This window comes from Lithobates pipiens, unplaced genomic scaffold, assembly GCF_037356315.1.
Source record: "Lithobates pipiens isolate NorthernLeopardFrog02 unplaced genomic scaffold, aLitPip1_a1.2 Scaffold_19, whole genome shotgun sequence".
NCBI classification, from domain to species: domain Eukaryota; kingdom Metazoa; phylum Chordata; class Amphibia; order Anura; family Ranidae; genus Lithobates; species Lithobates pipiens.
The window spans coordinates 358,779,861-358,851,949 of record NW_027507764.1 but is presented as its reverse complement, the minus strand read 5'-3'; the positions used below and the strand labels follow the sequence as shown (position 1 = coordinate 358,851,949).

At 43.6% G+C, this 72,089-nt stretch overlaps 1 protein-coding gene across 2 annotated transcripts in view; it reads right to left on the bottom strand.

Moving 5' to 3' along the window:
- The window catches only part of JARID2 (jumonji and AT-rich interaction domain containing 2), a 265,758-nt gene extending 264,652 nt beyond the window's left edge, over window positions 1-1,106 (bottom strand). The window contains exon 1 of one of the 2 annotated variants that reach the window (XM_077492225.1): window positions 490-1,106. In XM_077492225.1, coding sequence (XP_077348351.1) covers window positions 490-534 — 45 coding nt within the window. In that variant the 5' untranslated portion in view covers window positions 535-1,106. The remainder of the gene's footprint in view (window positions 1-489) is intronic. The other variant, XM_077492224.1, reaches the window with a different exon arrangement.
- Between the last annotated feature and the right edge of the window lie 70,983 nt (window positions 1,107-72,089).

Sequence of the window (72,089 nt, the reverse complement as noted above, 5' to 3'; positions counted from 1 at the left end):
ATGCGGAGGACGGCTCCCTACAAATAATAAGCACACACATATACACTCCGTATTGTCATGTATTGTCCGGGCAACGTGAGAGCACAGCGGCCGGCCTGACAAAGGGACAACTTTCTGATGGCCTGTGTGTGTGATCATGGCTTTCTTCCTGCACACATCAAAGGCCTTCCTCCTCCTCCTCCTCGGAGACATTTAAACCTGCTACAGGCTGCGCCGTGTGCGGAAACGGCCCTTTCTAAACATAGCCCGGCTATACCGGATGGTGACAGAAATCCGACACAAAGGAAACCCCCCTCACTGCCAACACAACTTATCCCTCGATCCGGGTACACATCGCCCATCAGCAGCCATTGTACATTGTGTCATCCGAGGTCAGCACATATCTAGCTCCCCCATCCCTGGATCCCGGGGGGGTCAGGCTCGGCATTTAAAGGTCCGCCTGGAGGGGAGCCCCGCACAACAATAACAATCCCCATCAGATGTACTTACATATTTCTTCTGGATGATATTCCTCTTGGGCCTTTCCTTGCTCATTCTGATCTCCTGATCGGGTCAGCAGAAGACAACCAACTGACTCATGAATTAAAGCCCCGACACCAATAGGAGAAGACCAAGTAATCCCGATGCTGGTTCTGTCTGCTAATCCTCCTCCGACTTCTTGTAGCTTCTTCTCCCGTTCACCTTGAAAGCAATCCTTTGTGGGAAGCCGGTCGATGCATACAAAAAAAAAACTAATACTTTAATAAAATAATCATAGTGGAGAGATTCGCCTTGAGAAGAGAAGCTAGGAAGGAAAACGCCGCCCTGTGCTTTTTGTTGTTTGTATTCACAGTCTCCAGTACAAATGGAACATGGTTTTGGCTTGTGATCAGCAGCTACATCTTGCACAGTAATGTCACCTGGGGAACTAGGGGTGGTCGTGTCTAAAAAAGGGGTGCGAGGTTGTGCATAAATAATAATAAAATAAAAAAGCAGATGTTGGAAGTCACGTTTGAGCTGCAGAACTCTAGCAGCAGTGAGCTCTGCACTGTGTGTCTCTCTCCAGAAAGCTTTTTTTTTTTTTTTCCTTCTCTCAGCTTCCCCCAGCCAATGGCAGCAAAAGCAGGGTGGTGTCTAGTTCCCATGCAGAGAAAGAGCCAGTGACGTCACCGGAACGTCAGCGCATCACATGGCCCAGGGATGGGAGGTTCTGCTTTTGGAAGGCTTGATGCACAGAAGCTGATTAGGGGGAAAATAATGAGAGCAGGCTCAGTTTTGCCTGCCAAACAAACCATGGACCATCACAGCAATAAGCATACCGCTTCCTCACCTCTTATGCAGCTTATTCATTAGAAAAATTAAAGCTTTTGCTCACAGCAACTAGTTTCTGTAGACTCAATTCATTAAGTTATAATGCATGAGCTATTTAATGCTCTCACTGCTGAAAGGATTGACATTTAGACCTCATTCAAACGTTGTGCATATGAGCGCTGTCACTCTACATGTATAGGGCAACCCACAACAAACAGCAAAAAAATGGCTTCAAGTTTTGTTGCATTTTTATGCTCAAAAATATATATCTGCTTACTGCTCCTTACCAATGAATGGCAACCAAAGCACAACACTTGTTTTTTTTTTTTGTTTGTTTTGTTTTTTGCGTGCTTCATAAATGCAGACAAAACCACACCATTATTTCACTTTTATGTGCTATTATAGTGTGAATACAACCTAACAGAATAGTGAGTGGAACCTTGTGTCACTTGTTTATCCAATGAAAGGTAACGTCTGATTGGTATCAGCTGCACTCTATATTTATTTTTAGTATATGTATTTATATAGCACTGACAATTTACACAGCACGTTACATACTGAATTTTCACATCAGTCCCTGTAGGGAGCGTACAATTTAAGGTCCCTATCTTCCATGCATACATACACACATTAGAGCCAATGAGCCTACCAACATGCCTTCAGAATGTGGGAGGAAACCAGAATACCCAGGGCAAGCCCCCACAAGAACAGGGAGAATATGGAAATTCCATGCATGAGTGGGATATGAACCAGGGATCTCAGTGCTGCAAGACAGAAGTGCTAATTAAAGTGGTTGTAAACCCTTACAGACCACTCTTACCTACAGGTAAGCCTAGATTAATGCTTACCTGTAGGTAAAAGAAATATCTCCTAAACCTACACATTTTAGGAGATATTTGCAAAAGACGGGCACCGCTGTCTACAGCGGCACGCAGACGCACTGAGCATGCGCGAGAGTGACATAATCGCAGCTCCGGCCAGTCACAGCGCCGGAACTGCGATACCCAGAAGTCACTCCGGGATAGATGGCGGCGTCAGAGGAGGACGAGGGTCGCTTCAGGGGCTTCCATCTCGGGTAAGTTATTCATAATGAGCTAGTATGCTATGCATACTAGCTCATTATGCCTTTGCCTTGCAGGGTCTATTTTTTTTTTTTATTCGTTTTGGCTTTACTTCCTCTTTAACTACTAAGACATGGTACATACTAGTGCAATTCAGATGAGTTTTGAGTTGCACAGAATTGCATGACAATGGAAATCACTTTGTTTTCAATGGTGCCTGTTAACATCAATGAAGAACAGTGCAGCCTGATATTGGAAAGGGGTCCTCTGCTACCTTGGTGCTTTTCCAGAACTATCCTGCCCCCATAGAATATGAAAACCACATCCAAGTACTACCCAAGTAGCATCAGATAAGTTCACTGAAAGTAGGATGAAAATCTGATCACAGCAGTGCGAACCTAGCCTAAGCCCTTGTACACACGGTCGGAGAATCCGTCGGAATGTGTCCTATCGGACCGTGTCGTCGGATAATCCGACTGTGTGTGGTATGCATCGGACTGATTCCGTCCGAATATTCGTCGGACCCAATTTTACAACATGTTGGAAATATTTCCCGACCAACTGGTTTGATCGGACATACTCCGATCATGTGTAGCGAAGTTTGATCGGACCAAGTGCCACGCATGCTCAGATCAAATTCCTACATCAAAGCTATTGGCTACTAGCCTGAATGTAGTCCCATCGTAACGAAATTACGTCATCACGTTCTGAAAGATCGGATTTTTCGACAACTTAGTCCGACCGTGTGTATGCAAGAGTTTCGGACACAATCAGTCGGACAAAATCCGACGGATTTGGTTGGCAGAATCTCCGACCGTGTGTACAGGGGCTAAGGCATTTTGCTTTAGTTCTCATTAATCAGCACATGGTATATTCTAGAATTCATTGTGGAGTTACTTAAAGCATTGGCTATTTCTAAAAAGTTAAAGTGGTTGTAAAAAGTTCCATATACCCAGCGAAGTTATTGGGTGTAGGTGATACACAGAAATAAAACAAAAATCCTCCTACATAAGTTGTACCCATCTATCTGCAGCCCTTTCTTCTCTGCATCTTTTCAAAGTGCTGAATTTTCGAGATTTCATAATTTTCCGCGTCACGAATGTTAATTCTCCATTACGAATTCTAGTTTACAAGACCGACTGCTTCCAGGTCGTCCTTGCTTCCGAGCATGCATGTTTGTACTTTGGACTTTTGTCCAATGGACTTGTGTACATATGCTTGGAAAATCCCACAACAGACATTTGTCCGCGGAGAATTTGAAAACCTGCCATCCAACATTTGTCCACTGAAAATCCGACAATTGTCTGATGGAGCGTAAAAACGATTGGATTTTCCACCAACAGCCTGTCGTTGTGCGACATTGTACCCAAACAAAATTGATGTCTTTTTTTCCCCACAAATAGAGCTTTCTTTTGGTGGTATTTGATCACCTCTGCTGTTTTTATTTTTTGAGCTATAAACAAAAAAAACAATTTTGAAAAAAATACAATATTTTTTACTTTTTGCTATAATAAATATCCCCCAAAATACATTTTTAAAAAAGCGTATATTGATTGGTTTGCACAGAAGTTATAGCATCTACAAAATAGGGGATAGTCTTATGGCATTTTTATTATTAATTTTTCTTTATTAGTAATGGCGGTGACCTGCGATTTTTATCATGACTGCGACATTATGGCGGACACATCAGACATTTTTGACACTATTTTGGGACCACTGTTATTTATACAGTGATCAGTCCTATAGAAATGCACTGATTACTGTGTAAATGACACTGGCAGGGAAGGGGTTAAACACTAGGGGGCGATCAAGGGGTTAAGTGTGTCCTTAAGAGTGATTCTAACTGTGGGGGGATGGGCTACCACTGACATGACAGCGATCACTGCTCCCGATGACAGGGAACAGTGATCTCTGTCAAACAATATAATTGTTGTAATTGCAATTAAATTGTGATCTCTGTCATGTCACAAGCAAGAACGGGGAAATGCTTTGTTTACATGGGCACTTTTTCGTTCTACGGCTCCGTGACACAATTGCCGGGCGACCGGTAGACATCGAGTTCGCTGGTCCTGCGGGCACGGCCACCCAGTATGCGGGGGGGGGGGCGGGCACCCGCAAGCCCTGCGAATTAAAGGGGACGTAATTAAAGGGGATCTCTGTCATGTCACAAGGCAGAACGGGGAAATGCCTTGTTCACATAGGCATCTCCCGTTCTACATCTACACACCGCAATCGCGGCCCGTCGGTGAACATTGAGATCCCGGGACCCGTGGGGACACTCTCGCGGCATGCGCGTGCGCCACCCGACAAGCGGCAAATTTAAAGGGACATACAGGTATGCCCATTTGCCTGCCTGTGCCATTCTGCTGGCGTACATCTGTGTGCATCGGTCGACAAGAGGTTAAAGCATAACTTCACTTTTACTGAGAAAAAAACACTCCTCTCTATGTACATTTCACGGATTTTAACAAGATTTGTTGCAGATTCCTCCCTTTTGTTATTCTGAAGAAATCCCTGTGTGTTTGTCTGTATCCATGTGAGTCTAATGGGCGTGGTTTCATAATTATCAGTCAGCTGTGCACCTGCAGTGCTTTAATGAGGAAAGCTGCTGGGTTTGCATCCCTTTAGCCGTGATTTCCTATTGGGAGTATTTCACCAAAAATTACATTTTTGTTCCAGGGGATGCCTGAAATCTGACTTGTATCTTATTGCAGATTTCTGAGAAAATCAATGTGCCAATCACACAAGCAGAAAATTACATATCTGGGGGGCATTCTGTGTACAGAACACCTCCAGGTAGCCATATTGCATTGCATTTTCAGAAAATTACAGCGGCCGCAGATTGAAAAGGAAAGGTAATTTTTAATAACATTCAATTACATGACTTGTGTGTCGTAATTGTGTATGCTATATTATTTTTTCGTTATTTGCGATTTTATTTCACCATCAGAGTGGAGCTACCCGTTAAGTTTATTAACTGGGGCCTGTTTTTATTTCATAAAGAAAAAAAAGATGGTTTTCTCTGGCCTTGCATTGATTGCAGAGGTCTTATTGCCATCGCAGTCAAAAATCAATATCCCCTACCTCTCACTTCTTCGATAAATTCTGGGGTTGCTCAAATTTTTTTCAATTTGGATCGCAGAGGGACATATAATCTAATTAGGATCTGAGAAGACATTGAATGGAACACAGCCTTCAATGCCAAGGATGAGTATTATGAAGTGCCTTTTGATGCCTTTCAGATTATACAATTCCCTGGCAGTCTTCCACATTTTTCAACAAGGTCGCCTGCGACCCCTTTTTACTTATGTAATTGTACAAATAAAAGATATTCTTTTCTACTCCCCAGACCTGTGCATTCACTGTCTTTATGTGAAAATGGTTCTGCAGCAGCTTCAAGACAATAATCTCTATATCAAGTTGGAAAATGTTTATTTCAGTCCAACTCGGTTACCAATCCTTAGCTATGTTGTCACAGTCTTTACATGGATCTAGCCAAACTACAGGCTTTATCCAACTGGACCCAGCGTTTAGGACTAAAGGCAATGCAACACTTTTTAGAAATGCTCAGTGCTTATTGGGTTGGTTCATCAATTTCTATGGCCAGTTTATTTGTGACTACTCTACCTTAGAGGCCCTATTATGTTTGTTAGGCGAATGGGTGCTATTACAAAGCAATGCCCCCTGAAGCTGTCAATGCCTTTCACAAACCCAAAGCTGTTTTTTTCCACTTCCATTCAACGTTCCAATGTCACCAAAGCCTTTTTTTTTAAAGTTGAAGCTTTGTCTGTTTGAGTGGGAGCCATTCTACTTCAATCATACATAGTTACGTAGTCTGTAAGGCCGAAAAAAGACAATAGGACAATAGTCCATCCAGTTCAACCTGTGTAGGTGCATGTGTATCAGTGTCTATAATTATTTCCCATATCCCTGTATGTTGTGTCCTGTAAGATGTACATCTAAGAATCTTTTAAAAATATTCATACTTCCCGCAGGCACCACCAGTTGTGGGAGAGAGTTCCACATCCTTATTGCCCTAACAGCGAAGAACCCCCTATGCAGTTTAACCACTTCAGATCCGCGCTATTGCCAAATGACGGCATTAGCGCGGACCTACATTTCCAGGACTACGTCTATTGACGTCGTCCTGGTTACGAGCGGCCTGCGCGCCCCCTGAGGGGCGCGCGCGGCGCGCTCTGTGATCGGCGAGTCCGTGAGACTCGCCTGATCACCGATCCGTGTAAGGGGTCGATCCCGACCCCTTATCACGTGATCAGCTGTCAGCCAATGACAGCTGATCATGTGATAGAACGGAGCCGGTAATCGGCTATTATTCCTCCTCGCGCTGACAGCGCGAGGAGAGAAAAAAAAAGCCGATCACCGGCGGCCGTGATCGGGACATCAGTCCCGATCACGGCCATCAATACAAGGGACCACCTGCCACCTGCCTGTGCCCACCTGCCTCCCGCAGTGCCATCCTGAAGTAAAATAAAAGAAAAAGTAAGTGCCCCCCGTCAGTGCCCCCTGTCAGTGCCCATAGTGCCCACAGTGCCACCCACAGTGCCACCCCACAGTGCCACCCACAGTGCCACCCACAGTGCCACCCAATCTGCCTCAAAGGTGCTGCACCCCAGTGCCGCCCATCAGTGCCCAGCAGTGCCGCCCATCAGTGCCCAGCAGTGCCGCCCATCAGTGCCCAGCAGTGCCACCTATCAGAGCCACCTATCAGTGCCCATCAGTCCCATCTATCTGTGGTACCTATCAGTGCCCATCCGTGCCACCCATCCGTGCCACTTATCCGTGCCACCCATCCGTGCCATCTTATCTGTGCCCATCTTTGCCCATCAGTGCCGCCTTATCTGTGCCCATCGGTGCCGCCTTATCTGTGCCTATTAGTGCCGCCTTAACTATGCCTATCAGTGCCCACCAGTGCAGCCCATCAGTGCCCACCAATGCAGCCCATCAGTGCCCACCAATGCAGCCCATCAGTGCCCACCAATGCAGCCTATCAGTGCCGCCTAATCAGCGCACTTCAATGAAGGAGAAAAATGACCCGTTTGCAAAATTTTATAACAAACTATTAAAACATGATTTTTTTTTTTTTTTTTTTTGCATCTTTTTTTGTTTGTTTAGCAAAAAATAAAACTCCGAGCTGTAACTAAATACCACCAAAAGAAAGCTCTATTTGTGGGAAAAAAATGATAAAAATTTCATTTGGGTACAGTGTTGTATGCCCGCGCAATTGTCACTCAAAGTGCATCAGCGCTGAAAGCTGAAAATTGGTCTGGGACTGAGGGGGGTTTAAGTGCCCAGTAAGCAAGTGGTTAAGGTTAAACTACTTCTCCAGTTTCATTGTGTGCCCCGTGTCCTTTTACACTCCCTAGGGCTGAATAGTATATTTCCTATGCTGGGATCCCCATTGAGATATTTGTAGATCACTATCAAGCGTCTCATCTCCAGAGAGAATAAATTTAGTGTTTGCAGCCGTTCCTCGTAATTGAGGTCCTCCAGTCCCTTTATTAATTTTGTTGCCCTTTTTTGATCTCTCTCCGGCTTCAGCACATCCCTTCGGAGGACTGGTGACCAGAACTGGACAGAAAACTCCAGATGAGGCCTAACCAGAGTTTTATAAAGTGGCAGAATTATAGTTTTCTCTGGAGTAAATCCCTATTTTATGTACCGTATATACTCGAGTATAGGCCGACCCGAATATAAGCCGAGGCCCCCAATTTACCCCCAAAAAAACTGGCAAACTTATTGACTCGTGTATAAGCCGAGGGTGAGACATGCCTGTCCATCCCTGTGTGTGTGTCCGTCCATCCCTGTGTGTCCGTCCATCCCTGTGTGTCCGTCCATCCCTGTGTGTCCGTCCATCCATCCCTGTGTGTGTGTGTGTCCATCCATCCATCCCTGTGTGTGTGTGTCTCCATCCATCCGTGTGTGTGTGTGTGTGTGTGTGTGTGTGTGTGTGTGTGTGTGTGTGTGTGTGTGTGTGTGTGTGTGTGTGTGTGTGTCCAGCCTACCTGTGTCCCGAGCCTTTGTCCCGAGCCTCCGTCCCGTGCCTTGCCTCCTTGCCTCCGTCCCGTGCCGTGCCTTGCCGCCGTGCCGCCGTGCCTTGCCTCCGTCCCGTGTCGTGCCTTGCCTCCGTCCCGTCCCGTGCCGTGCCTTGCCTTGCCTCCGTCCCGTGCCCTCTTCGTCGGCGCCTCGGCGGCCATTGTAAAATTCAAAAGCCTCCGCCTTCGCCTGTGATAGGCGGAACACTGAATTTCCCAGCAGCCTGTGTTCCGCCTATCACGGACATCGTATCATCCTCGTCCGTAGTACGAGGATGATACGATGTCCGTGATAGGCGGAACACAGGCTGCTGGGAAATTCAGTGTTCCGCCTATCACAGGCGAAGGCGGAGCCGGAGGCGCGGCTTTTGAATGATAGAATGGCCGCTGTCTGTCTGCTCGACACGCTGATCGAGCGGGCAGACAGCGATGACTCGAGTATAAGCCGAGGGGGGCACTTTCAGCCTCAAAAAAGAGGCTGAAAATCTCGGCTTATACTCGAGTATATACGGTATGCTATTTTGCTTGCTTTGGTAGCTGCAGCTTGGCACTGTATGCTGTTGCTCAATCTGTCATCTATTAGCACCTCTAGATCCTTCTCAATCCTTGATTCTCCATTCTCCACCTAGTGAATATTTTTCCCTGTGGGCTATGGCTTTCTCTGATCCCCCCCCCCCAACACTTAGTTTAAAAGCCTGTCCAGCTTTGTGGCCATCTTACTTCCCAAAAGAGCTGTACCATCCCCATTAAGGTGCAGCTCTACCTGTTCCAGATTAACCTTGGCACTGTATTTCCATGGATTTTGGTCTTCCTCCTTCAGTAGGCACCAGCACCATGTATGTAGTGTTGGACAGATTTTCCAAAATGCCTCAACCTGACTGAGGCCTAGGACTGCTAGCTGCTCTCACCCCATCACCAATCTTCATCAAGGAAGCCTTCCATCTTTCCGTAGGATGCCCTCTAACATCATTTTTGACAGGGAGTCTCAATTTACAGCATGGTTTTGAACAGCCCTTGCCCAGTCCTTTGGAATCACATTGGACTATTTTTTTGCTTTTCATTCTCAGTCCAACAGTCAATCAAAACGTATCCATTGGGATGTTTTAATATTTGATTGATTGGAAAGACTATGGTCTGCAGGAAAGATGTCAGATACCGGTTTATTCTTTAAAATAACTTTCCACCTACTGAACTTGGCTGCCTGGTGGGATTCACTTGTCTGCCGCCTGCCCCGACCTTTGGTATGTATTCTGGTTTCCCACTGTCTCTACAATGTTCCAGCTCAGTCCACGTTCATCCAGTACTCCCCTATGCTGGGATCCTTATGTGTATTACTGTACACTTCTGTTCAATGTCTGCCTGCAGTCTTAACTCCTCCTCAGCTGGGTTCCCATTTACATTGTGGCCATTGCAAATTAGTCTCCATATATTACAGCAGGGTAAACCCAAGGATCACAACCTGCACTCAGCATGGAGCAAAGCACAAACCACAGTGAGGAATCCCTGGTGGAACACTATCAAGCCCTTGGATTCTGTGCCCCCGGAAATCCCTCATCACCTGCTCACACATAGGTTTTCTTTCATTCACCTTTGTGAAAGCTGTAGATTGTCAAACAGCACCTAGCCACACAAAGTTCTGACCATTGCTTTCTGGACTGGCAGCACTGCCTCTTTGTGGAAACCCTCCCACAGTGAATTGCAGTATCTGAGAGGCGCAACACCTGGGACAGAAATGAAGGAGCATTTTGCTCTGTCATGGAAATTAAAGGATGTTTTTTGTTTACTCTATGAGGCTTGTGCATAATGCCGGCCATACACGGTTCGAATTTCGAAAGAATTTTCTTTCGAAAATCGTATCTAAGAATTTTCGTATGAATTTCGCACCATTAGTGGGCTGCAGCAACAGCCGATTTTCGTGCGGAAATAAAATTTGAGGAATCGGACATGTTGGAAATTTTTAGAAAAACGAACGATTTTCTGATCAATGATGGGAGAATCGTGCGAGAAACGTAAGAAAATGTACGGAGATAAAAGAAAATGTACGGAGATAAAAGAAAATGTACGGAGAGAAAAGAAGATTCCCAGCCAAGAAAATTCTTTTCTGTAGCAACATGAGGTGAAATTGAAGGCTTGGTCGGCCGAATTTCGAAAATCAATGGTGGCATCATCGGATCACAAAAAAAACGAATTTTCTGATTTTGAAAAGAAAATTCGTTCGAAATTCGACCGTGTATGGCCTGCATAACATACAAACTAGTTGTGGTACTTGTTTAGACTATTATACAGAAATCATTAGTTGTACATTAAGCTATGAGGCTGTAGGTACAGGAGTGCCAAGGCGCACTTGCTTACCAGGAACATACACTTCTTTTTTTATGTCATAAATTCCAAAGGCAATTAAAACACATTCAGCCAAGAAATGTTTTTCATGCAAGCATCACACTTTCCCAAGGCACTTAGATTTTTACACCAGGGTTAAAAAATGTAACATTTCTCCAATGTCATTTTTTTTCCAAAGTTCTGCAACACAGGAATAAGCACCATAGAAAAGATGGGGTTTTCATTTATACATGACATTTACCTAAAACATGCTGAGACAGTTGGGATATCTGGCTGTATGAAAGGATCCCATCCAACTTTTTCAAATAAGAAAGAGGAACACCTTTAACACATTGGGGTTGATTTACTAAAGGCAAATCCACTTTGCACTGGAAGTGCAGTCGTTGTAGACCTGAGGGGAAGATCTAAATGAGGGGAAGCTCTGTTGATTTATATCATCCAATCCTGTACAAGCAAAAATGCTGTTTTTTATTTTTATGCATGTCCCCTTCAGATCTACAGCGATTGCATTTGTAGCGCAAAGCTGATTTGCCTTTAGTAAATAAATCACATAATATTTAATGGACAAATGACACACGTTCACTAGGCTACCCATAAATAATTGGTTAGATATGTGGTCCTTTACCCTGACCTAAACTAACACACTCTCCCATTCCTCAGATATATATTTGCCTAGATCTGATGGCCGTGGCCTCGGTTGATTGTTAGCCCCAATGGTTGCGGCTGCGCCTGCGCATAACACAGCTCTATATGAAACTGTAATATTTAGACATGGCCAGGTAAATTACACTTGTGGAGCTGAATGTAAACAATCACTGGAGGCCACAGCCACTGGATCTCGGTAAATAATTGTCTGGGGGGAGGTGGGTTAGTTTAGGTCAGGGCAAAGGGGCATAAAGGATAAGTTCACTTTGTCTTAAAGTACACTTATCCTTTGAAGAAGAACTCTCTCACCAAAATTTCTAAACTTTTTTTTAATCTTGCAAGGGACCAAGAGCATTTATCATTGGGTCCTGTTTGGATCCATCCTGCCATTGCTAAGCAACATCACCAAACAGTTTGCTCACTGCTTTCTGACCACACTGCTGGGAGGAAACCAATGGAATTGTGAGTTACAGCATTGACTTCTGGCAGAAGAAGGTGCTCTGGGGGCCAGCACTTCCATTCCCTACAAATTATTCATCGCTCCTGGGCTGTGTGTCTCTCTCCATCTGCCTGTAAACATAGACAGCCCTAGCAGATAGATCACATAGTCCTGAATGATCTTTTACTATTGTTAATGAACAGGTAGTGCTGTGGGGCTGTGTCATACAGGTCACTAGCCCCCAACAGCATTGAACTTTCATTCACAATAGAAAAAGATCATTCAGGACTATGTTCAACCCCAGCATTTTAGGCTTCATTCCCACTCCTATGTTTAGCTTTCTGACAAATGACAATTGTCCATTAAAGTGGCTGTAAACCTCACAAATGAAATAAGAACAAAGCATATCCCTCTATAATGTGTACTTGTATCAATTAGGAGCACTTAGTGTAATTTCTGTCTGCTTGCTCGTTCCTCTGCTATCAGCATGAATCAATCAGCTCTCAAAGTTCTCCTCCTTGAGCTCTGCAGAGTGTAACTTAAGTTCTCTGCTCTCTTTTGTTTTTAAACTCTAATGCTTAGTACACACGGTCGGACATTCCAACCACAAAATCCATCAGATTTTTTTCCGACGGATTTTGTCCGAAACTTGTGTTGCATACACACAGTCGGACAAAGTTGTCAGACCGTGGTGACGTTCTTTGCGTACAACGGGACTACGTAGAGGCTAGTAGCCAATAGATTTGATCTCGTAATTTGATCTGAGCATGTGTGGCACTTTGTCCGATCGTAATTCTCTACAAATGATTGGAAAAAGTCTGATCTGATTTTTTTTTGGGATTTTATTTTGTAGCAGCGGGGAGAGGAGCAGAGCGGAGCTGGTGAGAGCTGACAGGCGGGGACGGACGGACACACAGGGAGAGCTGCAGATAGCAGCGATTGATGGAGGCATGTAAACTGACCACGGTGTCAGGGCTCAGCAGCTATGATGAACCATAGTCAGTTTACAGAGGGGAGGGTATAGCCAGGCAGGATCAGACAGGTATTTCAGGTGTTACAGGGGGCCAAATTACACAGCACAAGAACTGTACTGTATAACCTGCTTTAAGGGAACAGGATAAAATATATATATATTTTTAGGTTAACAAACACTTTAAGGGCTGGTTCACACCAGATACTTTCCAGGGCATTTTTAAAACTCATCCAGAACGCAAGTACTTTTTTTTTGGTTCAAGTGTTCCAATGGCCCTAGTTCACATCAGTGCGGTCAGTTCCAGTGCTTTCAACAAAAGTACCACCTGCTGCAATTTTTACATCCGGAAAAACAGGAGTAAATGCATGTAACCGCATCGGAACGCACACTGTTCTCAATGAAAATAAAGTTTTTTCAGGTGTCAAAATAAAAAGGTATTGAAAAAGCATGAAAACACATGCAAACGCATATGCAAAAATTGCAATGTGAACAAGCCCTTAGTCTTAGTGTGTCTATTCAGATCCTGGATGCAGAGAAATACATTTTCTCTAAATGCAACTAATCTGACTATAGGTAAACATTCAGTGTGAATGTCACCACTGAAAAACCATCGTATGCATTTATATGCGCTGTCCTCTAAATGCATGTAAACAAAGGCTTGACTGTGCCAGTGTAAATGAGGCCTAAGGCCCCATTCACACTTTGTGTAATGAGAACATGCATTCCCGCTTGCGTTTTTTTTTTGCAGGCCTATGCTCCTTTTCCATGGGCTGCCCTATACGTGACAACCACCTTCATGCTAATTTTTTGTTCATGCTTTGTCGCAATTTCTATGCTGTTTTGTTGCCTAACAACTGCAGCAAAATTGCATTGCATTTGGAGTGCTTTAAGAATAAATGTCACCCAAACCTGCACGTTTGCTGCTATTTTAGTGCAATCTGGAATCGCAGGCACAATCGTGCAATTCTGCTCATGATTCCAGATGCGCAAAGTGTGAATGAGGACTTAGTGGGCCCGGAAAGAACAGATGCAACATCCAGTCCCACTGCTTGCACCCTGTTAACCACTTCAGCTAAAGATGATTTTACCCCCTTCATGACTATTTTTTGCTATTCAGCACTAGTTTAGCTGGTAATTGCTGGTAATTGTAAATGCTGTACCCAAACTAAATTAGTATAATTTTTTTTCACACAAATAGAGTTTTATTTTGGTGGTATTTGATCACTACTGTTATATATACGAAAAAAGATTGAAAATTTTCAGAAAAAAAACAATATTTGTTTACATTCTGCCATAAAACATATTCAAGGAAAAAAAAATTTCTTCATAACTTTAGGTCAAAATGTATTCTGCTACATGTCTGGAAAACAAAATCCCAATAAGTGCATATTGATTGGTTTGTGTGAAAGTTATAGCGTCTACAAACTACGGTATATATGCTGGAATTTTAATTAATATTATTTTTTTAATACTAGTAATGGCGGTGATCAGCGACTTATTGTGAAACTGATAGTTGGCAATCGGACACCAAGGGGTTGATTTATTAAAACTGGAGAGCGCAACATCTGGCGCAGCTCTGCATAGTAACCAATCACCTTCCAGGTTTTTTTGTTCTTTTTTGTTGATGCTTAAACAAGCTGAAGTTAGTAGCTGATTGGCTACCATGCAGAACTGCACCAGATTTTGCACTCTCCGGTTTTAGTAAATCAACCTCTAACTGACACTTTCTGGGAACAGACTAATTGCCACTGACATCACCAGTGACACTAAGGCTCCATTTACACTTGTATGACTTTAAAGTTGCACCAAATTTGGAGTGCATTTTTGGATGGGTGAAACTTAGATATGACTTTAGCTCTCACCAATAATGGACAACTTTTGCATTGTATACTATTCAGATACGACTTTCATGCAACTTTTGAGAGTTAACATTGAAGTCTAGGGCCCTCAAGTAGCTGTCAATCTCCCTTGGTCTGGGGCTCCATGCAAGATCTCACCTTGTGGAGTTTCAATGATCATGAGAACGGTGAGGAATCAGCACAGAACTACACAGCAGAATCTTGTCAATGATCAGCTGGGGCATAGCCCCCAAGAAAATGATTGGTAACACACTACGCCATGAAGGTGATTCGCAACTGCACCCGTGGTGCCGATCAAATGCGATGTCTGTGAGATGTGAGTTCAGCCATACATTTGAATGGATGAACTCGCATTAGATTTGCACAGAAAAAAGTGCAGAGACTTGTTTTTCCCTGCACTAGAATCAGATTGCATGGGTGTTCTCACCTATGCAATCCGATTCCTATGCAAGTTCACAGTTTGCACTGCGATCTGTGAACCAATTTGGGGTTGTCATTAACAATGTAATGACACCCGCAGCGGTTCGCAGAAGTGCCTGCGGGAGAAGAGTGATGCGGGAACCAGTGCTGTAAACGCAATGGCTCCCGCATCACATCAGTGTGAACCTAGTCTCAGAGATGAATTGGGTGAAAGTGATGTGGGCAGATGAGACCAAAATCGAGCTCTTTGGCATCAACTCAAGTCGCCATCTTTGGAGGAGGAGGAATTCTGCCTATGACCCCAAGAACACCATCTCCACTGTGGAAACCTTATGCTTTGGGGGGTATTTTTCTTCTAAGGGGACAGGACAACTTCACCACATCAAAGGGACGATGGATGGGGCCATGTACCATCAAATCTTGGGTGTAAACCTCCTTCCCTCAGCCAGGACATTGAAAATGGGATCTGAGGCACTCCTGATTAACATGTCAGACGCAGAAACACAACATATACGACAAAACTTCCCATACCATTGGAAAACCACAGCCCTGAAATACTTAGGGGTCCAACTTACGCCAACCTACACATCCTTGTACCAAGCAAATTACCCCACCTCTCTTCCGACACATCCAAGACCTCCTCCAGAAGTGGAGACCCCATCACATTTCTCTCTTGGGCAAGGTGGCATCGATAAAGATGGCCATCCTCCCTAAACTTCTGTATTTATTCCAGACACTGCCTATCCCAGACCCTTATGGTCAACTGAGAAAGCTTCAAGCAGATTTGATACGCTTTGTCTGGAATTACAAAAAACACAGGACACCCCCATCAATTCTGACAGCCCCCGTCGGGACAGTGGCCTGGCATTCCCTGACCTGGTGAAGTACTTTCAGGCAACCCAACTGCGAGCTATCACTTCCTGGTTCCCCCAAAGAGCATATAACAAATAGATGGAAATAGAAAAGATCTGGCTGGCACCTGCACACCCAAACAGCCTACTCTGGAGTGCGAGGGCAGAGGTGGACCCGGAGAGACTCCTGGGGTCAATGTCCCTACTTAGGTCATTATGGCGGAAAGTCTCCTGCGCTCATGAACCTGAATTGCCGGACTGCCTTACTCGCCAGATGTCTCTTCCTTGGACAACAAGGAACCTCATCCTCTTCGGTCACTTGGTAGACCCTAGGACTCGCAAACTGCATTCTTTCGCCCAGCTTCAAACAAAACATGACTTGCCTCACCAGGTATTCTATGGCTATCTGCAAATAAGGCATTATGCCCAATCTGTCGCCCTGGACCTCCAGTTCTCAGAGCCCTCCCCCTTTGAGAGCATTATCTTAGAAGGAACAGCACGTCAAAGCCTGATATCGGAAATCTATCGACTGCTCTACTCCTACTCATTTGCCAAACAGGGCAAACATGCGTATATGCTCCGTTGGGGGAGGGTGCTGGGAGAGGAGATTCCAGAAGCTACCTGGCAGACGATCTGGTCCCAAGTGGCTAAAAGCTCTTACTGCACTCTATATAAGGAGAATGCATATAAGATTTTATATTTTTGGTACCACACTCCAGCTATACTCCATGTCATCTATCCCTCCTGCTCAGATAGATGTTGGAGATGCCAGGGAGACAGAGGCACCCTTTTCCATATCTACTGGAGCTGCCCCAGGATCGTTTTGGACGGAGACACAGCTCCTACTGTCCCGCCTTTTGGGAGTGCAGGTCCCCATGTCCCCAAAATTATTCCTGCTAGGAGTCTCACAACTACGAATGTTCAAAACATCTAAAAAAAATTCTAACACATGTCCTTACAGCGGCCTGTTGCCTAATAGCCCTCCACTGGAAGCGGCAGATTCCCCCCCTCACAGGAGGACCTTTATGCTAGAATAAAAGACATAGAAATCATGGAGAAGATGACAGCTAGACTACATGATGGGTTGGAAATGCACAACACGGTATGGGAGGAATGGCACCGCCATGAAGACCCGCCCTGAGACTAGAGTTGGACCCCCACCCTTACCCTCCACCCCCCCCCCCCCTTTACATTTTACCCCTTTATTTTTCCTTTCTTTCTCCTCTGTGGATTTTGCGTTTTGTTTTTATTATTTCTCATGATCTCTCTCAATCTAATGGCAATTGGTAATAGATCACACTTAAAAATCTAAAAATATATGCATAGCACAGACCATGAGTCCTTATTGTATTGGAAGCTACTTGTTGACTTTAAAAGTAACCTGGTTAATTTTCTGCCCTGATATTGTTGCTGTGTCACAATGCTCAGGCCCTGTTCAAATGTTGTATGACAATCTCAATAAAATGTTATTTGAAAGAAAATGGGTCATGGATGGGTATTCCAGCATGACAATGACCCAAAACACAAGGACAAGCCAACAAAGTAGTGGCTCAAGAAGAAGCATATTAAGGTCCTGTTTTTCGAAGGGTTTAGATACTTATATCAATAAAATGCAAATCAATCTATACATTTTTTTAAATGCGTTTTTCTGGATTTTTGTTGTTGTTAACCTACCATTAAATGACAAACTGATCATTTCTTTGTCAGTGGGCAAACATACAAAATCAGCAGGGGATCACTGCTCACTGTATATGCATAACTCCCAATTGCCCCTGCTTTGGAACAATGTCCCTCTTTCCTCCTCATTTGTCCCTCATTTTGGTCTGATCTATATAAATGTATATAAAATGCACTTTTTAACTATCAAAAAAGTGTTTTCCAGCACTAAACCTTTCATCTGATTTCTAAATGGCTGCATTTGTAAATCCCAAAAGCCAATATAAAGGAATAGTAGTGGTTAAAAAAAGCAAATGTGGGTTTAACCAATCTTGTTTTTTTTTTGTAAAATTCTCCTTTAAGGGGGCATGGCAGGGGGTGTGTCCTATACTTTTGCTGATAGGTGTCTCTCATTCCCATCTCAAAAAGTTGTAAGGTATGTATATGAATGGTTATCATTGGGGAAACATGGAGAACGACTTGTCGTGTGACTTTGATTTGCAAAGTTGCACAAGTAGAGTTGCTACCTCATCCCTTTAAAGTGGGGTACCCCCTAAAAAAAAAAAAAATTAAAAGTCAGCAGCTACAAATACTGCAGCTGCTGGCTTTTAATAATCGGACACTTACCTGTCCGGGGTTCCAGCGATGCGGGGGAACGAAGCCCCCCCCTCGCTCTCCGCTCGCGGCGCCGTCATGCATACTGTGGGCACCCGGCTGTGGCTTCACAGCCGGGCACCCACTGCGCATGCGCGAGCGGCGCAGGGCGCCGTGATACGCCGTACAGTCACCTGGGACACGTGACAGGTCCCAGGTGAATGTGCGGCGCGAGGGGAAGTGATGTCACCAGCCCGGGCAATGAAGAAGGCAGACTACGAGGGACCCCCTAGCAACCGGTATTTAGAGGTGAGTAAAAATTTTTTTTTTTGCCAATTATTTTTTTTTGATTTTTTTTAAGAATTTTAAGTAGTTTTATTTTTTGGGGGGCAACTCCACTTTAAAACCAAACACATATTAATTGCACAGTTTTTGTGGCTGATTAAAGTGATAATTAAACTTACTTGGTGCCTTATCTGCATGAAATTAGCCTCAGAACCTGTGTAATTCATATGTGTTTGGGTTTAAAGGGATGAGGTGGCAACTCTATGCACAAGTGTGAATGGAGCTAATACTATACACTGTACTAATGACACTGGCTGGAAGGGATTAACATTTGGAGGTGCTGATGGGGCTAACTGTATGCCTAACAATGTTTACTGTGGGTACTGTGTGCCGTTTTTACGGCACGTCGATACTGTCTGTGGAGAGCCCTGTGTTGTTTACCTACACAGGGCTCTCTTCTGTCTTTGCTCAGCTGATCAGGCTCTGGCCAAAAATCATTGGCCAGGACCGGCTTGAGCTGTAGTGAAAGCACGTGTGCCCGCACCTTACCCTGTAATACCAAATCACGTGTATGTACGCGATTTGCCGCAGTATAAGTGGGTGTTCATGAAGCGGGTGAAGTCTATGGCAGGCTGCCATATGCACACGGCTGAATGCTGTACTGAGCGCTACTCACATTTAGGGCCCTGTGCGCAAAGTCCATGCATTACGGGCATACAGGCCTGTCGCTAGACACGGGTAATAGTTGGCACAGTGTCCAGCCGCAGCTTATTTTGCTGCAGGCAGTGGGGCTGGACACAACCTGTGCCTTCTAAGTGCACTAAGTGAATGTATTAGTGATGTCCAGTTCATGAACGAATCGTTCTTTTGAACCGGTTCTTTTTAGTGAACTGGATGAATCGATTCTTTTCAGTGAACTGATTCGTTTGAAACAGTTCACTCTGCACTCAGTACATAGCAGAGCAGCAGAGCTGGCAGTGGTAATATGATCCTAGAGTGAGAGAGCTCGGCCCCTCCCTGCAACCAATTAGCTGACTCTAAGCACAGTGACACTCAGGAACTGGATACAAACTTAAAACAAGAGCCAGGAGTACACAGTACACCGAGTTAAAGAATCGAACAGTACACCGAGTTAAAGAATCGTACTTGTTACCGAGTTAAAGAATCGTACAAGTTACCGAGTTAAAGAATCGTACAAGTTACCGAGTTAACGAGTGAAAGAATCATATCAGTTTTTAGAACACAGTACACTAAAAGAACCATGAGTCACCACCAGTAGAGAACACTACACTAAATCAATGATCAGCTAGCAGTAGTACACTTACAGACTGCTTTATAGACAGAGAGGACAGAGTCAGGATAAGAAGATATCCTCATTCAGATTAATTATTTAACCCTTTAATATTTAGTTGGTTTATGCTAAAGAAGATATTCATGTTAAGAAGGACAGGAATGCCTTCTGGGACATGTGTCTAATTTAGTAGCTATATAACTGAATGAGAGAGCTGTCTAATTTTTATAACACAAAAATACATTTTATCCTGCTTTATGGTAATATTTTTCTGCGTTCTGGTCCTGAGATTTCTATGCCCCCTGGATCCTTAGATTATTATTTATTTTTTTTAATTCCTCCAACCATGACCATTTTTTAAATAGTGGTATAAAAAAATAACACAGACAAAATAGGAAAAAAATCAACAGTTTTTAATAGAACAATATAAAACTATTTAAAAGTACTGGAATAATTACGATAAAAAAAAACATTTATTCACATGCAGATATCGGGGTTGGTGGGGATGGTTTTAGTTTTTATTTTATAATTTTTTCACTTAACAAGCCCCTATGTGATCGTTTGTTGAAGTGACAGGTTCTCTTTATTGCATATGGGGTCTGGTATATGATTATATGAGTATAGGATTGTGCTCAGTGACCTGGGTAGCAGGTGTTCTGTCAGATCAAGCGATCTATAGGAGCAGCCAATATTGCGACTTTCGGTGATGCACAAACAGTCGTGTAAATGAAAAGCGTGTTTTTGTGTGTATTTTCTGCATTCTGATGGGCCAACTTCACAGGTAAGATTGCTAGCTATCAGATTTGTCCGTAGTCTTTACAGTGCATAATGAGGCTCCTTTTACACTTGTGTGACTTATCATGCAACTTGGGACTACAAAGTCGCATGACAAGTCGTACCCCAAGATTTCCAATGAGTACCGTTCATATCTGTGGGTCTTCCAGTCACAGCGACTTCAAAGTAGTTACTGCACTACTTTGGTACGATTTTGATGCGACTTGAGGCAGAGACCTCAAGATTACATAAGTATTCCTTCAAGTCACATCAAAATCGCATCAAAGTCACGGTAAAAATCGTGGCAAAAATTGCATGACTTTCAAGTCGCACAAGTGTGAAAGGAGCCTAACGATTGGATTTTACTACCGTGGACACTTCGCCTGCACGCGGAAGTAAAATACAATCATTTTTCCTGTGAATGCGCTGTAAAGAGAACGGAAAAATATGTCTAGCAATGTTAACTGTGTAGTTAGCCCATCATATGCACAAAAATCCGCTTTTCATTTTCACAGCTTTATGTGTCACCAAAATTGATGACGCTGGCTGATCTGACAGAATAATAGGATTGTGCTACTAGCAAGGAACTAAATGCAAATAAACCTCCCAGGACCTGCCAGCCTTCTGAGAAGAATCATTCTTTTGATTCTAATCATTTAAGAAGGCTGAGTCAGAGCTTCGGTTCACTTGCTTGTCAGTAGACTCAGCAAGTGAACCGAAGAACCGAAGAATCGGTTCATTGAATCGGTTCATTTCACTGAGTAGTTCGAAATGAACCGATTCAGTTAAAAGATCCGGACTTCCCATCACTAGAATGTATAGGGCAGGGCCGTCTTTAACGTGGGGTAAAAGGGGCCACTGCCCCGGGCCCAGTCATTGTTGTGGGACCCAAAGCAGCTGCCCTTTGAGCCCACACATAGTTGATAAGTCGATTCGGGAGGGACCAAGAAAATGTTTTCCCAGCATCCAATCAATATTAAAGACAGCCTTGGTATTGGGGACACACACCTCATGTGTAACAGGCTTTCCATGTTTTATTGAAACTTTTTTTATTTTTTACAAGGTTTTACCTCAAACCAAAAATAGAGCCACCTGAGGAGAGTAAAGGGACAACTGGGAGCTCCTCACATAATTGTTGCCGCTCACCTCACAAATACGCTTCTCCCTCATTAATAATACTTATAAAAGCAGCAACTACGCACCTGTACTTTACTAGTCACCAACTACACATTGCCACTATGTCCTCGCACAGCCACTCACACTCACACCGCTCACTCCACATGTACAAGTGCCGTGCTGCCGCCACAAAGATGGCCCCGTCAGCCAATCACAACAGCCTTTCCGCAACGCTAGCCTATAGCGATAGGTGGATGCCATCAAGACAGCTGATTAGCTCTGCCTTAGTGGGCGCGGTTTTGCGATGACGAGCGAGCAGTTTGTCCCGCCCATCCTACCTGGTAAATGTAGGGAGGGGGCGGAGAATCGGGTTAATGGGGCGTTCCAGTGAGGGAGACTGGCGGGGTTGTGTTGCGTCACGTGTCTGGCATGTACGTGTCTGGTGCTCGGAGTGGAGTGCCATCTCAGGACAGGCTGGCGGAGGTAGGATGAGGTCATGCGGGCTGCATGTAACCCGAGAGAACACATCGCTCACTCACAGCCTATTATCGGCCCTCGGCTACATCTCCTGACCCGGGATCATATGAGGAGGACACGGGAGAGCCTGCAGGCAGGAGGTACTGGGCTCAGCCAGCCGTGCACGTTATGAAAGAAGACTTTGTACTCTAACATATGGACGTGATCGGCTTACATCCCCCGCAGCGCGCTCTCTTCTGCAGCCTGGATTATCTTGCATGGGTCTCCAAACTACGGCCCTCTAGTTGTTAGGCACTACAATTCCCATCATGCCTAGTCACGTCTGTGAATGTCAGTGTTTTACAATGCCTCATGGGACTTGTAGTTCTGCAACAGCTGCAGGGCCGTAATTTGGAGATCCCATAATGTGCATCAGCAATTTTTGCCTGCTTTTATTTACAATAAAATAAAGTTTTCACGTCTTGTCCATCTCTGTTGCCATATCAGAAGTTCTGATCCCCCTACAACCTCTTTGCAGTCACTTCCTGTGGGAGTGTACCCCAGTTAAGGATGAGCTCAGGCGTGTTCGCATGGACCACGTGCAGAGCCCGCCAGGAAGTCGGCGCAGCGCTGTGCTAATTGCAGGCAGTGAGACATTGCCTTGATGTGCGGCTGCAGAGATTTGGGCAATGTCTCACTGCCTGTGATTAGCACAGCGCAGTGCCGACTTCCTGGCGGGCTCTGCACGTGGTCCATGCGAACACGCCTGAGCTCATCCATAACCCCAGTGACTATTGCATATCCTTTGCCAGGATGGGTATGCTGATGGTGACAACAGTAGAACATCACAGCAGAGGAAGACATGGTGTAGCTATTTTTCGTTAACATTTTGCCAACTGCATAATGTATATATGCTGTGGCAGGGTGGGCAGGCCCTAACATTGAATCCATTTTGCACTCCTTCCACACTGAATGGGCTGTCGGACCGTGCCTGGTCGCTATTCAGATCCTCAGCTCACTCCTTTATTTTACTATCAGATATATCAGTCTGGATATCACACCACTTCCTCAAACTCAATCTATCCAAACCCGAACTTATCGTTTTTCCTGCCCCCATATGCCCCTTCCCCTGATCTCTGTCAAAATCGATGGTGCAGCTATAAGCCCATCCCCACATGCCAAGGTTCTAGGTGTAGTCCTGGACTCTAAACTCTCCTTTAAGCACCTCGTCCAATCGCTGTCCAAATCCTGCCGCCTCAACCACCGCAACATCTCCACAATATGCCCCTTTCTAACCAATGACACAGCAAAGCTAATTAACTCCCGGGTCATCTCTCGCCTCAACTACTGCAACTCCCTTCTCATTGGCTTACCTCTACATAGGCTATCTCCCCTTCAATCCATCATGAATGCTGCTGCCAGACTCATCCACCGTACCAATCGCTCTGTCTCTCCTACTCCTCTCTGTCAACCCCTCCACTGGCTTCCGCTCAGCCAAAAAATTAAATTCAAAATACTAACAACTACGTTCAAAGCCATCCACAATTTAGCCCCCAGCTACATTAATAGCTTAGTCTCTAAATACCAACCTACTTGTTCTCTTCGTTCCTCTCAAGACCTTCTGCTCTCTAGTGCCCTCATCACCTCCTCCCATACTCGCCTCCAGGACTTTTCCAAAACCTCTCCAATGTTATGGAATGCCTGAAAGCAGAGGTCCACCCTAAAGTGGAGCTTCCGCTCATTGGAACCCTCCCCCCCTCTGGCGCCACAATTGGCACCTTTCAGGGGGGAGGGGGGGCAGGTACCTGTACAGTACAGATATCTGCACCCACTTCCGGCGTAGATTCTGCAGAAGGTACGCCCCTTTCTGCAGAATCTAGGCCCCTTTCCGAAGGTCCCCCACTGCCTGCTGGGAAACACACGGATCCCAGAGACAGCGGGGACCATCCTTATTGCGCAGCACGACTTGCGCATGCGCAGTAGGGAACCGGGAAATGAAGCCGAAAGGCTCCACTTCCTGATTCCCATACCGAAGATGGCGGCGGTATCTGCACCCACTTCCGGCGTAGATTCTGCAGAAGCTAAGCCCCTTTCCGAAGGTCCCCTGCTGCCTGCTGGGAAACACACGGATCCCAGAGACAGTGGGAACCATCCTTATTGCGCGACTCGCGCATGCGCAGTAGGGAACCCGGAAATGAAGCCGCAAGGCTCCACTTCCTGATTCCCATACCCAAGATGGTGGCAGCAGCACCCGAGAGACGATTGAGAGATCGGCTTCGGGTGCCGACATCGCGGGCGTGCTGGGCGGGTAAGTGTCATTATTTTAAAAGTCAGCAGCTGCAGTATTTGTAGCTGCTGGCTTTAAAAAAAAAAAAAAAATGGCGGACTCCCGCTTTAACCCCAATCTGTCCACTGATCTACTCTATTCGTTTTTAGACGATCCATGAAAACCCTTCTCTTCAGAGAAGCCTACCCTACCAACGCCTAACAACTGTATTTTCATTTTCTCCATCAGCTCCCCACCCACAGTTATTACCTTCTGTTTCAACTTGGCCCTCCCTTCTAGATTGTAAGCTCTATTGAGCAGGGCCTTCTGATACCTCCTGTGTTAATTTGTATTGAAAGTGTACTTGTGTATCACCACTGCGCTTGCACAAAAAAAAAGAAAATAATAATATATAAACCTTGCTGCCACGCTAAATAAATAATAATGTGCAAAAATCCTACCAAGCAGTGCAGAATGAGCGGCGCTAAATACTCAGTGAATATGCTAATGATGCACACTCTCAACTAAAATGTATCCAATAAAGTATGCACATAACATAAATACCATTGATTGTTACCACTTTAAACTATAATAGCAACACCTTGTGAAGTGAATAGTTGCAACAAATTATATGAATAAATAAATAAAGTGTCCAGTTTTTAAACACAAAAAGTCCAACGTTCATTAGATAGTGACCAGTGAATCAATTATAATTCATAAAAACTTCCAGGAACACTCCTTCACCACACCCCCATGACTGTGACTTCAGTCCCCTTATATGTGTATCATCAGCATATTCACTGAGTATTTAGCGCCACTCATTCTACACTGCTTGGTAGGATTTTTGGACATTGTAAGTGTACTGTCTGCCCTCATGTTGTAAAGTGCTGTGCAAACTGTTGACGCTATATAAATCCTGTATAATAATAATATTCTCAATCAGGAGGACAGCCAATCACATGATCGGGAAGCCACCTCCTCCTCTTGGTGTTGAAGCGTTACTAAACCTACAACAGTAAAATCAGTGTGTATATGCAGTAAATCATGCTTATTATTCTCACTGTGAAACCTAAAGGGTTAATCCTCCATATTGTGTACACTGTTTGATCCTGTATGCACAGACCCTACCCTTCTTGCATTGCTGCACATGCCCAGTTTGGTATGTATTGCTAGAGAGTTTTTTTTTCTCTTGGGAGGGTGCATGTGATCAGCACAGGGCCAATCAGCACTGTCTTGCATCCTAAAAGGACAGCCAGTGCAGTTTGAAAACGTATCCTACAAGCTTTAAACAGGCACTGATAGAAGTAACAAGACTTTTATATACTGCTGATGAGAAAAGGTATTTATTAGTTTATATTTACTAAAATAAATGCATCTCCATGTTCTGTGTACTGTGGGAGACCAGATATACCGTGTTTTCCTAAAAATAAGCCTGGGTCTTTTATTAATTTTGGCAACAAAAGACCCAGTAGGGCTTATTTTCAGGGTAGGGCTTGACGTGTGCTGTCTTCTCTCACCATCTCCCTTCCTGCCTGTCAGGCCAGTGGAACTGAGTAAAAGGGGATGTAAAAAATCCCCAAATGCACCATATTACACAATGCAAACCGTACATTTTTCTCTGCAATCTATCTGTGATAAACACCCTGTTACAGCGTTGTGACCCACTGATCCTCTCTTCCCGCACTGACCTTAATTTTCTGGTGCAGTCCAGGGCACACTCCGGGCATTGCAGAGGGAGGGGGCCCAAGATCTCCCGCTGGTAGAAGAGGAGAGCAGTGGGGATCAGCCAGCTGACCGCCACTCTGCGCTTACATGGCCCCCTGGAGCTTCCCCCCCCCGCTCTGAGCTCTGCATAGGTGGGGCCAAGATCCCCCGCTGACAGCTGGGAGAAGAGGAGGAGAGCAGCGGGGGATAAGTTGAGCGGCGTCGCACAGAAGGCATTAATCACACATAGATCACAGCAACATATGCTTACCCCGATGCCCCCACGGCTCGGTGTGAAAGGGATCTAAACTGGAGCTAAACCCTCCTATCCTTTTCAGCCAAGGAAGCTGCCAGCTTTGCCTCTGTTTGAACTGCAACTGTCATAGTGCTACACATGTGATCAGTTACTGTATGACACCAGCAATTTGATGCTTTTTACAGTTTGCTTTCCGTATTAGATTTCAGGCAATCAGCTGTACAGTGTGCAGACACTGTGTATTCACTCTCCCAGGACCTGCATCTGCTGCTTACAGCCACCCATTTAGATGAATTAAAAGATGTAGAAGTGTGCGTCAAAGCACCTGCACAGAGGTTTGCTCCAAATGCACTGTGTTCTGCTTTACGCTATCAAAACGCACTGCAGAGGGTGGCAGTGCAATGCTAGCGACAACCCAAACGCAGGTCATAAACACAGCAAATTTTCCTGCACCAGATCGCATGGTACAGAAGTCCGGTACAATCTGGTTGTTCTGCACGCACTACTTTTGCTGCGATTTCAGCCCATTTAAAAGAATGCAATTGGATTGCATGAGAATCGCACATTCATGGTGTGAACTGGCCCTAATGTAGGATTGCTACACTATGCCAGTGCGCTCTTCTTTGCTATTTGTGATATTTTACAGTTTCCAGAGTCTGACCATACAAGAGCTGCAAGGCAGAAACTTCTGGCAGTTCTTCACTCGTATAGTATTTCCAGCTTTTGTCACCTTTCCTTGAACTAGCTCCTTCTTGCCGATGAGCGTTTCCACAACATATGACTTTAAACTTTGATACAATGTTTTGTATTAATCTAATCTTGTTACATTCCATGTCCTACACAGATCAGCACCAGTTGTGTTACTTTGTTTTTACAACAGAACATGCCTGTGCAGTGTTGATTGGCATGGCAGCTTGTAGTCTTTTTGATTGGAAGATCAGGTGATGTGGTGACAATGCAGGAGAACGATGTGGAGACAGGGGCAGAGCATTCTTACACCATTTTAAATACAACAAAAGAGAGTTAAAGTGGAGTTCCACCCCCTTCTCTCGGTGCAGGAAGGGAGATCACCTCTCCCCCTCCCTCTAGGCGATCATCTGGAACACATGTCAGGTCCCAGATGATTGCGCAACCAGTCACGGTGCGTGGCTCGCGCATGCGCAGTGGGTGCCCGGCTGTGAAATTATGCATTTCCCATGAGCCCAGGCGAGTCAGGAAGAGAACTAGGAGTGCAGCGGAATAGGAAGTAGGCAGATTAGGACGACTGCCTAGCAACAGGGTCTTTGAAGTAAGTACATAAAAAAAAAAAAAAAAGATTTTTATTAAATTTAAAGGAGACTGCTAATGTAAAAATTTTTTTTTTTTTGGCTGGACCTCTGCTTTAAAGTCATAATCCTGGAATTATTTTTTATACAGGATTTATATAGCGCCAACAGTTTACGCAGCACTTTACAATATAAAAGGAGACAATACAGTTACAATACAATAAAATACAAGAGGATTAAGAGGGCCTTGCTTAGAAGAGCTTACAATCTAATATGATCCTTTTTTTCAAATGTACATTTGTGTAGCTTGGTTAGATGTAAGTATCTATAGCTGGTATCCAAAGGGTTGCAAGGGATGCTAAAAATCACTGTAGTAGTCCATACGGCTAACATTGAGAGCTGCTCCAGTGGCCTCCCATTTGCACACTGAACACAGGGGGTCACCTGCTTGTCTCTGCTGCCATTCAGAAAACACAAAACAGGAACAGAGAGAATCTGGAGTAGCTGTGAGTGGCAACCAATCAGCTTCTATCTTTAGCTTGATCAGTTAATTTTGAAAATGAAAGATAGAAGATGATTGGTTGTCATCAAGAAGAATGAAAACTTGATACTTCAGCGCTCAGAAATCATGAGGACTCATAGGAATTACATATGAAACACCAATGTGCAACCTGGGCCACAAGGAACAAGCGGTGCAGCTCTCCTCAGACCAGGGAATCCAGTGCTGCATAAAAACAAGAAACAAAAGAGTGTGCAAACGCCTAGCACATTATCCCCAACACTTTATTAGAGGGTGATGGACAATACATATACTCACAAGCAGTGCCAGGACAAGGTCACCTAGAGCCCAGGGTGAACATGCCAATCTACACCCCCCCCAAAGATGTATGAGCATTATCTGTCAGCAGAAATACCCCTACCCCCCAAAAAAAGGGGAACTAATCTCCACGATTACCCCCTAAGTATAAATTCCCCATACTCTTAGTACAAATCCACCCCCTGCTGAAATCCCCCCTCCCAGAACAAATCTCTGGCTCCCCCAGGATAAATGCCCCCCCCCCCCCCAAAAAAGACAAAAATAACCCCTCCTAGCACAAATCTTCCTCTCCTCAAATTTCCTCTCCGGATGCATATTTTCACCCACCCCCCATTCCGAATCTCCCTCCTAGCACAAATACCCCCCCACTACAAACACCCCCTATCTACAAACACCCCCTATCATCCCTTCTAGCACAAATCCCCTCCCACCCTCTACCATATCACCTCTTCTAGCACAAACCCCCTAAATTGCCCCTCCTAGCACAAATCCTTGTCTCCCCCCCACAGCACAAAACCCCTGAATCACAGCTCCTAGCCCCCCCCCCCCCCAAATTTCCCTTCCTAGAACAATTTTTACCAGCTGCTGTCCCCCAAATTGCTCCCCCACGTGCTTCAACCACCCCCCCCCCCAATGGAATTCATGTGCTGGCACCCTGCATATAGATTAGGAGGCCGGACTCATGGATGGGCGCCGTGTGCACCTAATGGGTGTGCCGTCACTATATACTACTCTTAAAAAATAAATTTGTGATTTCATATACTTGTTATTTTTGAGTGCCTAAAAAATCCCATCCTCCTATAAATGTAGCACTTTCTACAATAAATGATGTGGCACCCCTAGTCACGGTCACTAACCTGGATCTATAATATATAACATAATATAGTTTATATAATATAGTTTATACATATAACTGTGTAAGGTTGTGCAGATCTTGTGAGTAAGTCAGCAATTCAATATTATCAGTGAGCTGTTACTTAGAAATAATCAAAATTTTTAATCCAAACAATATCTTCTTACTGTAATGTGTAATTAATATATATATATATATATATATATATATATATATATATATATATATATATATATATATATATATATATATATATATCTGAGAACATTCTCCTACACTTGATATTTCAGTTAGCTCAAGAATTTTTTTTTTTAGGTGCAGTCTGACCTGATAAGTGTAAAATGAGCTTTGAAGACAGATCCTTTCTTTCCTAGCATGCCAGCCATTCTTGCTACTTTTAAAAAGTAAAAAATAAAAATAAAATAGGGATCTCTTTAGGATTAACAAACATGTCTTTGTTCTAGGTCAGTTTCCTTCATTCGTTTAGGCCTTGTGATAATTTACACATGGCAGGTCATCTAGGACTTCACAAATTCTGGGGCTACTTGCCCTGCACGCTTATTTTTTTCGCAATATGTTACATTGATCAAAATATGAATTGAAAATAGTTTATTTAAAATGCCTTTTAGAATGTATATATTTTGTTCTGTTAACATTTAAAAACAATTGGCAAACAGGTAAAAACAATATACTGTATGTGGCAGTTTCACAAACTTTTAGGTACTGGGTCAGTGCTGCTGATCAAATGGACTACCGATGAGTATTGCACAATCTGCAGGGGAAAGTAATTCAAACTTGTAGGGTAAGAGAAAGCATTTTGTTAATTTAATAAAGGAATTGAGAATTCACTTCAATTAGGCTGGGTTCACACTGGAACACGCAGCTGCTCACAGCCGGAGTCCAATGCATCTCCATTCACCGTTTCAGGTCAGATTTCAGCAAATTTTGGGCTGAATTCGGACCTGAAACTGACCAAAAGAGGCTCCAGAGCCGCTGCGGAGTTGTTTGAATCGGCTCCACAGAGAGCTGGTCACAATCTCCTGCTTAGCGAATTGGATGCAGAGAAAAAACACATTCCAATTCGCATAAGTTTGAACTCAGCCTCAACCAATGAAATGACTAAACATGATTAGATAAGTGAAGCAAATCTTCACACAATAAATTGTGTGAATGTTCTTATTTCTTTTAGTAAATCAGTCTAATTGCATTCCATTACAGTGCAGTTAGAAGTGATAAAACCCTTACAGTGTTCTGAATTACAGTGGGTATAGAAAAGAATCACCCCTGTTTTAAAATAATGACATTTTGTTGCTTTGAAGCCTGAAATGAAGACAGGCACAGTTTTTGTTTCACCCAGCTGTATTTACTCAGTGCAACTTATAGCATCCAAGTGAAAGATAGACTACCAACATGTCAGAAAAAAATAAATAAAATCAAAAACAGAATCAGAGTTGGAAAAACGATCACCCCCCTCCTAAAAATGATTTGTAAACTCAATCAGGTGTAGCTAATCACCTTCTCAATGGCACGCAAAGCCATTTGACTTTCAACTGTGATTGTTTTGGTCATTTTGATTAGCATGCTAAGAGCTTTCCTGGAGCATTTCAGTCCCTGCCAGTGTAACTGAAGTAAACAATCAACTATGGGTGACATGGCACTGTCAACAGATCTCCGGGACAAAGTTGTGGACAGGCACAAGTTAGGAGATGAAAACAAAGGCTTTATCAATGCCTAGAAGCGCAGTGAAGAGTATTATTAAGAAGTGGAAGGTATCTGGTACAACACAGACCCTCCCTGGATCAGGGCATCTCTCCAAACTGGATGAAAGAGATAAGAGGAAACTGGTTAAAGAGGCCACCAAGAGGCCAACAGCAACTCTGAAACAGTTTCAGGAATTTAGGACAAAGAGTGGTCATTGTGTGTATGTGACAAAAATATCACAAATTCTCCACAAATGTGACTTGTGTGGGAGGGTTGCAAGAAAAAAGCCACTCCTCAAGAAGGGCCACATGCACTCACACCTGAAGTTTGTCAAAACACACCTTGAAGATTCAGAGGCACATGGAAAAAGGTGCTATGGTCAGATGAGACTATAAATTAATTATTTGGCCTCAACACCAAATTATATTTATGGTGGAAATCCAATACAGCTCACCATACAAATACCCACCATGCACCATACAAATAACACCATTCCTACAGTAAATCATGGAGGAGGTAATATTCTGTTGTGGGGGTGTTACTCTGCAGCAAGGACTGGAGCACTTGTTAGGACAGAAGGAAAAATGGATGGGGAAATACCTTCAAATTCTTGAGGAAAATCTGCTGCCCTCTGCCAGAAAGTTGTCAATGGGAAGAAGGTTTACCTTTCAACATGACAATGACCCAAACCACACAGCAAATGACCACACAGTGGTTGAAGGAGGAAAAGCTGAATGTCAGTGCATGGCCTAGTCAACTTATATCCCATTGAAAATCTGTGAAATGACTTGGGGGGGGGGGGGGGGGTTACTAAAACTGGTGCAGCCTGTGCATGGTAGCCAGTCCGCTTCTAACTTTAGCTTGTTTGACAATAAAAAATGGAAGCTGATTGGTTTCTATGCAGAGCTGCACCAGATCTTGCACCATGTAGTTTTAGTAAATGAAACCCAAGACTCCCATCCACAAATGGTCACCATCAGATTTAACTGAATATGAACAGTTCTGCAAAAAAGAATGGGCAAATATTGCAAAATGTAGATGTGCAAAGTTAGTTGAGACATATCCTAACAGACTAAAGACTGTAATTAAAGCAAAAGGTTTTTTATTTTTTTTCTGACATGTTAGTGTTATATCTTTCACTTAGATGTTCTAGTAGATATATAGAGTAAATGCAGCTGGATAAAACAAAAACTGTTTGTCTTCATTTCAGGCTGCAAAGCAACAAATGTAATTACTTTAAAGGAGGTGATTGTTTTTTATACCCACTGTAATTAAAGCAGAGGTGGCTATCAATAGTCAGGTAGATCAGAGGTTTTGCCAAAAAAAAAAAAAGCACAAGAATGTTTGCAGAGGCACCCAAATGTGGAGCAACGTTGTTATAGCAAGGATATGCATGACTTCAAAAAGAAAGAGACAGACCGGAAGAGAGTGCTTATAGAGGGCTTGTCAAAATACTGCTGAAGGCCTGGTACGTCGGACTATGGGGGTGCAGTGCTTGTAGTTATAGCAGCCACTCATCAGGCCTGAATACTTTCACATGGGGGCAGGGGCCATTAGCCTTGTGAAAGTAAAGCCCCATACACACTATCAGATTGTCTGCTGATTTTTTCCATCAGATTTACCAAAACCATATAATATGAGGTCAAACCTTAGGGGTTTCAATGTGTATGCAATCAGGCAGGCCCTTGTACTACATGGTTTTGGTAAACCTGAAGGAAAAAATCAGCAGACAATCTGATAGTGTGTATGGGGCTTTACATCACAAGATGTTGATAGGGCCTCCCAATGACTTCTCTTTGTGGCACCTGGCATTGTCAAATGTAACAATACTGTCATTGATCCAACCATAAAGGACATGGATGATGATATAAGGCATGCATATATTGGATACAAGGGTTCTCTATTTGGTCAAATTGTTCATGCTTATCCAAGAAGATACTGGATATGGTTTCATGATCCATGATCATTCCATTTTTAACAAGCTAACCACTCTCTTTGTCCAGAATCTTGCAGTGACTATTTTAGAAACATTTTATTTTTGATTTTTTCAGGAAAGTTCTTGAAGTTATTGAAACTGGAGCTTTGAAGCGATCATTATTTAATTCATTTGATCATTTTTTTAAATAATAATATAATATAAAATGTTTATCTGTGTTTTCACCCAAGATTCAAGTCAAGTCAACTCAAGTCAAGCTTTATTGTCATTCTGCTACTTGTGGGGACATATAGTTGAACGAAATGTCATATCTTGCAAGTCCACGGTGCTACATACTAATTTAAAATACTTAAAAATTTAGCACTTACCCCCCAAGGGGAGCTGCTGATAATTGAATGGGCTTGTACTCTGCTGTTCCACCCTCAATAATTTGGCTCAACCAACTTGACCCAGCTGTGTAACAGTGTTGATGCGAAGCTCAATAACAAGAAACAATCCCACAATAACAATATGCATATAATATACCTTTGTCGTTACCTGGGCATCCGTTGCTCCACCTGTTAGGAGAATGAACAAGCCTCACACCAATTGTAACTTAACCAGAGTGCAAGTTTACTGAAACTGGTTTAAACAGTGATTACAATAATTGTATTAACACACAACCTTAACACAATAATGCAATGAATAATTGTAAACTGTTAGCACTACAAAAATTCCTTAAATGACCCATGCAGGCACGTCTCCAAGTGGGACTAGTACTCAGGGCGATAAAGCCTTGACCCTGATCACCTTCCCACTTCCAGTGCAGCCGTACTAGGCACACTATGCAAGCAGGGGCGGACTGACCATTGGGCCACTCGGGCACTGCCCGAGGGCCCCGAGCCACTAGGGGGCCCCATCAGGGTTGCCAGTCTCAGTAAAACCAGGGACAGTATGTAAAAATCGGTGTTTTTTTTTACATCTGTCTCTGAAATGTTCCTTACCGACATACTTTTGGTCTAAAAATCCAGAGATTATAGCTGCCCCACCTCTCCAGTACCTTCTCAGCCAATAGAAACATGTCTGTGTATAATGTGTTTACATGTATGTGTATACTGTGTGATTGTGTGTGTGTATATACTGTGTGGCCCCATAAACTCAGATTGCCTGGGGGCCCCATAATCTCCTATTGCCCGGGGGCCCCATGAGTTGTCAGTCCACCCCTGTATGCAAGGCTATTAGACACAACACAGTATAATTGCTCAAGAGCTCTCTCTGATTTATAATGCAGTCCTTTGCATGTGACTGTGATACCAAGTCCCCCAGTGAAGATATAGTCTCTGGTCTTCTTTCTTCTGCTAGCTATTATACTGCTGTGTTTGTAATCCAAAGGCTTGATAGGTAATAAAGTGACATAAAGTGAATAATGACAGCAATTCCGGTTATGGAACACACGTGTAACTGTCTCCAGTGAAAGCACACTCAGTCTGTCAATCAGTACCTAAAGGAGTATAAGCTTTTAGGCCTGGTTGGACTCAGTCCACTTAAATAAGACCCTTGCTGTGGAACCCAGCACGCAGTTCAGCCACTCAGTGTTCATGGGTAGGTGAGTGGGCATTGTGGGTAGGTGAGTCCTTTCACAAAGTAAAACAATTAAGCCACTTTCTGCTTAGCTGTTATGTGAAAGTTAAACAAGTCTATTTCTATTACATACCAGTAGATGGAGCCAAATACCAATCTATTAACATGGTCCTATTAATAGCATTACATGGCAAAAATTACAGCGCTACATACTCCCCCTGCTTTAAATCTTTGGTCCCCAAAGATAGTCAAAATCTTTGCCCTGTTACACATTTTTGCCTCTAGTCAATTGCATAATACGGACAGAGGAGCCTCCTACCAGTTCTCATATAATGGGAGACTGTTCTGTGCACTCACAGCTGACACCGTGATGCCTGGTACAGATGTGTCAAGGGGTGAGATGGGGTTGTCCCTTGCTGAATCAACAGTAGAGGGACCAGGCATTTCAGAACTTCTTTTGGCGGTAACTCTAGTCTCTTCAGAGCATTCACCCAACACATCATAAGTTAGTCTTTTCGGTGGGCGAATCTCTCTTTTGACTCTCTGTCTTTTAGGTGTAGACATCATCTTTGGACAAGTACTATCCTCTCTCACTTCGGATTCTAGTACTTCAATGCCATGATCCTCAGGGTGTTCATTTTGTGGCACAAATTCTGGGGCTTCTGGCCTAAGGATTCCACTGTCCTTCTCTCTTGTGCAGGGAAAACAGTTTGTATCAACTCCTGGCATTTCAGATGACCACAGCCAGCTTATCTCCATTTCCTCCTCCTCACTATCTTCTGTGGCAAGAGATCCAGAATGAGCCCTAGTTACTGGTCGAGGTACAGTAGTAGACGTGGATGGCACTTCCTGCCGCGGAGTTATTCAAACTGCTTCTGTGAGGGGTAGAGGGTGGTTCCGGTGGTTCCAGTGCCAAGTTTCTAATGGTCCCGTACTCCCCTCCAGCCTAATCTGATATACCGGCAGTCCTGGGAGTCATTTACTTACAATGTATGGCTGTAAAATTCGATCCATCAATCAGCTTGTAGATCCTGAATCCATACATTGAGGTCAAAGTTCTTCTTGTTTCTACTCCCTCTGGCGTCCGACGTGGCTTTGGCCTATTCATATATTCAAACGTCTCCGCAATCTGTCTACATACCCTCGATGAGAGGTCTCTGAGGTGTGGTCCAGAGAAGTGGCAAAAGACAAATCCACCGGTAGCCGGGCTTCTCGGCCAAACATCAGACGATAGGGTGAATACCCTGTAGCATCATTTATGGTGCTATTGTAGGCATGTACCATGGTTGTAATGTGCTTATTCCACTGTTGTTTTTGTTCGGAGGCCAGAACCAAAGAGGTTAAACCTATCTCTGGTTGAGGGTCTCCTTGTGGATGGTAGGGAGTAGTCCTGGATTTCTGGATGCCTAGTAGATCCAACAGTTTTCTAATAAGGGTACTCTCGAAGTCTCTTCACTGATCTGAGTGGATCCATTGAGGCAAACCATAGTGGATGAAAATTTTTTGCACTAGAGTCTTCGCCACTCTAGAAGCTTGCTGAACCCTGGTAGGAAATGCTTGAGCGTAGCGAGTGAAGTAATCAGTTACTACTAGAATATTTCCTTGCTCACGCAGGTCAGATTCTAAACATAGGAAATCTATGCATACCAGATCCATTGGCCCTTGACTCTCTAGATGGCCCATTGGGGCAGCTCGCTGGGGTAAGGTCTTCCTTTGTATACACCTGAGACATGAATGACAGTAGCTCTCCACTTCAGTTCTCATATAAGGCCAATAGAACCTGTCTCTCACTAGTTGGAGAGTCCTTTCTGATCCCAGATGGCCATGGTGATCATGCAAGGCGATCAGCACTTTCTCTCTATGTTTCTCTGGCAGAAACAACTGCCACTTCTCTTTAGGATCCTCAGAGGGGTCCTTCGGTAGACCACCCCCTGTTGCAGCTGCAACCGATCCCACTCTTTATGTAGCAGGCGAGCTTCTGAGTGCTCTTGAGAAGTAGATCAGGGTGTTGGCTCTCCAAGGCCTTGAGTGCCAGGCTACAGAGAGGATCTTCCTGTTCATCCCTCCGGAGGTCCTTCCAAGATAGCTTAGGCAGACTCTCCCCCACAATTTGAGTGACATCACAATAGCATTTAGGCACCCCCACAGTGAACACTTCGACATCCTCAGCCCTGGCTCCATCTTTTGCTTGTTGTTCCGCCCCTTCGCAAAGGGCTCTTCAGGGGTAAGCTGGGTCCATCCTTCTGAGTGGTCCTGAGAACAATGAGGTCTTCTTGGCAGGGCATCTGCGTCTCGGTTCGCAACCCCTGGCCGGTATTTCAGGCTGAAGGTAAATCCCGAGAGTGCAGCCAACCATCTATGGCCTGTGGCATCCAATTTTTCTGTGGTGAGCAAGTACGTGAGAGGGTTATTGTCCGTCTTGATCACAAATTCGGCGCCATATAAATAGTCTTTTAGTTTGTCTACCACAGCCCACTTCAAGGCCAGAAATTCAAGCTTGTGGGTGGAGTAATTTGTCTCGGCAGGTGCCAGACTTCGGCTCACATAAGCGATGGGCCTTAAGTGCCCGTCATGTTCTTGGTAAAGCACTCCACCCAGCCTGACTCGGCTGGCATCCACGTGCAGTTCATATGGTCTGGTATGGTCTGCATAGGCCAAGACCAGGGGAGTGGTAAGGCTCCACTTCAGCTGTCTGAAGGTCTCTTTGCATTGCAGAGTCCACTGGTCTTGGATGTACTCTTTCTTCTTCTTGGGTCCCTCTTTTGGTTTTCCAGGTTTATGTGAGTCTAAACCAGCTTCCTCTTGGTTCTTCAACAACTCAGTGAGTGGGTGAGCTATCTTGGCAAACCCTTCCATGAACCTCTGGTAGTATGAACAGAACCCTAAGAATGACCTAAGCTCAGTCACATTTGTAGGTCTAGGCCAAGAGGTGACAGCTTCCAGCTTCTGAGGGTCTGTGGCTACTCCTTCAGCAGACACAATGTGACCCAGGTAATTAACTGAAGGTTGATAGAATTGGCACTTTTCCATAGACATGTGCAGAGTAAAATATTTCGTTTCGGAATTTCGTTTTCGTCTGAAAACTTAATTTATTTAGTTACTCCCGAAATTCGTTTTTATTTATTTCATTTTTCGTTCAAAAATTGCATTCGTCCGAAAATCCACATGAATCACGGTCGAATCTGTCTTTGAAGGCTTATGGTGTCTGTCGAATGTATAAAGAAGATTCGACGGAGCTAGTATATAGCATACTTTAGAACCCTATTAAAGTCTATGGGACTCCAACGTTCAAAATCTAAAGTGCTCATTTTAAAGGCTAATTTGCAAGTTACTGTCCTAAAAAGTGTTTGGGGACCTGGGTCCTGCCCCAGGGGACATGGATCAATGCAAAAAAAAGTTTTAAAAACGGCCGTTTTTTCGGGAGCAGTGATTTTAATAATGATTAAAGTGAAACAATAAAAGTGTAATATTCCTTTAAATTTCGTAGGGGGGGGGTTGTCTATAGTATGCCTGTGAAGGGGCGCATGTTTCCCGTGCTTAGAATTGTCCCTGCACAAAGTGTCATTTATGCAGGAAAAAAAGTCCTTTAAAATCACTCGCAGCTATTATGAATTGTCGGCTCCCGTAATACAGAGAACACTCATTGAAAGTCATTGATAAAAAAAAAAAAAATAAATAAAAAAAAAAGCGTGGGGGTCCCCCAAATTCAATTACCAGGCCCTTCAGGTCTGGTATGGATATTAAGGGGAACCCTGCCTCAAATTTAAGAAAAAATTTGACGTGGGGTTCCCCCTAAATATCCATAACCAGACCCTTCAGGTCTGGTATGGATATTAAGGGGAACCCCGCGTCAAATTTAAAAAAAAATTGACGTGGGGTTCCCCCTAAAAATCCATACCAGACCCTTTATCCGAGCACGCAACCTGGCAGGCCGCAGGAAAAGAGGGGGGGACGAGAGAGCGCCCCCCCCTCCCTCCTGAACCGTACCAGGCCACATGCCCTCAACATTGGGAGGATGCTTTGGGGGTCTGTGACCCCTCAAAGCACCTTGTCCCCATGTTGATGAGGACAAGGGCCTCATCCCCACAACCCTGGCCGGTGGTTGTGGAGGTCTGCGGGCGGGGGGCTTATCAGAATCTGGAAGCCCCCTTTAATAAGGGGACCCCCAGATCCCGACCCCCCCCCTGTTTGAAATGGTAAGGGGGTACAAAAGTACCCCTACCATTTCACAAAGAAAGTGTAAAAAATGTTTAAATAAAACAAACACACTTTTGAAAAATTCCTTTATTAAAAATAAAAAAATAAAAAAAAGATTCCAGCGGCGGTAATCCACTCTTGCTATCCATCGACGGACGGTCATATCTCCAGCGATGTCTAATATCATCCAGCGCAGCGCAGCATCCTTCTTCTGTCTCCGTGGAGGAGACACTACAGACATTCCGGCGGCTGACGTTTGTTATATACGGAGGGCGGGGCCACCCGTCACCTGACCCCGCCCCCCTCTGACGCAAGGGGAAACCCGGGGTTCCCCGTGACGTAGGGGTGACCCCGCCCCCCTCTGATGTAACGGAAACCTGCCTGTGTTACATCAGAGGGGTGCGGGTCACCCCTACGTCACAGGGAACCCCGGGTTTCCCCTTGCGTCAGAGGGGGGCGGGGTCAGGTGACGGGTGGCCCCGCCCTCCGTATATAACAAACGTCAGCCGCCGGAATGCCTGTAGTGTCTCCTCCACGGAGACAGAAGAAGGATGCTGCGCTGCGCTGGATGATATTAGACATCGCTGGAGAGATGACCGTCCGTCGATGGATAGCAAGAGTGGATTACCGCCGCTGGAATCTTTTTTTTATTTTTTTATTTTTAATAAAGGAATTTTTCAAAAGTGTGTTTGTTTTATTTAAACATTTTTTACACTTTCTTTGTGAAATGGTAGGGGTACTTTTGTACCCCCTTACCATTTCAAACAGGGGGGGGGCCGGGATCTGGGGGTCCCCTTATTAAAGGGGGCTTCCAGATTCTGATAAGCCCCCCGCCCGCAGACCTCCACAACCACCGGCCAGGGTTGTGGGGATGAGGCCCTTGTCCTCATCAACATGGGGACAAGGTGCTTTGAGGGGTCACAGACCCCCAAAGCATCCTCCCAATGTTGAGGGCATGTGGCCTGGTACGGTTCAGGAGGGAGGGGGGGCCGCTCTCTCGTCCCCCCCTCTTTTCCTGCGGCCTGCCAGGTTGCGTGCTCGGATAAAGGGTCTGGTATGGATTTTTAGGGGGAACCCCACGTCAATTTTTTTTTTAATTTGACGCGGGGTTCCCCTTAATATCCATACCAGACCTGAAGGGTCTGGTTATGGATATTTAGGGGGAACCCCACGTCAAATTTTTTCTTAAATTTGAGGCAGGGTTCCCCTTAATATCCATACCAGACCTGAAGGGCCTGGTAATTGAATTTGGGGGACCCCCACGCTTTTTTTTTTTTATTTATTTATTTATTTTTTTATCAATGACTTTCAATGAGTGTTCTCTGTATTACGGAGCCGACAATTCATAATAGCTGCGAGTGATTTTAAAGGACTTTTTTTCCTGCATAAATGACACTTTGTGCAGGGACAATTCTAAGCACGGGAAACATGCGCCCCTTCACAGGCATACTATAGACAACCCCCCCCTACGAAATTTAAAGGAATATTACACTTTTATTGTTTCACTTTAATCATTATTAAAATCACTGCTCCCGAAAAAACGGCCGTTTTTAAAACTTTTTTTTGCATTGATACATGTCCCCTGGGGCAGGACCCGGGTCCCCAAACACTTTTTAGGACAGTATCTTGCAGAATCTTTTCTCTCTGTCAAATCTTTTTTCTCTGTCGAATATTTTCTCTATATAATCTTGGACTAATAGAGGTAAGGTTAGGCACATTCGAACACAGGTTCTATAGACACAGATTGTTGTCAGAGTCATGTCGAATCTCCTATTCTATATCGAACTGTTGTAACAATGAAAACGAAAATAAAGCATTTATTTATGTCGGATCTTTCGTTTTTCGGATTTTGTGCTTTCGTTATCGTTTGTCAAAACGAAAACGAAAATAGCTGAAATTCGGACGAAAATGCATTCGGACGAAAACGAATGCACATGTCTACTTTTCCATGGAGAGCTTCAGGCCTTTATCATGGAGTCTCTTCAGGACTTTCTCCAGGCGCTCTTCGTGCTTTTCCAATGTTCTGCCAAACACAATGACATCATCCAAGTACACCAGCACTTCAATCAGATTCATGTCGCCCAGTCTTCTCCATGAATCTCTGGAAAGTGGCTGGGGCTTCAGACAGACCTTGGGGCATGCGATTGAATTAGAAGAATCCTACAGGGGTGATGAAACGGTCTTCTCCCTATTTTCGGGGTGCATGGGGATCTGGTAATACCTACTTTTTAAATCCAGCACGCTGAACCACTTCGCCCCTGACAGGCTCTGTGATGCCGCGTACACACGATCGGAATTCTAGTTGGAAAAAGCTCTGATGGTTTTCCTGACGGAATTCCGACAGAATTCCGCTCAAGCTGTTTTGCCTACACACGGTCACACCAAATTCCGATCATTTAGAAGGCAGTGATTTACAACACGTATGACTGGACTAGAAAAAGGAAGTTCAATAGCCAGTAGCCAATAGCTTCCATCTCGTAGTTGAATCTGAGCATGTGTGATTTTTGGCGTGTCGGAATTGCATACACACGATCAGAATTTCCGATAGAAAGTTTTTCCGTCTGGAAAATTGAGAACATGCTATCAATTTTTGGCTGGTGGAAATTCGGACAGCTAAATTCCGATGGAGCATACACACGGTCGCATTTTCCGATGAAAAGCTCTCATCGGTCTTTTTCTGTACGGAATTCCAATCGTGTGTACGTGGCATTAGGCATCTTCTATGTGGGGTGTGGTTTATTGGTCGGGAATGGTCCTTCTGTTCAATGTCTTATAGTCAATACACAGCCATAATGACCCGTTCTTCCTCCTCACCACCACTATCAGGGAGGTATATGGACTTCGAGACTCTTGGATAATTCCTGTCTTCTTCAGCTCAGCCAGCTGTTCCCACAGGTCTTCCAAGTCTCCCAGTGGAATCTTTCTGACTCTCTCCCAGAAGGGTTTATCTTCCTCCAATCGGATCTTGTGTTCAGCACTTTTTGCAAGTCCCACATCGAACTCACTTTTTGAAAAGGCAGTTCTCCATCTCAAGAGCTGAGTTTTTGCACTCTCCATCCAAGCAGGTGTAAGGGGAGTGTTTTTCAGGTAGAATTCTTCCATAGGAATCTCTCCCTCTTGCCCTCCCACGATACCACACGGTGAGACTGGGGTTGCTTGATTCACCTGCCCCAGCAGCACTCTAGCTGGCATCTTCACAGGTGGGGCTGCTGTGTTTTTGGACACTGACTGAGACCTTCCCATGACTTCTCTGGGGCGCCGTGGTCGACAACACTTCTGGGATTACTTCCAGTCCCTTGTCTTCCTTCTGTTGGTCCGTCTCCAGGAGGATGAAAGGGCCAGGTTGTTTCCAACTCAGTTTGATAGAAGCTTTTAAACAGACTACCTCAGCCAGTTGTACAACCTTCTCACTCCTGTCTAGGTGACAGATTTTTCCCACTCCTTCTGACAGGGCTTTCTGCTCGTGCACTAGATTCTGGTACACTTGTACTAGCATAGGCTGTATACTCCTGACTGGAGTGCTCTGTTCTTGGACAAGCGGTGTCAAAAGTCTCTGGACCAGGTCAGTATTGGTCCCAATGATGAGGGAACTATCAGCCCCTGGGAGGCGAGGACACAACACTGCCAAGGTATTGAAGGTCTCGTCCCTTCCCACCACACTCGGTTCGAAGGTGGGGTTAATAAGTAGGTAGCTGTCATAAGGGAAATTCTGGGTCCCTAGGCCCCATATTTCGAACTCCTCCAGCTTTTGCATGGTAAGTGCCTGAGATGTTTCTCATAAAAGTCTCTGTAAAGAAGGGTCACTTGGGCTCCAGTATCCAAAAGGGCCTTGGTGTAGATCCCTTCCACCTGGATGGGGGCAATTGGAGAAGGTCTCACTGGCTTAGGAGGGAATCCATCTGGAGTGGCAGGTTTAGCCTGTTTGGTAGTCTGTACTTTTACGCCTTGCTTTCGTGGGTTCTTACCCGGCTTTGGCTTAACTGTGACCCCAGGGGCTTGGTATGTATGGGTTTGTTTGGAGTTGACTGCTGTAATAGGGCTAACATTCAAAAAAGAGGGCTGGAACACCAAACTAGACACCACGTCCCAATTTAGAATACAGAAGAAGAAAAGGGGGACTTTGGGGTCACCAACCCCAGGGACTTTTAAGGTGTCACACACAAAATAAGTAATCATTGAATAGTATCTATAAAAAATTGTATATTTTAGTACATAAACTCATAATACACAGAAGTTTAAAAATACATAGACATATTAGTTTAAGAAGCAGAAAACAAGAAATTCTTGATTGAGTCAATTGTTAGCATTTCTACATATACCACTCAACATGTTTCGCTCATTTGAGCTTCCTCAGGAGTTTAGATACATGATCTGATGAACAGCAATATCAAGAAGAATAACTAAAATATGTGACGAATGGTATTCATAATTAATACAGCCAGCAATATTCTAAACAGAAACGTCATTGCAACACAAGTGGAAACTCCCTTCACCACCCACAAACACGAATCCATCAAATTGAGACCATAGGAGGATTAAAGGTAAGTTGATCCCAACACACGATCAGAGAAGTATGGTTTTAGCTCTAACCACTTCAGCCCCGAAGGATTTTACCCCCTTCCTTACCAGAGCACTTTTTGCGATTTAGCACTGCTTCGCTTTAACTGACAATTGCGCGGCCATACAACGTTGCACCCAAACAAAATTGACGTCCTTTTTTTCCCACAAATAGAGCTTTATTTTGGTGGTATTTGATCACCTCTGCCGTTTTTATTTTTTGTGCTATAAACAAAAATAGAGCGACAATTTTGAAAAAAACACAATATTTTTTACTTTTTGCTATAATAAATATCCCATTTAAAAAAAAAATTCAGTTTAGGCCGATAAGTATTCTTCTACATATTTTTGGTAAAATGCAAAAATTCCAGCGCTACATAAATATACAAAAATAGAACACAGAGAAGAACTTTACCTATACGCATAACCTATACACCTCTGGGAACTATGTAACTGTACATATACTGTATATTTCAATGAATATTTGTAGCAGCAAGTGTTGGAAAAAGTGACTAGTGCATATTCAAGAGTAAAAGGAGGGGACGTGAGATGTTCCTGGTGACAATATATAGGTTGTAAAAGAGGTTTCTCTCACAGCCTGGGGAAAAACAGTAGCAATTTGTCAGTCCATGTTTTGATAATCCAGTACCTTCTACCTGATGGCAAGAGCTGAAAGAGACTGTGGGAGAGATGGGTAGGATCCTTCACGATACCGGTACTTATAGGACTTTTATGCAAGATTCACACATTTATTTCTTAAGGTTAATTTAGAAAAATATTTAAATTTATGGGTAAAAGTTCTGTAAATATTGGGTGAAAACATTGTTAAATACACCCCCCTGTGTAATTTGTAAAAGGGTACAAAATACATTTTTTTGCACTTGTATTTTTTAAGCTCTTTGCAGAACGTTCTTTCTGTTATGCTTTTTAGTAACAATTCTTTCTTTTTTTATCTCTTAACGTTTTTTTTGGCGTAGAATGAGGTAACAACACGGAAACTGTGATACTAAATAGAAGCATACGTTATACATAGGTTGAAGAACATAATGAGCAGCTTGCAATTAATAAAATCCCAAAGCGATGTCCCAGGGAGAGGTGAGATCAAAACCCAGACACTATTAGTCAAGGGACTGCCATAGAAAGCCTATGGGCATGTAAAAAGAAACCAGGAAGGTAAAGAAAGTAGAAACAGAGAGGGGAAAAAAGGGAAGAGGGATGGGAGAAAGGAGGACTGGGGGACAAGGTTCAATCCCCATGGACTCGGGTCAAGTGAACCAGCTTCGAAACTATGAAGCTCTCAAGCTATCTTGGTTTGAAGATGGCAAAGGATAATTAAGCCATGGCCCCCAGATCTTTAAAAATTTAGATGGTGTGATAGAGCAAGACCCTGTCACTGTCAAAATGAAGAAAAATATGACACAGGATTAGCATTAACGGTTAATGTGAGGTTTCAGACTATCGTTTCTCAGTGGAGAAAGCTGTGTTTTTGGTTTGCTCTGGATTTTGTAGTTATGGATTGGAACCTTCAATCCTGTGTCCAGATTTTAGGTGCCTGCAGCCTGTCTGAGTGCACAGGTGTTGTCCCGTACCTGGTGGTAGAGCCTGATATGCAGAGGACAGCCTCGCTTACACCTCTGACTCGAGGCCCCTGATAGAGCAGACAGGAGGCGCAGGAGTGCAGAGTTGTACGAGTGCCTGGCAGAATCACTGACAGTGGAGCTGAAATGGAACTCCAGCAGGGGGGTTAAGGGTGGAACACCGACACAGCAGAAGACCAGGAACAGCGGGTAGAGTTAGGGTCAAGGGTAGGGTCAAAGGTCGTGATCAGAGTCAGTGGTTAAAGGTCAAGGTCAGGGGTCAGGGTCAGTGTATTCTAGATAGGATTAAAAAAAAGCATTTTCAATTTAGTGTCAGTGTGTTTTAGATGAGATAAAAAAAGCAAAATGTGCATTGTTTCTGGGGCCTACTACTGGTAAAAAAACTGAAAATTTCCTATCAAATACATACAGTAATTTTCCTTTCCTGAATCCATGGCAGCATAATTGTGGGTTAGCCCTGCCTCCATAACTACCCTATATGACACCTCTCCCATAAATCTTTGCTCTGGGCTACAGGCCGTGTTCTGTAACTAGCCTACTCCAAGCATTGGGGGGGGGGGGGGAACATTATGGTAAGTATTTCTTGGGAAATTTTCCGTTTTCCTGACAGACACACCCGGGTGGGAAAATACTGAGCAAAGAAAACAAATTTATTTAACACCGTCAACTGACAATACTTGCAAACCAAAATTGACAAATAAGGCAGCTGGTTCAACACAGTAGTGAGACACAAAAGTGTTGATAGAAGACCAAGAAGCCGCTTTACAGATTACTTCGGAGCGATGTAGCATGAAGCTGCCCAAGAGATACTCCGGGTTGAATGTACTCTCACTGCCTCTGGAGGAGCCAAGCCCTTCACTTTATAAGCCTATTGAATGGTCTGAACAATCCATGCAGCAATGGATCTAATCGAGGCCCACATTCCTCTATTTTGCCATGGATAAGGATAAAAAGAAAATCTGATTGCCGAAAGGGAGCTGTGACTTCCAGATATTGTTTCAGGGTGTGCCCCACATCAAGGAGATGGACATCTTGATTTTCTTTTGATCTAAAGATGGGGAGCACAATTTCTTGATTTTTGGGGAAAATTGTGGTCACCTTTAGTATTTGACCCCAGCATGGGGATTAACAGCGTTCTGTCCGGAAAGAAAGTTAGAAAAGGCTCCTTCATACCCAGGTTTCTGATTTCAGACATTCTTTTTGTTGAAGTAACAGCCACCAGAAAGGTGGTCTTGAGAGTAAGTTCCTTCATTGAGAGCAGCTTATTGGGATCTGATCTGAGCTTGGAAAAGAAAATCCAGAACAAGAGGGAGGTCCCACTTGGGGAACCTAGGCTTCCTCTGAGGCCTAAGCCTGATAGAACCCTTGAAAAACTTTCGAACAAGAGAGTGTCTGGCCCATAAAACTCCTGTGAATGCGGAGATGGCCGATACCTCTACCCAAAGTGAGCTAACTGATAGGGATAGGTCTAGACCTGATTGCAGGAAACTAAGAATGTCCTGGACTGCTGCAGCGCCACATGGGTTGGAACATGAAGGACATGTGATCCATGAACCTGGTCCATATTCGTTCATAGACCCTGTTGGTGCTATTTCTTCTAACATTCAGGAGGGTAGGGATGGCCTCTTTTGGGCAGCCTAAGGCTTTGAGCCGTCCCCTCTCAAGAACCAAGCCCTGAGGTGCAGATGAGGACAGGGATGCAGGGTTGTGTAACTGAGGAGTGTGAGGAGAGGAAACCATGGCCTGTTGGGCCAGAAAGGAATTATCGCTATCACCTCCACCTTCTCTGTTCTGAGTCTCTGGAGAAACTGGAGTATCACAGGCACCAGAGGAAAGGCATAAGCCTTTCGGAACCTCCACTGGTACATGAGGGCATCTATTCCATAGGCCTGAGGGTCTCGGAACCTCGAGTAGTACTTGACCAACTTGTTGTTGCATGAGGTTGCAAAGAGGTCGACTTCCGGCAACACTCCCAGGGTTAATAGCCACTCGAAAACTTCTTTGTGGAGAGACCACTCGTTGTAACACAAGAAAGGAAGTCTATCTGAACATTTTGGATCCCGGGTATTTAGACTGCTGAAATGTTGGAGAAATTCCTTTGAGCCCAGCTCATGATTGGCTCCACTTCCCGTAGCAGGGACCAGCTGTGGGTTCCACCTTGCCTCCTTATGTAGGCCACTGCGGTTGTATTGTCAAACCTGAGCATCACGAGGATCTCCTTGTTAAATGATGGAACGCTAGAAGCACCTGAAATGCGGCCCGTAGTTCCAGGATGCTGGACGCAATCCCGAAAGAAGGGAAGTTCCACCTGCACTGTGCTACTTGCGATAGGCAATGAGCGCCCCAGACCTTGTTGCTGGCATCTGAAGTTATTGAGACCCATTTGATGGGGACGATCGAGTGGCAATTGCGAAGATTTTCCCGCTGGAGCCACCAAAGGAGGGACATTCTTATAGCCGGAGTAAGGTGGATGCGTTGACTCTTCTTGTCGGACCTCCATTGTTGGAGAAACCCTTTCTGGAAGGGTCGTGTCCGCCACTGTGCCCACTTCACCATGGGAATTGTGGCCACCAATGTGAGTGCCAATCACCTTCATGCACTGGAGGGCAAAGAGATGAGAAGAAGCAAGGACTGAGCGGATTCTGTCTTGGACCACTACAATCTTCTCCTTGGGCAGCGAGGTGGTGCCCTTCACTTTTTTGAAGTGGGCTCCGAAAAAACCCAGGAACTGTAAGGGTTCCAGGTGACTCTTCTCTAGATTCAGGAGCCACCCAAACTCTTGAAGGGTGGAGATAACCAGGATTCTTTGTTCTAGAAGTTGACCTTTGTCTTGTGCCAGAAGAAGGAGGTCATCTAGGTAGTGATGAAGATGAACCCCCTTGACTCAGAGCAAAACCACAACAAATAAGAAGACTTTGGAGAAGACACGAGGTGATGTTGTTAGACTGAAGGGTAGACAGGTGAATTGTAAGTGCCGCTGGCCTACTGCAAAACAAAGGAATTGTTGGAAATCCACTGCCCCCACAACGTGGAAGTAGGCATCTTTTAGATCGATCCATACTGACCATTCTCCTGGTTGGACAGACTGCTGATTCGTGCATAAAGACTCAATTTTTTTTTTTTTTTTCTGATGAAGCGGTTGAGGTGGGTCAAATCTCTGATCGGTCATCACATGCCATTCTTTTTCTTTAACATGAACAGAGGAGAATACAGGCCCTGGCCTTGCTCTCCATATGGAACAGGAATAGCTACGCCTTGTTCCAATAAAGAGTTTAGGCTAATAGGGTCTACTTTTTTTATTCTGAATGTGGAAGAGATGTAGGGATGAATCTGAGCCTGGGAGTGATGCTGAAGACCCAGGCATTACCTGGGTAGACCGTTTTGACGGTCCAGAAGTCCTGGATTGAGGCCGCCCAGACATGCCAAAAGGGAAGAAGACAAGCTCCCACCTGGCATGCCTGAGTGGGTCCAATCTCAAAAAGACTTTGTGGGTTCCTGGTTGCCAGAAGTACCAATAGTAAAATGGAGTAGGTAATCGCAACTAAAAATAAACTGGTCAAATGGATCACTAACAGTGCAAAAAAACAAATATGTGCAAATAGATACTGTGCAAACAAGGCTGTGCAAAAACCACAAATGTGTGCAAAATTGCAAATATTCTGTGAGGAATAACTGTTGTGCCAAACGTAATGGTCTTGCACAACAAACCACTGATATATTCCTATAAGGTAAATGCCAGTTCCAAATACTGTGCAAAAGAGCAAAAAATGTGCAAAGAATATGCTGTGCAGTAAACAATGTGCAAAGATGCTGTGAAAATGAAGGGGAAGCCCACAGATTGTACAAAAAAGTGAATACTGCGATAAATGCTATGCCAAAATTGCAATAATCATGAACAGTATAAACGTGCTGTTTTTCTGTGCAATAAAGTATAATCTGTAATGCTGTGTATTAAAACAATAAACCTGTGTGCCTATGTTAAAACAATGCTGCATAAATGATATGTATAACAATAAACTATAGCAGTTCTCTGTGAGTATACTGGAAAACGGCCGGTTGCCCAGAGCAAAGATTTATGGGAAAGGTGTCCTATAGCAGTAGTCATCAACCCTGTCCTCAGGACCCACTAACAGGTCAGGTTTGCAAGATAACTGAAATACATCACAGGTGATATAATTTGCTGTTCAGTGATTGCAATATTCTAGTCTACATCTCCCCAAGGTAATACATAAAACCTGGTCTGTTAGTGGGACCTGAGGACAAGGTTGATGATCAGTGTCCTATAGGGTAGCTATGGAGGCGGGGCTAACCCACACGTAAGCCGCCATGGAGTCTGTCAGGAAACAACAAATAATATACACATATGTGGCATTGCTGTGATCGTCAGGAGTAGGAGAATTTATTTTGGGTAAATACAGCAAAGATTTAAAAATGTATTTATTTTTTTATTATTTTGTGTCGGTTTACTTTTGAAAACAAAAAAAAAAGGTATAATTCAGATGAATTCACTAAGTAGCTGCAATGATATGCTCAGCTTTACTAACACATGTCAAAGTTGAAAAACTGTGTTCAGTTAGGATTTGTTTCACCCTCCACCCTGAAGAGGTTAATATTATGTAGTATTCTCCAGCCAGCAAATGAAACTTTAGTCTCCTTTTCACATCATTAGCATCATAACTTTCTCACTGTCTGGGAAAAAAAACATCTATTGTCAGATTCTTATGAGTGTTAAGAGCAGGGACTCAAACCTTATTAGAACGCTGACTAAGGGGACTTCTATAAGGCAAACAAAAATAGAGCATATTTGTCAGGTGGGAAAGTTTTAAGCTTCATACACACGATCGGATTTTCCGACGTGAATTGTGTGTCGACAGTCTGTTGGCCTAAAATCCAACCGTTTGTATGCTCCATCGGACAACTGTTGTTGGATTTTCCATGGACAAATGTTGGATGGCCGGTGTTCTGCCATATAGTGTCCTGGCATCGGATACTGTCCATCCCGTACTGCACATGCGCATGAGAAGCTTCGGAAAATCTCTGAAGATGAACGCTTATACATTTTCCGCGGACAACGATCTGTTGTCAGATTTTCCGATCGCGTGTACACAAGTCCATCAGACAAAAGTCCAAAGTACAAACAGACATGCCCGGAATCAATGCTCACCAAACACAACATTAGCAGAAGGTGTCCAAAGGGTGGCACTAAAGAGCTGAAAAGCCACGTAGTATGTCACTATGTTTGTGTTTGGGGGCCGACAATTCCTTCCCGTTTGTATACAAGGCAAGTTCATGGCCAATGCCCTTTGAACAAAAGTCTGACGCTTTGTCTGCGGAAAATCCGATCGTGTATACGAGGCTTTAAAATCTTAGTAGTTTGCAGGAGTCCAGATTTCCAAATCCAGGTTGCAGGCAGAAAAGTGTGTGATTCAAGGGTTCCATTTGTTTTGGAATTTGAGCAGCCTGCCGTGTTGAAAAGCAGTCATATTTCATATAGCTTGCATTGATGCATGAAATATTTAAATTCTTCTGTGGGGATCTTAGGTGTTTTCCAGCTTGTAATGGTGGTCTTTTTTTATAGACATCCAGGCGTGAATTATCAAACAGGTTTCAAATTTTGGTGCAAGCGGGTGGTTGCTTATTTAGTAAGACTCTTAAGGGTTCATTGCAAAGGCCTAGCAGCATAGAGACACCGGTGAATATGTGACACCAAAATTTTTGCTCACAGAGCAGGGCAACCAGATATGACAGTAAGCCTCATGCACACTGGTCGTGATAAAAAAAAAAGCCAGTAATGGTAGCTGTAGAGTGAGTTTTTCAGTGTTTTTGCACTAGCGTTTTTATCTTTTTTTTTTTTTTTTTAGCAAAACTATATACCCATAAAAGCTTATGGCTCAAAAATGCTGATAAGTGCAGAATAGCTGCTTTTTTCAACGATTTTATTTTTTGGCGTTTTTAAGCTGTTTTCAGAGTTAGAACTGTTTTACAGCTGAAAAACTCCTCTCAAAACCCACTAGTTCTGAGTTTTTTTTTCCATCCAGAAAACACCTCTGCCAAAAAATGCTGATAACAGCCTTAGGCCGCGTACACACGGGCGGACTGTTCGCCCAACTTTGTTCGTCAAACAATCCGACAAACAGTCCGCTCAAAATTTGCATGAACGGACTTGACCACACACGATGAACGAACAGTCCGCTGAAAGCGTGCGCGATGATGTGAACGGCACGTACGACGGGACAAAAAATACGACGTCCAATACACTGCAATGCAACCTTCGCCGTGTAAATCCTTTCTGAGCATGCGCGAAACTTAGTTTGTCGAACAAGCCTACACACGAGCGGACTGTCCGCTCAAACCAAGTTTCAGCAGACTGTCTTACGGGAATTCCGAAAAACTTTGTTCGTCAGACTGTCCGCTGAAACTGTCCGCTGAAGCCCACACACGAGCGGACTGTCCGCTGAAACACTGTTCAGCGGACAAAGTTGGGCGAACAGTCCGCCCGTGTGTACGCGGCCTAACTGTGCATGGACACATAGGATAACATGCTGGGGAGTTTATTGGCTGCAGAAAAAAACATCTGACGCCAAAAAGAGAAGCTGTAAAAACGTCCAGTGTACATAAGGCCTCAGTATCATAACAGGAAACTCTCCCTGAGCAACAGGGAGAGTTTCCTGGTATTGCCTGCATTATACAAGGTACAAGGTGCAGGATAACACTGCATCATAGGTTTTATGTAAGTTATTCATCTATCATAATGTACATCATTTTTATTATGAATGGCAAGTTGCCACTATAGTTTTTCTCTACATGTATAATAGAGAAAAAAGGATACATAGGTAATTATATTTACAGAGATCATAAGTCATCTCTGTAAACTCTGGGACTGGCTACTCTGCCCTGATTTTCATCCTATTAATTCTAATGAGGGTACCTTCTAAATACCTTTTTTTTGTTTGATTTTTGTATAAAAGCTAATTCCTTATCTTAAAGAATATGTAAACCCAGCTTTTTTTATATTCCTATGTACTTGTATGAAAAAGTATCCTGTTCTCTTTGTATTGCTTCCTTTGTGAGAAATCTCCAGTGTCTCTGTCAGTCCTTTTGCTTTCCTATTAAATACTGACCACACTAGGCTGAAGAACACACTATGGTCCATTCTTTAGTTGTGCTGGGAACTCAGTGTGCTCTCCTTCAATGATCGGACTTCTGCTCACATGACCACCCCCTTGCAAAGCATTTCTCTGAAAAGATCAGCGTGCTGCTGTTTCTCCTCCCTCACCTCTCTGTGTTGCTGAGAACAGAGGAACTGTAATCATTTATAAAAAAAGTGAAAAAAGGTATTTATAATGTTTTTTTATATCTATACACAAATGTTTTGCCTTTCATTTCTATTTTAAACTGAATAGGTTGTTTCTAGATTGTAAACTCTAACAAGCAAGGACCTCTGATACCTTCTGTATTGAATTGTATTTTAACTGTACTGCCTGCCCTCGTGTTCTAAAGCGCTGCGCAAACTGTTGGCGCAATATAAATCCTGTATAATAATAATGATTATACAAGGTGAAGGTTTACATACACTTTAACAGTTAACTATTAATAGAAAGTGGCACTTTTTCCAAAGCTTGTTCTATAAGAGGTCGTTTTTAATTATAAGAGCTGTATCTGACTTGTTTAACCGCTTGCCGACCGAGCGGTTGGCAGAATGGCGCTGGTAGGCAAAAGAGCGTACAGGTACGTCTCCTTTAAGAAGCGCTGTTGCGGGTGGGCACCCGTGGCCGGTCTCCGTGACCGCGGGTACCACGAAATCGATGTCCGTTGGGTGCCCGTGATCGTGTTACGCAGAGGAAGAACGGGAGATGCTTTTGTAAACAAAGCATTTCCCCATTCTGCCTAGTGACAGGACAGAAACCACAGCTCTCTCTCATCCAGAGCTGTGATCACTGTCCTGTGCGTTGAAGCCCATCCCCCTCACAGTTAGAATCACTCCCTAGGACACACTTAACCCCTTCACTGCCCCCTAGTGGTTAACCCCTTCGCTGCCAGTGTCATTTACACAGTAATCAATGCATTTTTATAGCATTGATCGCTGTATAAATGACAATGCTCCCAATATAGTGTCAAAAATGTCCAATGTGTCCGCCATGATGTCGCAGTCCCGATAAAAATCACAGATCACCACCATTACTAATAAAAAATAAAAACAAAAATGCCATAAAACTATCCCCTATTTTGTAGACGCTATAAATTTTGCGCAAACCAATCAATATACACTTATCGCAATTTTTTTTACCAAAAATATGTAGAAAAATACATATCGGCCTAAACCAACTTGGCCTAAACCACGGAAAAAATTTGTTTTTTTATATATATATTTTTGGGGGATATTTATTATAGCAAAAAGTAAAAAATATTGTGTTTTTTTCAAAATCGTTGCTCTTTTTCTGTTTATAGTGTAAAAAATAAAAACCGAAGAGGTGATTAAATACCACCAAAAGAAAGCTCCATTTGTGGGAAAAAAAGGACGTCAATTTTGTTTGGGTACAATGTAGCATGACCGTGCCATTGTCAGTTAAAATGACGCAGTGCAGAATAGCAAAAAATGCTCTGGTCAGGAAGGGGGTAAAATCCTCCGGGGCTGAAGTGGTTAAAATGTAATTATCTTGTGTCAATAAAATGTGCAAAAAAATATATATATTTGATGATTTACTTTTAGCTTCAGCTTTTTATTGCAAAATAAAAAAATGTCTAACTTTAGCAAACATAGTTACATAGTTACATAGTTAGTCAGTTGATAAAAGACACAAGTTCATCAAGTTCAACCTACAGATGGATAAATAAACTAAAATATTTGAACATATTATATTTTTGATGTTTGATCCATTCTACATATTAGTGGAGTTTTACAGACAAATTTATGAAAGTGGTGCATGTAAATTGGATCTCTGTTTGACCCCCCCCCCCCCATACGCAAATTATTATTGCTATAATAGAAGAGGAGTACCCATCCACACGCCTATTTCCATTTCATTGATTATATTTTGATTATCTGCAGTGCATGTGAGGAGGCTTGTTCCAAATTTCACAGGAACTTGAACATCTTCCACCCCACAATAAAACTTAAACTACTCACAAGCAGAAATAACCTCTCTTGACACTGCAATGAAGGAACAAAATTGTGAACATCAGAAAACAAAATTGTGAACATCAGAAAAACCACAGAGTGTCCCACATACGTCAGACCAGACAGCTTTCTTCCCAGGCACTTAGAAGAATCATGATTCATCGTGAGACCATAAGGACAATAGGATCTGCTCAGACACTGCAGACAGAAATGGCCAAATGGAACACCTCAGGAGGGATTTAAAAAAAAAAAAAAACAGTGATTAAATCCAGTGACATTAACTACACAGATAAGAAAAGCAATTAACAACCTCAGAGCCAATCTTTTACACTACAGACAGACAGAAAATGAGAGTCGAGTCCTTCTGGCTGTCACCTACAATCCGCAGCTAGAAGCTCTAAAAAGGATTGCAAAGGAGCTCCAGCATCATAGCAACTAGCATATTAACAACTACCAAATTTAGGGCAGGTTATTATAAAGTATTCCCTAAACAGCACAATACCAAATGGAACTTTCTTCTGTCAAGATTGATAGCACTATTATCAGCCCGTCCCCACATGCCAAGGTTCTAGGCATAATCCTGGCCTTTGAACTATCCTTTCGGCCCTACATCCAATCACTGTCCAAATCTTGCCGGCTCAACCTCTACAACATCTCCAAAATACTCCCCTTCCTAACCAATGACACCACACCTCCTAGTTCACTCCCTTGTCATCTCCGGTCTCGACTACTACAACTTCCTCCTCATAGGATTACCTTTACATAGGCTATCCCCCCTTCAGTCCATCATGAATGCTGCTGCCAGACTCATCTACCTTACCAACTGTTCAGTGTCTGCTACTTCTCTCTGTCAATCCCTCCACTGGCTTCTGCTCACCCAACAAATTAAATTCAAAATACTAACAACTTACAAAGCCATCCACAACTCGGCCCCCAGCTACATCACAAACCTGGTCTCAAAATACCAACCTACTCATTCTTCATTCCTCCCAAGACCTCCTGCTCTCTAGCTACCTCATCACCTCCTCCCATGCTTGTCTCCAGGACTTTTCCTGAGCCTCTCTTACCCTATTGAACTCTCTACCCCATTCTGTCTGACTATCTCCTACTCTGTTTCCCTGAAAACCTTCCTCTTCAGAGAAGCCTATTCTGCCCCTACCTAACAATTATACTTTTATTTTCTCCATCAGATCATCCCCCACAGTTATTAATTTTTGTATCACTTGACCCTCCCTCTTAGATTGTAAGCTTTAACAAGCAGGGCCCTCTGATTCCTCCTGTACTGAACTGTATTGCAACTGTACTGTCTGCCCTGCGCATACTGTTTGTGCTATATATGTCAGGGCTGGCTTAGCCCTTCCTTCTCTGGGCTGGCTGCTCAGCTGTCAGCTAATTGCCAGCTCTCATCACTCTCCACAGTTACCCAGCTGTTCCTGATCCTGCTCGTCTGACCTGCCTACTTAAAGCTGTCCAGCTCACTTCATCTCTGCCTTCGCCTTGGTCACATCACAAGAAACCATGTCCTGCGGTTCTGTTTAAAGACTGGCTTGCTGACATCCCTTCTGGCTCCTTATCCTGCTTGCTGTTCCTCCACTTGGATCCCTGATTTCTGGCCTGGCTGATTACGCAATCTGGTTATTGAACTCTGGCCTGGCTGACTACTCGATCCGGTTACTGGACTCTGGCTATGCTTTGACTACGCTTTCTCTATTTACCTTTTTATTTTTATTTAATAAACAAGTGTGATTTAATTGTACTTCTGTCTCAGTCTGATTCATGGTTTCTGACAATATATAAATCCTGTAATAACTTCTCCCTGCATGTAGAAGAGATGTGAAGATACTTGCGCCCACTGGGACCAGTACTAGGATCACAGCAGGGGTACGGAATACAGTGTAACTTATGCTGCAGATTCTAACATGTGCAATACATGATACTGTGTGCAAAATGCCCTACAGGACTCTGTGATGGGGAAACTGGTCAAACCCTGTAAAATAATCTAATCCTAAACACGTATACGCTGCCACTGGTTACCCTAATGTGACCAGAATGTGTATAATCAATTTCAGCTGCTGCAAACCACTTAGTATAAGTGCAAGTGCCCAGTGCTGCAAAGCAATACTCTAAAACACAAAGTCCAATTTATCATATTGACTTTTTCTATCAAACCATGCATGCATAAACAGGATAGTGATTCCCAGTGCTCAGTGCTGCAAGCAAAAACTCTTCAACACTGTACAGGGGACATTTATTAAAACTGGAGAATGCAAAATCTGGTGCAGTTCTGTATAGTAACCAATCAGCTTCCAGATTTTATTATCAAAGCTTAATTGAACAAGTTGAAGTTAGAAGCTGATTGGCTGCCATGCATAGCTGCACCAGATTTTGCGTGCTCCAGTTTTAGTAAATCCACCCCTCTGTGTTCCACCACTCAGTGAGCTTTTGGATGTGCCATCACCTTCCTAAATTGACCTGTAGTGCAAATAGAAGTCTCTATGCGCCTTCCCCACTCTGGGTGTCAATGGTGCATTCTCAGGTTTTGACAGGTACTTTACTTTCCCACTCCACTTCATATTTGTACTGCTGTGTCTTTAAGAATTCCGCTACATCCCTTGTGTATCAGTGCAAAGCAACTCAGAGTCACACAGGAGACACCATAGTGTAGGATTTGAAAATGTTCACAAATTTATGCAGAAATGCACTCACATTTACTTCAATGGCAATCACATGTAATAAAAACAATCATTCAGGATCTGCCAAACTTTCATCTGCCGCATTTCCAGCCCCGCTGCTAAAAAATGCAAAATGCCCTATAGGACTCTATGTTTGGGAGACTGGTCAAATGCTTTGCCAACTAATAAACCTTAATAGATTCACAGCCAACAACAAAATGGATGTTCATGTAGTGACTAATTTCTTCAGAAGATGCTACAGCATAAATGTTATAAAATGATGGTACTGATAGCAAATGTCAAATCACAGAAAGAGAGACTGGAATGGGAATGTAAACACAAATTCATATCTCTTGACAATGGTCTAAATAGGGCTAAAATGTTATGTGCCACTATGATTTTAATTAATCTTCTGACCTCTGATAATAAAAACCTGTTTTCATCAAGCCTTTGGCCAAAAAGATGGACAGTTCTAAGGGACTTAATAAGGTGACAAGTTTGGAATGACAATAGTGATATTTGATTGGTTCCATGGACAACACAAAAAGACTGTCTCTGGAAGTGAGTATTGTTCCCCAGTGACACTAAACACTGACTTTTTTATCTGTTACAATAGCCTTACCACTAACGTGTGCCAAAAAAGACATTGTTGTATCTTTTAATTTGTGTATTTCATTGCCCCTACTTGTAACTCGGTGTATTTCAGAGCCTTATTTCATAAATGTATAAAGCCTGACAAAGAGATGTTGGTAATCCTGAAAGCTTGCTAACTCAAATTAGTTAATAAGACCCCTTTCACATGAGGGCATTTTGCAGGAGCTATAGCATTAGAAATAGCGCCTGCAACCCGCCCTCAAACTGCTCCTCCTTTGTCTCCAGTGTGAAAGCCCTGAGGGCTTTCACACCGGAGCGTTGCGCTGGGAGTACGTCAGGAAAAGTCCTGCCAGCAGCTTCTTTGGAGCGGTGAAGGAGCGGTGTGTTTACCGCTCCTCCACCACTGCTCCCCATTGAAATCACTTGGACAGCGCTGTATTACCATCTGCAAAACGCCGCTATTGCGGTGTATTGCGGGAGGTTTTAACCCTTTCTCGGCCGCTAGCGGGGGGTAAAAATGCCCCGCTAATGGCTGAAATGCACTGCAAATCCGACAGTAAAACGCCGCAAAAAATAACAGCGTTTTACCGTCAACGCTATAGACTCTGCGGTGTGAAAGGGGTCTAAAGGGTATCACTTGAGCACAAAACTTTCTGCATTAATCAATGGTTAACACAGTACAACACTACTACTGCTAATGTAAATTACTCGAGGAGCAGTCACAATTTTCAAACATTAGGCTCATAACCTGTATATATTAAGACTATAAATACAATGCAATCAAGTATCCCTATACTGGCCATACACATGATATTTTTCTGTATCAAGGCGACCTACTTCCAGTAGTTATTTTATTTTTTATGAAAGTCAGAGATGATGGTAGTTTTTATTACTTCATCAGCTTGTTTTTGTTATGGCTAATTGAAAGTGGTTACACTTCTATGAAAATTGCTATGTGGCCAGAATTCTACCCTGCTTACATTTTTCAAAAATATTGTGCTTTCCATTTAATATTTTTTTTTCTTTTTATTTTTTTTTTTTAAAGAAAACTGCTAAAACTGCTATATGACAATATAGTTATAAAAAAAATTATGGTAGGGCCCATTTACACTGTTGAATTTTAATGCACACCTTCTGATGCTCTGCAACACATGTGTCATGGTTCCCCATAATAAAGATAGTCTCTGCTACTATCTCAGTGCTGCAGAAAAATACATATATTTTTTTCTGCACTTTGGGTAAACTGCCCGCTGTTACATAGGACGTGCCTCATCAAGTCCAACCTATGTGTGTGATTATATGTCAGTATTAGATTGTATATCCCTGTATGTTGTGGTCATTCAGGTGCTTATCTAATCATATTTTGAAACTATCGATGCTGCCCGCTGAAACCACCGCCTGTGGAAAGGAATTTCCGCATCCTTGCTGCTCTTACAATAAAGAACCCTTTAAGCTGTCTAAGGTTAATCCTCTTTTATTCTAATCTTAATGGCCACGTGTCTAATTAAACTCCCTTCCACAGAAAAGTTGTATCCCTATTGTGGGAGATCAGTGGTATTTGTAAATTGAAATCATATCCCCTTTCAAGCGTCTCTTCTCCAGAGAGAATAAGTTCAGTGCTCGTAACCTCTCTTCATAACTAAGATCCTCTAGTCCCTTTATTCATTTTGTTGCCCTTCTCTGTACTCGCTCCATTTCCAGTACATCCTTCCTGAGGACTGGTGCCCACAACTGGATGGCATACTCCAGGTGAGGCCGGATCAAAGTCCTGTAGAATGGGAGAATTATTGCTTTATCTCTTAAGTTAATCCCTTTTTAACCACTTAAGCCCGGGACCATTTTGTTGGCCAAAGACCAGAGCATTTATTGCGATTCGGCAACTGCAGCGTTTTAACTGACAATTGCACAGTCATGTGACGTGGCTCCAAAACAAAATTGACATAATTTTTTCCCACAAATAGAGCTTTCTTTTGGTGGTATTTGATCTCCCCTGCGGTTTTATTTCTTTGCGCTATAAACAAAAAAGTGTGACAATTTTGAAAAAAAATAATTTTTTTTTACATTTTGCTATAATAAATATCCCCCAAAAATATATAAAACATTTTTTTTCCTCAGTTTAGGCCAATACATATTCTTCTTTTGGTAAAAAAAAAATCGCAATCAGTGTTTATTGATTGGTTTGCACAAAAGTTATAGCGTTTACAAAATAGGGGATAGTTTTATGGCATTTTTAGTAATATATTTTTTTTTTTACTAGTAAATGCGGCGATCATCAATTTTTATCGTGACTGCGACATTATGTCGGACATATCGGACATTTTTGACACATTTTTGGGACCATTGTCATTTATACAGCAATCAGTGCTATACAAATGCACTGATTCCTGTGTAAATTACACCGGCAGTGAAGGGGTTAACCACTAGGGGGCAGTGTAGGGATTAAGTATGTCCTGGGGAGGGATTTTAACTGTGGGGGGGCGTGGCTATGTGTGACATGTCACAGATCTCTGCTCCCGATCACAGGGAGCAGAGATCAGTGACACTGTCACTAGGCAGAACAGGGAGATGCTTGTTTACATTAGCATCTCCCCATTCTTCCTTTTCGCGCCTTGAGGTGAACGCAGGTATCCCTGCGGACATCGAGTCCACGGGACCTGTGAGCCAACTCACGGAGGTCCCGGCCGGCGCGCACGCGATGGCATGGTGGGAAATTTAAAGGGACCGTACAGGTACGCCCATTTGCCCAGCTGTGCCATTCTGCCAACGTACATCGGCGTGCGCCGGTCAGGAACCGGTTAATGCATGCCAATATTCTGTTTTCTTTGTTAGCAGCAGCTTGGCATTGCATGCCATTGCTGAGCCTATCATCTACTAGGACCCCTAAGTCATTTTCCATTCTTGATTCCCCCAGAGTTTCTCCCCCCAGTGAGTAGATTGCATCCATATGGGAGATGTCAGCCTGTCATCTCCCTGGTGCCGATGGCAGAAAGCAAAATTTCCCTAGACCATTAAAAGAGACAGAAGCCTGGCAGATTGCAGGGGTCTGACTTGACTGACTGCTGGCTGGGTTTGACAGGGTGAGGATGTATGAAGAACAAAGCAGACTACCCAGAGCAGTCATCCTTTCCTAACCTTCTGGCCTTGAAGGGGTAGACAGTGAGTTCATTGTACAGCAGAACACTGTGCTGTGTGAAGTGCTGGAACTGCATTGGGTTGCTTTCACTGCAAGCTGTATCATGACCACTGTAGCTGTCCACCTTGTAGACACTGGTTGCCAGAAGCCTTTAAGGCAGTCAGCTTATATGACCTATATGTTTAGGCAGATAAGACTGCAAACTTTCTGCTGAGCATTTTTGTCTAGATCAGTTATTCTTGTGTAGCACTGACCCCCGAAGGAGCTGCTGGTTTGATTTGGGCCTGCACTCTGCTAATAAACCCCGCTAACTTGCCTTAGTCCCCTTGACAGAGCTGTGGTGCAATACAATACAGTACAATCTAATATAACACAATATACCTGTATTGTCCTCTCAGGATCCACTGGCTCCACCTGCTGGGGGAAAACAATCCTCCACACAACGGGGTACTTAACAAAAGTATATTTTACTGTATATATTGGTAAACAGGGGATTACAGCAGTTGTACTGTCATCCCAACATAGAATGACAGGACAATGAATTTTGATAAAACAGTTATAATATATATATATATATATATATATATATACGGGAGCTGCCCCTACTTTTATAGCAATGCGTGAGATCTCACTTAAAGTACTCAGTCTTTAGTCTTCTGGTCTTCGCTAGCAATGATAATTCCTTATAATTTGTAATCCAAGGGTTAAAGTAAGTTGAGTTAAGGGTGATCCTAGTGTTGCTTCTATAAATATAATATAATACTTGAGATGTGATAGTAAGTAGGCCTTATGCCTGCCTAGTGTCAGTTGCTATACTCCTCCTCTGTGGGACTAGGGATCCCAGTGAGGCCTGTATATGAGTCTGACTAGGTGCAAAGTTTAGAAAACTGTGGGTCAACAACCCAATCACCAACTGGATCGGAAACTCGATATGGTAACTTTGGTCTGGTATTTGCAGCTTGCTTCTGCGTCAGCCGGCTCTGTCACTCCGTTCCGTTCCGATAGGTGGACCTGGTCTTCTGATGCTCAAACGAGTGTCTCTGGATGCTTTCAATCTGATCACTGTGTCTCTGGCACTTCAGGCCACTCACACAACTGAGCAGGGTTGAGCTCTGCAAAGGCAATAAGCCGCTTCCTCCCAGAGGCCTCCTCACCAGTCCTCACAGGCAGGCCATGTGTTCCCAAGAGACCTAAGATGGCTGCTCAGGGTCCTTTTATGTCCTACCCAGCATGCCGTGCAAGAGAGGGTGGGGGTAGGGGATGGGGATAGGGGAATCCCGAGGGCTTTCACACTGGAGCGTTGTGTTTACCGCTCCTCCACCGATGCTCCTCATTGAAATCAGTGGGGCAGTGCTGCATTACTGCCGCTATTGGGGTTTTAACCCTTTCTCGGTTGCTAGCGGAAGTAAAAGCGCCCCGCTAGTGGCGGAAATGCGCTGCAAATCCGAAGGTAAAACGCCTCTAAAAATAGCAGCGTTTTACCGCCTACGCTATGGGCTCGGCAGTGTGAAAGGGGTCTAACTAAGTAGGGTTCTCGGCCAGGTTAATGAGTCATCATGCAGTCAAATGTAAACAACCAGCAGGTGTTTCTATGTTGAATCTGTCTGAAGTCTGACTCTAGGGTCTTTGTTGTGATTTTTGAGGATCTTTGAGAAGGAATGTCTTCATCTTGAAGCAGAAAGAGAGGTTGGTTAGAAATTACTTTTAGAGCTTGTTTAAACCAGCCCACACCAAGATGCATGGGGTTTGTGCTCACTGTTTAGGGATGATGAGGGCAGCGCTTTGCATTGCTACAATGAATGCCACTATTACATTTTTGGCCTTTTTTTTACTTTAAGTGTCACAAATTGACACTTCATTCAAGTCTATACACTGCAGACTGAAATCAGCATTGCGGTGTGAACCTTTGGTTGAGCCTGGGTTGATCTCTGGAGTTCTCTGAAGCCGAATAAAGATAGCCTGATCAAGCTCTCTTTTGCTGCTGGCTAAAAATAAAAAATTGTCCATAGTCTGGGCACAGGTGAACATTTAATGTTACTATTTAAGATGGATTAACCGCTCCGGAAGGATTTAGCCCCTTAAAGACCAGGCCATTTTGTGCAATATGGCATTGTGTCTCTTTAACTGACAGTTGTGCGATCGTGCAAATCTGTACCTAAACTAAATGTATGTCCTTTTTCCCACAAATAGAGCTTTCTTTTGGTGGTATTTGATCACCTCTACGGTTTTAATTGTTTGCGCTATAAGCAAAAAAGAGCGCTCATTTTGTAAAAAAAAAAACTGCTATAAAACATAAAAAAAATAACAAAAAATAATGTATTCATCAATCTAAGCCAATTTGTATATCCCAATAAGTATATATCGATTTGTTTGTGCAAAAGTTACCACGTCTACAAAATAGGGGATAGATTTATGGCATTTTTATTCATTTCTTTTTTACTAGTAATGGTAGCAATCAGTGATTTTTAGCATGACTGTGACATTGCGGCGGACAGATCGGACACCTAATGCACATTTTTGACACTTTTTTGGGAACCAGTGACATTACTACAGTAATCAGTGCTAAAAATGTGCACTGTTATTGTACTAATCACACTGGCAGGGAAGGGGTTAACGTATGGGGAGATCAATGGGTTAACTGTGTTCCCTCACTGTTTGTTCTAATTGTATGGGGGGAAGAGCTCACTGGGACACCACTCGGATCTGTCTTCCTGCATAGCAGAAAGATAGGATCTGTGTGATCTCCCCTCTCAGAACAGAGATTTGCCTTGTTTGCCTTGTTTGCCTTTATTTTGTTGATCCCCATTCTGTCACTGCGGGGAACAATCGCGGGTGGCCGGCGGAAATCGAATCCGCCAGACCCGCTGATTGGCTCCCTCGCTGGCCAATGGGAGCATGCATGTGCCATCAATATCACCGTGTATGAGCTTGACGTACACCTGAGCCAACCTGCCGAGGCATAAGAGGCTTCTGAGTTCCCGCCTGAGCAGTATCTGACCTGCTTCTAACCACCTTCTAAGCTGCTTTTAACTGTTTTTGCATTCCTTTTAACTTGTATGGGGAGCAAAGCAGTTTTGGAACATAAAAGACATGTGAACATGGACCTCAAAAATATTTTCTACTGACCTCAATATGTAATAGCATCATCAAAAATTCATAAAAATCGATAGAAATATGGATATCACTTGAAACGCTCCAAACAAGATGCACATGATCATCATCGGAAATTGAGGAGTACAAGCTTCAAATGCCTCTAACACATGTGACACGGTTGCTAGGGTCTCTATTTATGCATTAGAAAGTGATTTTTGAATAGACTGTCACATCTTGAATAAAATACATCATAATAGATACCTTGGGTTGTAGTATGAGAACAGTGAAATAGCCACAGACTGGAATGCTCATTCTGTGCCTGCCAGTGATGACTTCAATAGATTTTCTGTGGGAGTTTATAGAACAAGGGAGTTTGCGGATATTTAGTGATTAAGAAATTCTTTAACCTCGTGTTAGTTGTTGCTGATTAAAAACTGGCAACATGAAAAAGTAAATTTCACATTCTAATATACAGTATAATGTATATGTGAAATTTGCATGACACCTAGCCCCTAACTTTGACCATTTTTATTGTAGTTTATTTTCATTACTTGATTTGACCTTGTGGTCGATATTCATATTACTTCAATTAGGTCTCTAAGAATGTAGACATTTCAATTTCATTCTTTTTGGTAATGAAATAATAAAAATAGAGCAGACTTTACATGATTAGCATTAAAAAATTACAGGATTTAGAACATCAGGGATTTTATACTGTTCCATGGTCATGCAGTGTGCACAGTAACACTTAAAGAGGAAGTAAACCCTGATGGGTTTACTTCCTCTTTTTTTCCCTGCAAAGGTAAAGCATAATGGACTACTATGCATCGCATAGTAGCTCATTATGTGTCACTTACCTGACACAGGAGCCAGCGAAGTCGCCGCTGTCCCCTGTAGTCCGCCGCATCCATGTTGCTTGTGGCGTCTCGCAGCTCCGACGAATCACAGCGGCGCAACCGCGATGACGTCACTCCCGCACATGCGCACGGGAGTCGCGCCTCGCAGCTCCGCCGCTGTCGTACGGCGAAGCCGCGATGACGTCACTCCCGCGCATGCGCACGGGAGTCGACAAATTTGGCAAATCCATTCTTGGATTTGCCGCATTTAGTGCGCATGCGCGCCGCTGTCTACGGCGCATGCGCCGTAGACAGCGGTGCCCATTTTCGGGCAAATATCTCCTAAACCATATAGGTTTAGGAGATATTGCTTGGACCTACAGGTAAGCCTTAATCTAGGCTTACCTATAGGTCCAAGTTGTTTGGAAGGGTTTACTTCCTCTTTAAATGGGTAGGTGTGAATGGGCCATAGAATTTCTCTTTGGCTTTCACAATAAACTGCAGTGTATAGCAAATAAACAGATTCAAAAAACAAAAATTGCAGAGCATAGAGCTGGCACCAGTCACATACAGTATCTCACAAAAGTGAGTACACCACTCACATTCCTGTAAATATTTTATTAATTCTTTTCATGTGACAACACTGAAGAAATGACACTTTGCTACAATGTAAATTAGTGAGTGTACAGCTTGTATACAGTGTAAATTTGCTGTCCCCTCAAAATAACTCAACATACAACCATTACTGTCTGGCAACAAAAGTGAGTACACCCCTAAGTAAAAATGTCCAAATTGGGCCCAATTAGCCATTTTCCCTTCATTGGTGTCATGTGACTCGTTAGTGTTACAAGGTCTCAGGTGTGAATGGGGAGCAGGTGTGTTAAATTTGGTGTTATCACTCTCACTCTCTCATACTGGCCACTGGAATTTCAACATGGCACCTCATGGCAAAGTACTCTCTGGGGATCTAAAAAAAAGAATTGTTGCTCTACATAAAGATGGCCTAGGCCATAAGAAGATTGCCAAGACCCTGAAACTGATCTGAAGCATGGTGGCCAAGACCATACAGTGGTTCACAAGGACAGGTTTCACTCAGAACAGGCCTTGCCATGGTCGACCAAAGTAGTTGAGTGCACATGCTCTGTGTCATATCCAGAGGTTGTCCTTTGGAAATAGATGTATGAGTGCTGCCAGCATTGCTGCAGAGGTTGAAGGGGTGGGGGGTCAGCCTGTTGGTCTGCATGACTGTCATTCCAAAAGGAAGCCTCTTCTAAAGATGATGTATAAGAAAGCCCGCAAACAGTTTGCTAAAGACAAGCAGACTAAGGACATGGATTACTGGAACTAAATCCTGTGGTCTGATGAGACCAAGATAAACTTATTTGGTTTAGATGGTGTCAAGAGTGTGTGGCAGCAACCAGGTGAGGAGTACAAAGACAAGTGTGTCTTGCCTACAGTCAAGCATTGTGGTGGAAGTGTCATGGTACTGGGGAGCTACAGTTCATTGAGAGAACCATGAATGCCAACATGTATTGTGACATGAAGCAGAGCCCCTTCAGAGACTTCAGAGACTGGGCCACAGGGCATAATTCCAACATGATAACGACCGAAAAACACACCTCCAAAATGACCACTGCCTTGCTAATGAAGCTGAGGGTAAAGGTGATGGACTGGCCAAGCATGTCTCCAGACCTAAACCCTATTGAGCATCTGTGAGGCATCTTCAAATGGAAGGTGGGGGAGTGCAAAGTCTCTAACATCCACCAGCTCCGTGACGTCATCATGGAGGAGTGCAACAGGACTCCAGTGGCAACCTGTGAAGCTCTGGTGAACTCCATGCCCAAGAGGGTTAAAGCAGTGCTGGAAAATAATGGTGGCCCAATTTGGACATTTTCACTTAGGGGTGTACTCACGTTTGTTGCCAGCAGTTCATACATTAATGGCTGTGTATTGAGTTATTTTGAGGGAACAGTAAATTTACACTGTTATATAAGCTGTACACTCACTACTTTACATTGTAGCAAAGCATCAATTCTTCAGTGTGGTCACAAGAAAAGATATAATAAAATATTTACAAAAATGTGAGAGTGTGTACTCTCTTTTGTGAGATACTGTAGGTAACACTGGGATTTCTATATCCAAATGCAAGCATTTCTACTTCCATGGTTCAATTCAGGCCTGTTACTACAGTCAGCAGTAACTGCTGGATAAAAGATCTGCAGTATTAAAGCCAAGCTAAATGTAAAAGGTAGAGAATGTATTACACATCCAATATGGTGTCACTGATTCTGTATGTAAAATGTATGTAAAATGTTTGCAATGTTTTATTTTTAACCACCTCCCGCTTGCCATATAGACAATTGAGGCAGGCAGGATCCTCTTTCATTATGGCCTGCTGGCGCATGTAGCACAGTGATCGCGGGTGTCCCTGGGACATGGTGCAACCCCAATCTTGGTAAAGAGCCAATGACACGGCTCTTTACTCATGTGATCGGCTGTGATTTTTACACATTTATAAACAAGGAATTGCCGGTAATCTGCCCTCCTCGCCTCATACTGGCAGAGTTTGAGGAGAGGAGAGCCTATCAACAGCATCTCCACACAGGGGAGACTGTACAGATAATAAGGACACTGATCATCAGTGCCATGACTATGACTGCAGCCCCAACAGTGCCCAGCAGTGATGCCAATCCGTGCCCAGAAGTGATGCCAATCTGTGCCCATTAGGGATGCCAATCTGTGCTCATTACTGATGCAAGTCAGTGCTGCTTTTCAGTGCCTCCTCATCAGTGCGGCTCATCAATGCTGCCTATCAGTGCCGCCTATCAATGTCCATCAGTGCCGCCTATCAGTGCTCATCAGTGCCCATCAGTGCAGTGCATTAGTGCCTCCTCATCAGTGCCATCTCATCAATGCAGGCTCATCAGCACACATCAGTGAAGGAGAAAAATTACTACAGACTTTTCTGTGTTTTTTTTTAAAGCAAAAAATAGAAAATCCAGCGGTAATTAAATACAACCAAAAGAAAGCTATATTTGTGAGAAAATATAAAATGATAAAACCGTCATTGTACAGTGTTGCATGACCACGCAATTGTCATTCAAAGTGTGACAGCGCTGAAAGCTAAAATTTGGCCTGGGCAGGAAGTGGGTGGAAGTGCCCAGTATTGAGGCAGTTAAGTTATGCAATGTAAATGGGGGCATTTAACAAATATAAAGTAGGTTTTATCCCAATTTGGCTGCAAAAGTGGAAATATACTTTAAGTCTCCATAGACCAAGGACAGTGACTGTCTCTGCAAGGATTATCAATCTGCCTAGCGACACTTGTGACAGCTGGCACTGTGATAAGACTGGACGCTTTGATAGAGTATTCTTGTTAATGAATATTATTTTTATGAAAAATTAATCAGAAATTGCAGGTGACAAATAAATCTTCTCTCTGAGAGTGATCATTTATTGTCTGCCTCACCCCACGGGAATGAGATTCTAGCTCAATATTAAGACTGTGCAGATATAAATCTCTGACATGATCCTGTTGGCTTGTGGCTGCAGATAAGGTCTCCAACTCACCCAAAATCTTACTGATAATAAATCTTTGACATGATCCTGTTGACTTGTGGCTGCAGATAAGGTCCCAACCACACCCTCAAGGATTCCAGAATGGGAGCAGCATCTGTGTCCTTGCAGCTGCTGTGTTGCAATTGACATGAATGGGACTGCTTGCATTGGGGATGCACGGAACACCTGGGGATGCATGGAATATGTTTTAGTATACCCTCTGTGAATGGGCCCATCTTGACAACTATAACCTCACATCAAAAGAATCCTTCAGACCTGGTGACCTCAAAATCAGCAGGGGTTATTGATGACTTAGATTCTGTTATTTTATAATCTTTTGCTATGATCTGTCATTGTCTGTTGTCTTTTCATTGGTAGAATTGATAAAGAATTAAAAAAAATAAGCAGGGGGCAGAGGTTAACTCATATTGGAGGCACCACAGTGTCTGATGTCAGCACTATCTTTCTTAGATCTGTGAGAATACAGTGCCTTGCAAAAGTATTCACCCTCTGCTTTTTACCTATTTTGTTACATTACAGCCTTTAGTTCAATGTTTTTTAATCTGAATTATATGTGATGGATCAGAACACAATAGTCTAAGTTGGTGAAGTAAAATTAGAAAAATATATACATAAAACAATTTTTCAGAAAAAAATGATAATTGGCATGTTCATATGTATTCACCCCCTTTGTTATGAAGCCCATAAAAAGCTCTGGTGAAACCAATTACCTTTACCATCAAATCTATCATAACCAAATGGAAAAAACATTGGCACAACAGCAAACCTGCCAATAGACGGCCGCACACCAAAAATCATGGACACAGGCACAGAGGACATTAATCAGAGAGGCAGCGCAGAGACCTAAGGTAACCCTGGAGGAGCTGCAGAGTTCCACAGCAGAGACTGGAGTATCTGTACATAGGACAACAATAAGCCCTACGCTCCATAGAGTTGGGCTTTATGGCAGAGTGGCCAGAAGAAAGCCATTACTATCAGCAAAAAACAAAATGGCACATTTTCACATTTTAAGTTTGCAAAAAGGCATGTGGAAGACCCTCAAAATGTATGGAGGAAGGTGCTATGGTCTAATGAGACAAAAATTTGCACAAACCCAGCATATCACATGACCCAAAGAACACCAGTTGGGACTGGAAAACTGGTCAGGGAAGTTGAGGGAAATAATCAATGGTACCAAATACAGGGATATTGTTGAGTAAAACCTGTACCACTCTATGTGTGATTTGAGGCTAGGACGGAGGTTGACCTTCCAGCAGGACAATGACCCTAAACACACTGCTAAAGCAACACTTGCATGGTTTAAGGGGAAACATGTAAATGTGTTGGAATGGCCTAGTCAAAGCCCAGACCTCTGTGGTCAGACTTAAAGATTGCTGTTCACAAGCGCAAATCATCCAGCTTGAAGGAGCTGGAGCAGTTTTCAAGGAAGAATGGGCAAAAATCCAAGTGGTAAGATGTGGCAAGTTCATAGAGACTTATCCAAAGCGACTTGGAGCTGTGATAGCCGCAAAAGGTGACTCTACAAAGTATTGACTTTAGAGGGATGAATAGTTATGCACAAAAAGGAAGATTCAGTCTGTGCCTGGTGCATCTCACAGTAGGCAAAGGACATTTGGGGTAGGCACTTTTGCCTGTCACTTTACTGAGAGTCCACAAAAACTATGAGCATCTGCCTATTGGTCTGTGGGTGAAAAGGATTGCGCATGATATGCTTCACCTGCATCTTCCTGCAATCACATTACCGTATTTTTCGGACTATAAGGCGCACCGGATTATAAGGCGCACTAGCAACGACCGGCTGATAAAATGGATATTTCCATATATAAGGCGCATCGGACTATAAGGCGCACTGGATTATAAGGCGCATTTAATGAAACACAACTCGGATGCGGTACTGTAAGTCAAATTTTATTCAACTCTTTAGCAATAACCATAAAATGGTCTATAACAATAACTCTTAACACTGTTCAGTTAAATACAAAACCAGACACTCACTTTTTCACTTTATTCTTCAATAACTCTTAACACTGTTCAGTTACCGGTGAATACCATACAAAACCAGACACTCACTTTTTCACTTTATTCTTCTCCCGCAAATCCATCAAATTCTTCATCTTCAGTGTCTGAGTTTAACAATTGGGCGATTTCGGCATCAAGCACGCCCGTATCCCTCTCATCATTCTCATCAGTATCCGAGTCAGTCTTGTTGCTGTCATCGGTACCGGTACTTAGCTGTTCAGTGATAATTCCGGACTTCTTGAAAGCTCGGATTACACTGGTGACTGATACCTTCGCCCAGGCATCCACGATCCACTGGCAGATAGTGGCGTAACTCGCCCGGCGTTGCCTCCCTGTGTTGGTGAATGTGTGTTCGCCTTCTGTCATCCAATGCTCCCACGCAGCTCGCAATTTAACTTTAAATGACCTGTTGACACCTATATCTAGTGGCTGCAGTTCTTTGGTTAATCCACCCGGAATGATGGCAAGCACCGAATTAGTTTTCTTCACTTGGGCTTTGACAGTATCTGTCAGATGGGCGCGCATGGAGTCACAGACCAATAGGGATGGAGATTCGTGGAAAAAGCCACCCGGTCTCTTGACGTAAACCTCTCTCAGCCACTCACTCATCTTCTCCTCGTCCATCCAGCCCTTCGGGTTAGCCTTGATGATGATGCCAACCGGAAACTTTTCTTTTGGCAGAGTCTTCCTCTTGAAAATTACCATGGGTGGTAGTTTCTGGCCATTAGCCTGGCAACCGAGAACTACAGTGAAGGATGACTTCTCGTTTCCTGTAGTGCGTATAGATACCGTACTGGTCCCTGTTCTCTCGACAGTACGGTTTACAGGGATATCAAAGGTAAGGGGGACCTCGTCCATGTTGGTGATGTGCTCTGGTCGGATCTTCTGTTCATTGATCTTGTTCTTGCAGTAGGTACGGAAAATGGCCAGCTTTTCTTCGTAATCCTTTGGCAGTTGCTGTGACATAGTGGTTCTTGTGCGGATAGAGAGATTCCGCCTTTTCATGAAACGGAAGCACCAAGAGGGACCTCCTCGAAAGTCGTTGATCTCCATGTCGCGTGCGATCGCTGTTGCTTTGAGTCGAATAGAGACAGTAGAGACACTTCTACCTGCGGTTCTCTGTTCAATAACCCACTGTTCAATTTTGTCCTCCAACTGTGGCCATCTTGCTTTGTTTCCTCGGAAACTCAGTTTGGTCTTCTTTACCTGGCGCAGGGCATCTTCTTGCTTCCTCCACTTCCGTACCATTGATTCATTAATGTTGAATTCTCTCGCAGCTACTCTATTTCCATGCTCTACTGCATGACTGATAGCCTTCAGTTTGAAATCCGCATCATAAGCATGTCTCTTAACAGGAGCCATTTTTGGGGCAGCGGGTATACTGTAGAAAATGAACGAATGAATGCGCACACCTCCTGACTAAGATGGCCGTAATGCCCGATCCAAGCAGTGCAGCTTCCTAGCTTTGGTAATCCCACGAAGCTGCACTGCTTGGATTGGGCATTACGGCCATCTTAGTCAGGAGGTGTGCGCATTCATTCGTTCATTTTCTACGGTATACCCGCTGCCCCAAAAATGGCTCCTATTAAGAGACATGCTTACGAAGCGGATTTCAAACTCATCGCTATCAGTCACGCAGTAGAACAACCTGAGAGAGGTTTACGGTACGTCAGTTTACGGTAAGAGACCGGGTGGCTTTTTCCACGAATCTCCATCCCTATTGATCTGTGACTCCATGCGCGCCCATCTGACAGATACTGTTAAAGCCCAAGTGAAGAAAACTAATTCGGTGCTTGCCATCATTCCGGGTGCATTAACCAAAGAACTCCAGCGATGTCAACAGGTCATATATAAGGCGCACCGGATTATAAGGCGCACGGTCGATTTTGTGAGAAAATTTAGGCTTTTACGTGCGCCTTATAGTCCGAAAAATACGGTACATTAGGTGAAACATAAGTTGTGTGACAGAATCAGTAATCATCTTTTGGAGGTAACTAAACCACATGAAGTGATTCACCAGCATGTCTGCAATTTGTCATCCCAAACCTCTAGAAAGTCCTAATGCAATGACTGCTTGATGAGCTTTTGTCTGGTGGCGGCTGAGAAAGCTTAAAAACAAACCCTACTACTGCATTTATGAGCTTGTTTAACCTCTTCAGGCTTTGGCTTTACTAGACATGTTCAAAGAGTTGAAAAGGTTAAAAGCACACAGCACAGCAAAATTAATGTTAA